Raw genomic sequence first — 72,089 nt, 5'->3', positions numbered from 1 at the left:
CTCACACACTAAGGCCGTTTTTAATGCGGCCCTAAAAACCCACATTTTCTATGCTTTTCCTAAATGACCATGCGCTCATGTTGTTACTAGCAAGTAAAAATTATGCATGAACACTTACCACCAGTGGCATAGCTACGTGGGGCCACGGGGGCCTGGGCCCCCGTAGATTTGGCCCTGGACCCCCTCTGCCGACGACCCTCTCGACACTCCTCCTGCCGCCAACCTTCTCCTGCCGCTGCCGTCGCCATTGCCTACCTTTGCTGGCGGAGGACCCCTACCCCCGCCAACCGAGGTCCTTTTCTTCTGGCGCAAGGCTTCGTTCTGTTTCTGTGAGTCTGGCGTCCTGCATGTCAGACTCAAAGGAGAGCAGGAATACTCACTCTCCTCCCCTGATGCACCCCCTCAAATCTCAAAAAAATTTTTAGCATATGGTTAATATGTACAGGTTTCACAGTTACCACAAGATGCCTGATGCTGTCCCACAGTCCTCCATTTTTTTAAAACTTTTTTATCTTTTTTGCTGCTTTAAGCACATGTCAACACCTAACGCAGCTTAGTAAAACAGCCTCTAATTTAGCTGCAAAGTACTCCATTGCATAACTTCAATACCAGTTCTCTACTCATTGCTTTGCCACCTGTAGTTAGCATATATGGAGGGAAATTTTCTAACCCAAGGTCCTTCAAGTACAGTTTCAAAAGGAAACTCCCCATGGAATTTCACTTTGAAAATCTGGAGCTGGCCCTTGCTACCAGTGCATTACAACCCTGAGACATTACATCTACTTTGCAGCTGGTAATCAGCATGTTGTCCGTTTCTCTAGCTTTCTCCCAACCCCATTTCTTTTCAACATCTGCAAATACAACTGAGGAGGGGGGGAGAGGCAATTTTAGTTAGGTCATTCCTCAGGTAAAATCTTTTAAGCATTGTCCTTCCCAGGCTCCCACAGTAATCCGACAGTAACCAGGCAGCACAGAGTGATGCCAGGGTTACCATCACGCAAGCTGTTTCCAGGGGTTTTCTTCCCCCCCCCCCCCCCCCAGAATTGGCGCACGCTCGAGTTGGAACTACCTCCAGCAGCCACGTTGGGCCGGCAGTAGTCCCGTTTTAGCATTCAGTTGGGTTTACTGCGTTGGGTTTACTGACGCTTTGAAAAAGGCCTCCACAATGTATAGGCCAAAATGGAAAGTACCTGGTAGGTAACAGTCAAGTATAAAGGGTCCAATACTCAAAACTCTGGCACTAGAGGCAAGAGCGAACATCCCATAGCAAAGAAAACCAGCCCCCAATGCCCAAAGCAAATGCCAACAGGAAGTACAAGAGCACAAGACCACCCTTCCCCCTTCCCAGGAAATGTAAGTCCCCCCAAAACTTTTGCAGTTTAAATGCCCTAAGAGGTTCACACCAAAGTGCAGGAAAACGGCACCAACGCCCACCCTCACCACTGGCTTTGCTCGGACTTGCAGACATGTTTTGGATTTTTTTACTATCAGCGCAACAGGCTGCACGGGCTTTCAAAAGAAGCCAAAACCTGGAAATATAATGTGAAACAATGCAGAAGAAATCCTCTCCTCAAAACCCAAATGCCATCCCCAACCTGGCAGTGTGTTTTTGGTGTTAAGGCCAGCATTAGTTCTTGCGCTGTCTTCTGAGCATTGGAGAATACAGAGAGGGGCATAATCGAATGGGGATGGCCAACTATAAGGGCGGCCATCTCTAATGACGGCCCCGTCAAGCGGCGTACCTGACTGTATTATCAAAACAAGATGGCCGGCCATTTTCATTTCGATAATACGGTCGGGGACGGCCAAATCTCAACATTTGGGCCGCCCTTAGACATCGCCAGCATTAGAGATGGCCACCATTGGTTTTCGCCAATAATGGAAACTAATGGCGGCCATCTCAAACCCGGCCAAATCCAAGCCATTTGATCGTGGGAGGAGCCAGCATTTGTAGTGCACTGGTCCCCCTCACATGCCAGGACACCAACCGGGCACCCTAGGGGGCACTGCAGTGGACATCACAAATTGCTCCCAGCTGCATAGCTCCCTTACATTGGGTGCTGAGCCCCCCAACCCCCCCCCAAAACCCACTACTCACAACTGTACACCACTACCATAGCCCTTAGGGATGAAGGGGGACACCTACATGTGGGTACAGTGGGTTTGGGGGGGTTGGAGAGCTCCCATTTACCACCACAAGTGTAACAGGTAGGGCTGGATGAGCCTGGGTCCGCCTGCCTGAAGTGCACTGCACCCACTAAAAACTCCTCCAGGGACCTGCATACTGCTGTCATGAAGCTAGGTATGACATTTGAAGCTGGCATAGAGGCTGCCAAAAAAATGTATTAAATTTTTTTTTGGGGTGGGAGGGGGTTGTTGACCACTGGGGGAGTAAGGGGAGGTGATCCCCGATTCCCTCTGGTGGTCATCTGGTCAGTTCGGGCACCTTTTCGAGGCTTGGTCGTGAACAAAAAGGGACCAAGTAAAGTCGGCCAAATGCTCATCAGGGCCAGCCTTGTTTTTTCCATTATTGTCCGAGGCCGGCCATCTCTTAACCACGCCCCCATCCCACCTTCGGTACACTGCCGACACGCCCCCTTGAACTTTGGACGGCTCTGCGACAGAAAGCAGTTGAAGCCGGCCAAAATCGGCTTTCAATTATACCGATTTGGCTGGCCTTAGGAGAAGGCCAGCCATCACCCGATTTGTGTCTGAAGATGGCCGCCCTTCTCCTTCGAAAATAAGCAGGATAATCACCCTGATCTGAATTCATTTCAATGCATTTCAATACAATTTGCGCTGATCTTCAGTGCACAGATTAGCATGTGGGCTGGAGGGTTTTGTGCATGCTGCGCACCTTAACATGTGTACAGTTCCAGTACTAATCGCTATTAGCACCACTGTTAGGTTTTGAGCATCTGGGCCAAAGAGAAGCAAAGAGCCTAGCAAACTGGGAACACAAGTTAATTGAAATATGTAAGTTAGCCCCAAATTAGGCGCAAAAAAGTAATTTAAATGCCCCACTATAGAAATCAAATTCCAGGCTATAAGTAGTAGGGGGGGGAGGGGTGCTGACCAATCACAGACTTACAGTTGTACAGTGCCAGCTTTTCAATCCATCTGGCAGTCTACAGTCATCCCACTGAGCTGATGAACAATATGCTTTGGCTTCATGGAAGTCAATGGAGCCCATCACCAGCTGTCTTGACAACAGATTGCCAGCAGATTGTAACTGCCAGCAGGAGAAGATTCCTCTGTGCTGCTACTGAAATTGACTTATTTTAACTGTTCTGGCTCAATACTATTCTTTTTGAAATAACGCAAAGCATTGGTAATATTGCACGGAGTAAAAGTCATCAAGGTCCTAAGTGACAACAGGAGGTCTACCTCAAGTGCAGTCAAGTATGATTACGAAAGCAATTAAAAGAAAATCTAATCTAATCTAACTGATTTATAGTCTGCCAAATCCCCAAAAGGGTTCAAGGTGGATTACAAAATAAAAGGGCCAGCAAACTCTGGAAAATACAAAACATAAATAGAACATAATTATGAACCTAAATATTTGTCATACACATACATTTTTTCAATAATGATGAATCAAAATGTGGGAGTCTTGTACCTTGATTACACATGTAGATTATTCTTCTTATAACATAAGCCATCCTCAGATGGAAAATGAAGCAGTAGCATATGTTTACACTGGACAGCTCTACTGACATTAGGAAAAGTGGTTTGTAAGCCACTCACAGCTATGGGCTGAATTAACCCTGGATATTTAATGTTGGGGCATGTCCATCTTCCAGCGTTGAATAGCTTAGTGTGGCAACCGGGAAGTTAACTAGGCACTGGATAATATTCACACCAGTACCCGGTTAACTCAGCAGCTAAAGTTAGGACTTCCTTTTTGCTGTCCTAACTTTGTCCGCATACTTAGCTGATTAGTGGGCTGAATATTGCCTCTAACTGATTAAGTAGTGGCTCGACATAATCTCCATCTCAAGACCACCCCTAATCTAGCCAGTTAGGGAATGGCCAGTTATAGCCAATATACAGTGGCATTATCTAGTTAAGTGTTTCTGAATATCGGTGGCCAGTCAGTTCAGGGGTCCTTGTACTAAGCTGCGGAAAAAAGGGCCCTGCAATAGTGGCAGGGGCCATTTTTCCCATGTGTCAGGGCCCTTTTGACCGTAGTGGGTAAAATGCCTCCCCAAAAAATGGCCATGCAGTAAGATTACTCTTACCGCATGGTCAGGTGGGGGGGCACTTACCATCACCCACTGAGGTGGCGGTAAGGGTTCCCACGGTAACCAGGCAGCACTTAGCGATGCCTGATTAACACCATGTTAGCGCCATGCTATAAAAAAGAATTTTTTACAGAGTGCCAGAAATGGTATATGCTCCAGCCAGAAGTACTGCTGGCAGCTACACTGAACTGGTGGCAGTTCCAGGATAGCGTGCGGTAAGCCCGCTTTGGGCTAACCGCCACTTGGTAAAAAGGCCCCTCAATGAGGTTTAATGGGTAGGAGCCTCTCCTGCCAGGTTAAACTCCTTTGAATTTATCAAATATTCAGACACAGTCCCCATAAGGCACCTGTAAACAAGGCACACCAATGTATGATATGCCAGCAACAAAGAATTATTTTGGATGCTACTCAAACTATGAGTAGAAAAAGTAGAAAAGTAGAAAGAAAGTTTTGTGGTGGCCCACCAAAAATAAACTTACAGAAGTCCAACTACAATAATGAGTAAAAGGTGAATGGTACCTTCAGTAGGACTACGGTACTTGCCTCCTAGGAAGGGACCTGATCGCATCTGTCCTGCAAATTTTATGAGTCTAATAAAGATATTATTTATACTAAGGTTTCCAACTCCCAAAACAAGTGCCACCATAACCGTTCTACTAAGCATGCCACTCCTTTTTAATGACTTAATCATGGCATATGACTGAATGGACTTGGGTAGAATGTTGAGTGGGTTATTACATTGGGGAACGGGATGAAGCAGGAAAATGAAGTTCAAGTTTAGTGGTATTTCATTAAGAGAACATCCCCTGAGGAAAATATGATGAAGCAGCACTTGGGTAGAATTTCACCCTCTATCTGGTTGTGTTTCTTCAGAGCAGAGCAGGGGACCCCCCCCCCCCCCCCCCCCCCCCCCCCCCCCGCTATCAAGATAATGTCTCATTATAGGATCTTTTATCTCCCATTGCCAGGTATAGAAACTAGCAACATCAATTTCTCCTTAGGAGAAATTACTTATTTTGAGCCCTTTGGCAAAACAATTTGCCTCCCACCCCTACCTCACAATATCCTGTTATTTCACAGGTACAGCAAAGTAAGGAATAAAGTCTTTTAGTTTCAGAGGTAACTTCACAAAGACTTGTAGCTGACAGCCTTATGTTCACAGTACACACACTTGCAGGGTTTTATAACAAGGTTTGCCTCCAGCCAGACCCCAACAACAGCACAGTTGCAAACCTCAACCCAAAGCTTAAAGTTTAGCTACCTTACCAGGTTCTGGTGGCTTATCTACAATCAATGGAGACCTACACTCTAGGTCAGCTTCTCTCCTCCCAAGGCCTCTCAGTTCTGTTCTGACCAAGGGCTTTTACTCCCTGCTCACTGTCCCTCCTGGCAGGCAGCCTAATGTCCCTATGCTACATTGGCTTTGCAGTTCAGCCTCTGACACGGTAGGTTTATCGCCACCTGCTGTACAGTGGCTGAACGGTAACCTCAGTGAGGGAGTGTTCCTAGGGACACCTGTCAATATGTCACTCACTCCCTCACAATCTTTCAAAGCCAGAAAAATCATGTAAGAAAAGGAGCTGCCCACTTTTCTGCTAATTATATTTTATTTGAAACATAATAAATTGCTTGGTGGTAAATTGCTCTTAAGAATTCTGAAAACGAATTATTTGTATATAACATAGCTTTCTTGGGTTGTGCATTCTTTTGGAAAAGAAATATAAAATGCAGCGAACTTCAGGGATTTTTTAAAATTTCATTTCGCACAATTTGCAAATAATGCATATTATCTGTAAATAACATGTGCTAATTGTAAATTGCCTGCATTATTTACAAAGAATAAAAATAAAGCATAGCAAAATGAAAAAAGGGGGAAAAGTCAAAACCCACCACAATAAACCCTGACGTGAAACAGAATGAAAGATGGCCAGAATACACACCCCTATTGCCATCTATAGCCACTGACCCTGTCCAGTAGCAAAGCAGACACTCCAATTTCCTTCCTAGATGCTCTTCAGGGTACATAACAAACATATCTTCACATCTGGGGTTGTAGTTCAAGTGGCCCTGTCCTTGGGAAGATGAAAGTCTTTGTGAGATCTACAAAAATGGATTTTATTATCAACAAAGTTTACAAGCAGTTTATAGAAATGCTTTTAATAATTAAAAAAAAAACCTTTGTAGACTGTGACACCATTTAAAAGCAAACCAAACAGATGTTGTAGAATATAAACTTTCAAGACCTCACAAGCCTCTTCAGAATCAGTGATCCATCTACTAAAACTCTACACTATGAAAAATTTATTCTAATTTACTAGTTTTTGCTAATTATTCTAATCTATTTCTTTGGGCTACTGTTCAAAATAGACATTTGCATGCACAAGGATAGAGTCTAGTCTGAGCATACATGGGACACACAATTACCTGTGTAGTTATAAAATACTATAATCACATGCGAACATTGACGTCAGCCCTATGGCTGGTGTAAGTTGTTGGGTCTATGTGAAGTTATTGTGTGTGATCATACGTGATGGCCTTAAGGTGGCCAAACAGGTAGAAAAGGTAATGGTAAAAGCTAGGAGGATACTTGGGTACATAGGGAGAGGAATGGCCAGTAGGGAAAAGGAGGTGATAATGTCCCTGTATAAGACTCTGGTGAGACCTCATATAGAATATTGTGTACAATTCTGGAGACCGCACCATCAAAAAGAGATAAGCAGGATGGAGTCAGTCCAGAGGGTGGCTACTAAAATGGTCAGTAGTCTTTGTCATGAAGCATATGGGGACAGACTTAAAGATCTCAATGTGTATACTTTGGAAGAAAGGCTTGAGAGGGGAGATATGATAGAGATGTTTAAATGCCTCCTTGGCATAATACACAGGAGGTGAGTCTCTTTCAATTGAAAGGAAGCTCTAGAATGAGGGGCAATGGATGAAAATGAAAGGGGATAGAAGGAACCTGAGGAAATACTTCTTCATGGAAAGGGTGGTGAATTCATGGAACAGCCTCCTGGTGGAAGTGATGAAAATGAAAACAGTATCTGAATTCAAGAGAGCTTGGGATAATTACATAGGATATCTAAAGGAGCGATAAGGAGAATGGATGGCATGGATGGGCAGACTCGATAGGCCATACAGTCTTTATCTGCCTACATTTTTCTATATTTAAGTTGCAGTTATGCTAGTTTTCTATAAAGGAAAGTAGGCACTTATTTTCCTTCATAGAAAAGGCTCCAATTAAGCACCCTCTAGTGTTTGCAACACTTCTATCAGCTGACAGCATGTTATTTTGATATTCTGCAATTTTCCAAAAGAGAGGAGACAAACGGAGTATTCGAATAACAAGCATATTTTCTTCAGTGTAGTATTTTACACTGCAACACTAGAGATTGATCAAGACCCCTGAGGCAGGCCTTAGGGCCAAAACACGGCCGTGTCAAGGCGTTATTTAGTATATCAATAAAGACTTCTTTTGTTATCCTCCTCGGATTGTCTTCACTTTCTTTTTTCTACGTTCTGGAAATCTGCTCCATGAAAGCGACAGGTGAGGTTCTCCCTGCCCACCTTCACTGACTATGATTCAAATATGCATGTATGTTTGATAAAATCATAGCTGTTCTAGGGCTTTGTTTAATAATTCTTCTTAGTGAGAAAGTAGAGCAATTTTTTTTTTTTACCAAATCCACCCACTTACATAGTAACATAGTAGATGACGGCAGAAAAAAGACCTGCACGGTCCATCCAGTCTGCCCAACAAGACAACTCATGTGTGCTACTTTTTGTGTATACCCTACTTTGATTTGTACCTGTGCTCTTCAGGGCACTTGTGGATATTCTCTCATCTTAGACCACCTCCTTTATATCTTTCCTTTGGTAATATCCTTAACTAAAACAAAAATGTGCTTGATAGCTTCAGAGGCTAATGTCTTTTATGTAATGTTTCTTTTCTGTCTTTGAAAACTATCAAGGGCCTTATGTACTCAAGTGTGTAATAACTTTTTTAAAAAGTGCACTTCTGACAAATATGGCATGAGAGTAAGACATTTTGGAAGAAGCTCCTGCCCTCTTCGGTTCTTACCTTGTTACTTCTTACCATTTTTTTGTTGAATCTATGCCGAAATGTTGAGACAAACAGAGGGTCTTTTCTCCTGCAGTTCCGGTGACCTCTTCCCCGTGTCAGCCGCTGGTTTCCACCTTTGCGGTCCCTACAATGATGGGCAAATCTGCTATCGGGCTCATGAAGGAGCCTGACTTAGACAACGAAGTGTCAATAAGCCCTGGTGGACCTTCCACCCCTTCAAGAGTATTGCGGTAAGAGAAGTATTGCGGTAAGAGGAGCTCAGGTATGTATTCTAGCTTGTTGCTTCAGCCCCCCAGGAGTCCTTGGAAGAAATTAGGCCAGTGGTAGGTTTAATCCCGGCCATGCCATCTTTCTGGAGCAGTGATTTTCCCAACAGTTAGCAGTGGTGTGTTGAGGGATATGGATGGGGCATCTGTGCCAGCTGAGGGTGTTGCTACATCCAGAACGGATGTTTCCATCCCTCTCAAACCGCTGGTTAAACCCGCCTTGGTGGATATGGAAGCCATCTGGGAAGCCCTAGAAAACCTTCATCAGATAAGCTCCAATTTTGTTCAACTATGATTGACTCTTCTTCTTGGTTGAAATCCTTGGAAAATACTGCCTCACAGCTTGCCGTTAGGCTGGGAATGCTTACAAAGTCAATGACAGAGGTTAAAGCTGTAGTAGATCAACATTCTGGAGACAGGACTTTATTCCTGGGGAAAATAGAGAATTTGGAGAATGGGATTAGAAGTTTGAATTTAAGATTGTTTAATTTTCCGGTATCAAGATTACTGTCACCAAAGGAACTGTTCAATATCTTTTTAACATCTGTATTAAAAGATTCAGATACCAATATGCCTCCGTTACAAAAGATTTGCTATATTACTTCTGCATCTGTGGATGAGACTGAAGACTTAAATGTTTCAGCTTTATTGGAATCCTCTCAAGGAAATATCGGGAAGAGCTGCTTTGTCGGTAGCTTTTCTCTTTCTGCAGGACAAAAAAGTTATTTGAGACTTTTCTATAGGTCAGGGAATGCTGTATTTTATGGTGGTAAGGTTTCAGTTTTTCCTGATGTATCCAGATGGACTTAGCTAAGGAGGAAGAAATTTCTGGCCATGTGCCAATCAGTACTTACTTTGGGAGCATCAACTGTATTTTCCCTGTAAATGTTTAATCAAAATATAAAGTACATCTATTATGAACCTTTGCAGTTACAGAATTTCCTTCAGACTAAAGGTGTTTCGGGGGCCCCTGTGGTAGCTCCCTTGTAGAATGTTTTTATTAAGGTATAGTTTGTGGCGTCTTTGCTCTTATCTTTTCTTTTTTTCTTATATTTTCCAGCTTCCTATGGAGTTTCTTTAGGTCCCCCCCCCCCCCCCAATGTAGACTGTATTGGGTACTTTGTAGTTGGTATTTTATTTTGAATGTTTCCTTGTTTCCATTTCTAGATTTCTGATCAAAGTGTAATCTTTGTTGTATTTTGTGAAATGTTATAAATAAATAAAAAACAAAAAAAGTGCACTTCCTGTGAAAAATACTACAAAATGCTTTGAAATGCACAAATATTCCAAAGTACAGGCATTCTTTGTGTAACCCAGGTCTCGCCCTTACATCAGCGTCCTGGGGCACCGACTAGCTCTCGGGGTCAGGCAACTCCCTGACCGGGGTCATACAACAAAATGTTCACACACACAGTTCTGTCTTTCTTACTCGAGCTTGGGCACAGGCCAGGGCCAGACTTATTCTGGTAGGCTGTAGGATGTTAAACCAGGATTTACCATGTATTCCTATCAGTCTGGGAGCATCCACTGCACTCTCACTCCAAAGAATATTCTCCACTCCAAGGACTGTATTTTATGCCAAACAAACTTTACTGAACTTCTGCAACAGGAAGGTGGTTCAAACTTCATAAATCCTTATATACAGCTAGTATTTAGTTCAAAACAAGGTCTCCTGACCATCCAAGACTATGGGTTACAGTCTCCTTCACTTAATAATTGTTACTTACAGTAGACTTACAGTATGTACATATTTACAGCTCTTCCAGTCCATCACCAACCAATTTGGGCAGAATATTCCAAAACCATGCTTGTAGCATTGGTTGTCACAAGCAAACTGCTCCAGGACCAGACCTCCCCGTTTGTCCTCACTTCTAGAGATGCACTTCCATGAGCTGCACCCTTTGGCCTTGAACAGGCTCTTCCCTGCTCCTGTTCCTGGGCTGAGGTTCCTCTTCACCCACCCAGAGCACTCTTTTCTTCCAGTTACTGTTATTCATGTAACCAGAAACATTTCCCTCTGCACTTTTCCCCAAGCACTCCCCTTAGGGCCAGGCTTCTCATATGTCCATTATCAACCAAATTCCCTCCCCCAATGACACTAGGAAAGGGTTGACATCACTTAGTAATCCCATTATAATGGGGGATAACATTTGCTATTTTTCACAGGAAATGCACTTTTGCAAAATCACTTTGCAAAAGTAATCTTCACAACAATAAACTTTTGCACAAAGCACATTTCACACAAAGATTTATATAAAGTTTGCATTAATGAGCTGCTGCAATGCAAAATCATGCAAAGTAGTGCATTAATACAGAAAAAAAAGGAGGCCTGCAAACAAAAGCTTCATAGGTCCATTTTTGCAGAAAAAAATAACTACAGCTCAAGAACTATAGTTATATCTTTAAATGCTTCCAGGAAAAAGGTGGTATTTATGCAGTGACAGCCTGCCAAAATTAGGGTCCACTGGGGCCCCCCAATCCCCTCTCCCGGGCAAGGGTGGGACTTTCGATCCTTGATACCCCTACCCCAGCCCTAATGTTTCATCTTTTCCTAAAAGTCTGCTATAGGTCCATAGTTTTAACTTCCTGCTTCACCAAACTCCAACACTCCAAACACTTTGGGCTCTAGAATGAAAAAGCTGGTTGCCACTTCCCTTCTAGCCATTGAACCAATGGTGGCAGGACTTGTAATAATCCTAATTGTGATAATCATAGAGGCCACAGAGGAGCATATTCAGATAACAATATAAATAAATACCATGGATTCAGTTGATACAAACACTTAAACACAATACATAAGACCTTGAATTGAACCCACTTCAAATTGCAGAAATCGCCATTTGGAGACATATCAGGGTCCATTTACTAAAGGGTGTTAAGTCTTAATGCACAGTTAGTACACGCTAATGGGTTACCATAGAACATGTTAAAGCCTTTTGTGGTAATCTGTGTGCACCTACTCTTGCGTTACCTATTTTATGAAATATTTGTGAGAGGGGGAACGTCATGGGTGGAGAGTCTATATTTTGGAGTCTATGTTCCTGCATTATCTGGTTAGTGTGTTATGATTAATGTACGCTAACTGGATAACACAGAGTTTAACCCGAGTAATTATCACCTCCTAAATAGAAAGTGATAAGTACTCCTGCATTAATTAATTTATTTATTGTGAAGTCCAAAACAAGTCTTTATTCAAACAAGTCCCAATGTGGCCACGTTTCGCCAATAAGGTCATGTCGGGACATGTTTGAATAAAGTCTTGTTTTAGACTTCACAGTGTCTGCTTGGGGTTTGTTCTGTTTGGTTGCTGCAAGACACATGGAGGGGCATAATCAAACGCGAACGCCTATCTCCATGGGCGTCTATGTCCGAAAACGGGTACATGAAGAGGCGGGACAGACCGTATTTTCGAAAAAAAATGGATGTTTTTCAGATGGGCGTTTGTTTTTTTTAGCGATAATGGAAACTAAAAATGCCCAGCTCAAAAACGTCCTAATCCGAGCCATTTGACAGTGGGAGGGGCCACAATTCGTAGTACACTTGCCCCCCTGACATGCCAGGACACCAACTGGGCACCCTAGAGGTCAGTGCGGTGGACTTCAGACAACGCTCCCACATGCATAGCTCCCTTACCACGGGTGCTGAGCACCCAACCCCCCTCCCCCAAAACCCACCATAGATCTTAGGGGTGAAGGAGGCACCTACATGTGGGTAGAGTGGGTTTTGGAGACCTCCCATTTACCAGAACAAGTGTTACAGGTAGGGGGGGATGGGCCTGGGTCCACCTGGCTGAAGTGCACTACGGTACACACTAAAAGTGCTCCAGGGACCTGCATACACGCAGGCCTCTAGAACTTGTTGCTGCTATATAACATTGGCACACCAGTTGACACCTGAAGACTAATCTCTCCGAAAACGTCCTTTATTGGAATTAGCAAGCTTATTCACAGTTAACTGCAGATCAGAGGTTGTGCCCCACTGGCAACGAGTCTCCCTGGTACTGAGATTAGCAGTAGGTCAGAGCTGGCAGAATGGTGTACAATGCCCTCTTTCAGCCATATTCAAGGTAAGAACTAAGTTCTGTAACGTGGCTAACACGTGAAAGGGATCTAAAACTGGCTTACAGAAATGGCCACTACCTCATGGACTACCGGAAACAAAACAGGGCACACTCTGACCCAGTAAGCAGGGGGGAAAGCACCATGGGAGTAGAGCCTACCAACTACCAACATCGTGAGCATTTGCCACAAGCTAGTGGAATCACGGAGTCCAATACCCTACACCCACCACAATGCATTGCTGATGTGACTCTGCAGTGCGCATAACAAAAAAGTTGTCACACTCACCTGAGAGCCACATCAGAACCAGGGAAAGGCTGTCACAGGATAGAACACATTCTGCTGTCATAGAGGTGGGTACAGCATTTGAGGCTGGCATAGAGGCTAGAAAAAAAGTTTGTAAAGTGGGTTTTTTTTGGTGGGATGGGGTTAGTGACCACTGGGGGAGTCCGGGGAGGTCAACCCCGATTCCCTCTGGTGGCCATCTGGGCAGTTGGGGCACTTTTTTGGGACTTGTTCGTGAAAAAAAAGGGTCCAAAAAAAGTGACCCAAAATCGCGGTAAAAACGCCTTTTTTTTCGATTATCAGCTAAAGACGCCCATCTCTCCTCGGCCGATAACCACGCCCCAGTTCCGCCTTGCCACAGCTTAGTAAAACGACCCATTGATGGCTAAATTGATTTTTTAAGAGTATCCAGTGCACAGAGTGCATGTCCGCACTCAGAGAATGAGAATAAGGTAATGGACTGACATGAGATCTTTCTTTACCTTTGGACCTGTTCTCACTCTGCTGACACCTGGCATGTAGTACACATGCTTGGGAATGACCCAAGATTATTCTGTGACTCACTGTTAATTATCATGAGAAACAGACTTTACCAGTTCATAAATTTCAGATATTCTGTCAACCGAACATCAGCAGGTGAATTGACTTGATTCATGTGCTCCTAAGCGTCCATTGTTTTGATATATTGACAGCCTCTTCGAACATTTGGGCTTAGATTATACCAGCCCTGTTCTCTCTTCAACCTCAAGATGTGTATGTTATAGATCTGAAGTACAAATTGTTCATTCATTTAAACCAGAAACTAAATATTTAAACTTGGAGCATGTTAAGTAAGCATGATCGATCTACGCCCATGCTGGACAGAAATGACATGCCGAAACTATGAGGTTCTCCTTCGTGTAAAGTTCTTCCAGAGACATAGAGATCTGGCACAAATTATGCTTGCTTAACAGGAGAGTACAGTGGTATGGAAAAAGAGGGACTAGAAGTGATTTCCATGGTATAATTTTTTCTCTTTTATTTTTATCTACAATATAGAGAGCAGGAGCAGGCTACGTGCTGAATTAAAGACCTCTAACCAAAGCACTTTAGAAAACTAGAAATAGCTATCTGCTGTACATATGTTTCAAGTACAGAAGATATATTTACATACAAACAGGAGTCCTCAAGACCAGTGCTGTAAGAAAACCAGCGTATATTAAAACCGAATGTCAAAAATCCTTAAACAGTGTTTAATTACTCTTACCAAGGGTTTTCATTCTGATGATTTTGTGTTCATTTAAAATCTTTTCTTTTCTATTTCATTTGTGGTTTATTTTGTCTTATTTATATGAAAAAATTAGAAAATAAATTAGGGGAAAAAAAGAAAACAATAATGTTATCTGGTCCTCAACATGGACATGCCCCCAAACCCACCCCCTGAAGCTGTGTGTCTCCCTCTCCTTCCTTCTTAGATCCTCCACAACCCACACCACCCTGCATCTTACCATAACTCATGGTCAATAGGGGGCAGAACTGATCCTTAGTCTCTCCTGCCCTACTGGTTTTGTATTTTAAAATAGTGCCTGATGATCATGAAGCTGATGCCATTTTGGAGGTATTCTTCTGCCTCTAGCCACTGTCTTATTCAATTGTTTTGTAACCGTAACATCATTACCCCAAGATTCTTCTCTTATTCGGCACTAGGTTGCCAACTAACCAATAATTGGCCAGCTTGACTGTTTTTAATTTCAAGAATTAAAAAAAAACAGTTATGTGCGTTTTATGGTGATCACCAGATTCTAGACCAGCAAAGAATATCCTGCCCCCTGTCCTCCCCCATCTCTGCTCATATTAAAGTTACAGCTGGTTCAAGGTTTAACTGTGGCAGTAGCACAGCAGCATCATTATTTACTATCCAACTGATATTCAAAATGATTTAACCGGCCTGGAAATGGCCGTCGACCGGTTAAATCTCTTGTTCACAGCTATCCAGTCATTTTCAGTGGCACTTAACTGGTTATCTCTGCTGAAAATGACCAGATAGCGCCAAATTCAAAAGCGGTTAACTCATGGGTGTTCCAGGGCAGAGTCAAGTTAAGTGCCAATATTCAGCCCCTCACCACATAAGTAAACTGCTTAAATTGGGCCAAATAAATAGCAGTCGTTTGGCTTATGCAGTTAAGGGCTGAATATTGACTTACATAAGTGTAGCCATACTGGGACAGACCGAAGGTCCAACAAGTCCAGTATCCTGTTTCCAACAGTGGCCAATCTAGGTGTAAGGGAGTGAGTGGCATAGCAGAAGGTTTCTCTAGAAACATTCCGTCACTGAGGTTGCAGTTTAGCCACCTTACGACAGGTGGTGCTAACCTGCTAGGCCAGAGGCTGAGTCAGGGGGGTGGGGCTAAGGCCAGGAGGTGGTTAAATGCCCTGGAGCAGAGTGGATCAGGGAGGCCCCAAAGGAAGAGGTGTCCTGGAAGAGGGCTGAGAGTGAAGGAATCCGCCCAAGGTAATGGCTGGGTTGCAGTACCTGTGGGGGAGACCCAGGAAAGCGAGGAGTGGCTCTGCTTCCATGGTTTGCAGCTGGGGCAAAGAGTAACCATTCAGGGGTTACAAGAGCCGGAATAGAAAAGTGCCAAGGTAAAGAGTGCATTTCTTAATTTGTGAAGACTCAGACCTGAGTGTCGTAACAGGAGCCAGGCCCAGATTAATGCATGAATAGCTTCAACTATGCTATGGAAGCTTTAATAAGAGAGGACTGCTGAAGAGAAGAGAAACCACTTTTAATGTGACTGTTGCTATGCTTACTAAGCCTTGAGTCTGCAACAGAAACAGGCTGCTATTTGGTTGTTTGTTCAGCAATAAAGTGTCCTTTTGATTTACACTGCACTCTGACTGTGTCTGTGAGGGTTCCCAGCCTGTCCGCTAGCCACGCTATCAGTGACCTTGAGCAAAACATTTCACCCTCCATTGCTTCAATTACAACTTAGATTTTAAGCCAGTTGGGCAGGGCAATCATTAGTCTACACCTTTGTAACTTACATTGAGCTCAGATTGAAAAGAGGAGTGATTAATGGTGGAAATTACCACAGCGTAGTTTACAACTGAAGTCACTAACTTGCAGTACTACAGATTAGTGATGCCTATGGTAAATGAAAAGCACAATTTGTGATCAACCTTGCAAGCTGTATTATTCTGCTCCCTAGGAGCATGGATCCTCCTCCACCTCTGCAAAGACTCCTCCCCCAAAGATACCCTCCCACCCCCCGACCCTTAGACGATGCCCTTATATGGTGATAGTACAGCTAGACTACTGCTTGGGAGTCATCAGTGACATTTTTAAGGAGCTGCAGTGGGAATTGAACTTGGTTCCCAGAATCTCATCCTGCTGCACTAACCATTAGGTTACTCCTCCACACATATGCAAACGATATGCTAATGTGTCAAAGCCTCCCCCCTCCCCCCCAAATGAAACAGTTAAACTACCCCTATGGTCATGTGAATGAACTGAATTTGATTTCTGGATCTGACTCCTGTGCCTCAGACTGGCAAAGGCTCCAAATTCTTCAGCTGCAGCATTTACGGTCCCAGTGAAGGTGAAGGAAAGATGCAATCTTTCACACTGAACAGACTGGCATACAGAGTGCATGTATATCAAGTTCAGAGGAGAACAGCACTGAGTAGCTCTCTATGAAGGACTGCCAATTTATAGGAAGTAAACACCCTGGTGACTGCAAATGGCAGTCCCTAGCTTGTTGGGTGGAGAGGTGGAGGACTGTTCTTGTGGGTCTGGAATAGTAAACTTTCTTTCCTCTCGTCCTCATTTAGGTTTCCTTGACTGTTTTTGCTGTCCTCAGTTCACCCATGACATATCCCAGCCTCTCTGATCATTATGATATCACAAGCCACAACCATTCTTATTGTGGTGGCATAGTCTCACCACCAATATTTTGGCTCTCATGCATGCCTATGTTAAATTATTACTTTTGTTTACAGATGTGCCAATAATGGTGTTTATTTCAGGAATATTGGCATTCATACTGCTCTTTTCAAGCTCTATGAATTTGCCAATTTTCAGAACATTTAATGCATGGCCTTTAAGATAGACTAGAGCAAAGCAAATGTAAAATGTTCAGCTTCAGCAGAAGATTGGCCCATGCAGAACTCAAGTTGTTTGCTTCCTTGGTTAACTGAGGCTGGGATTGGAATTGCTAAGGAAACAACGTCCAATGTGTAAAAGTTTCCTGTCAGTTCTCCTGTATGGCAGCAGTCCCCTTCTGCTACTGACCAGAATGGTGCCAGTATCCAAGATGGCACCTCTGCCTCCTAGCAGTACTAGAAGGTCAAGGCATCATCTTGGATACTGGTACCATGATCCAAAGGGACAGTGGAGTGGAGGAGTAGCCTAATGGTTAGTGCAGTGGCCTGAGAACCTGGGGAACTGGGTTTAATTCCCACCGCAGCTCCTTGTGAATCTGGGCAGGTCTCTTAAGCCTCCATTGCCCCAGGTACAAAATCAGTACCTTTTTATAATATATAAACTGCTTTGATTGTAACCACAGAAAGGCAGTATATACCTTTCCCATTTCTACATATTAGCACCAGTAGGAGACAGAGGTGCCATCCCAGGAAGCATCAGAGAGCACTGACAGGAGACATTTAAACCCTGGGTAGATCTTGAGGGGTCAGAGTGTCTGGGGTAGGGTTTGATGTCAAGGGCAGTGGAACTCAATGATGGAGGGTTAGGAGGGGGACTAGAACTCAAGATGGAAGTCATGAGGAGAATCAGAACTAATAGAGAGGTCAGGAGGGGAATTGCTGTTAGTGGAGGATCAGTTACCATTAGTGTGGCAGTAGGAGGGGATTCAGGAACTTTTGATGGGGGAAGGAAAGGGGCTTTAGACCTGCTAGGAGAGTTAGGGGGTGCATCACTGTGGCTTTTGAGTTTATGAGGGCTCTGGATGGAGAGTGCAGAACATGCATGATAGATGCTGGGCACACTCCCTTCATTTACTGCTCAGGCTTTGCAGTAATCATGTGTTATGTTTTGTAGTTAACACAAGGTTAGTGCAAAAGTTACTGATCCTTCCAAAAAGGTCCCCTGGACATCCTGGGTAGCTGGTCTAACTCCCAAAGTCTATCTTTTTGGACATGGATGCTCCTTTCCCATCTGAAATGGGGAATGAAGTGAACATCTATATTTTAACTCACCTAAGCCCCCGAAAACAAGCCCAGCCCATGCTCCCTTGTCAGATGCAGACTCTGGTTTTTAGATGTTGAATGGGATAGTCATGAGCATTTTGGGGCAGGATGTGGGCATGGATTTGAGTTAAGTGTGCAATTATAGAGTAAGGGAAGTTCCACACGTATATTTAGGTGGAGGTATTTGCACCACATTTTCATTAGTGCAAATGGACATGCCTAAATTTACACACAACCTCATTTCGATTCAGGCGACACATCTCAACAAAAAATAGAGAATTTCTTAATGTCTACATCTACTTATTTTCAATTTTGAAAACACATTAAGGGCCTCTTTTACTAAGCAGCAGTAAGCCCAATTTGGGCTTATCCTCGCTAAACAGGAAGTATCGTCGGGCTACCGCAGCAGCCCAGCGGTACTTCCCACCCCTAGCGTGCCTTCATATACAGCGCTACAAAAATATATTTCTTTTTGTAGTATAGGAGTGTACCCGGCAGTAACTGGGCAGTGTGTGTCATGGCACAGTTACCTCCAGTTTATCGTGGGAGCCCTTACTGCCACCTCAATGGGTGGCAGTAAGGGCTCCCCCTGAAATGGCCGCACAGCAAGTGCTTTACTTGCCTCATGGCATTTCCTGCAAGAAAGAGAGACTTCCCTTTTATCCGCTGCGGTAAAAGGGAGCCTTGTCATGCGTGAAAAACACTTGCTGACACCAGCACAGGCCCCCTTTTGCCATAGCTTGGTAAAAGGGGCCTAAAACTTTCTTATTTAGGAAATCTGTATTACAATCTGATAGTTAGAAGGTATCAGTATTATTGTTCTTATTTTGTATTTCCTTGAATTGTCCAGCCTCTTGTAAATTGTGATCCGCTTAGAACTGCGAGGTATTAGTGGAATACAAGCTATATTGTTAATGTTAATGTTAATTTTATAAACTGTACCTAACTTTAGGCGCAGCTTATAGAATAGCGCGTAAGTGGGTTTTTCAGCACTTTTTTAGGCACGGTTTATAGAATTTACCCCTAAATGTGTCTATACCCGAGTTCCATGAAAGATTGCAAGTTCTTGTCATCACTTTTATGCAAATTGGGGTGTAGTCGATTCAGGGACAGAGTTGGGCTCAGCACAGATGGAGTCATAATTTACACATATATACTTTCATTCATGCATACTTTACATGCCAACATTTACACCAATTCCTGGGTAGGTGGACCTGTCAACAGATTCATTTTAACTGTGATCTATGCACCTTTTCTAGGATAATTTTATAATGGAGGAGTGGGATGGAGAGAGTTGGAAAAATGATGGGTTATGCTAAGTTAACCTGCATGTTAAATCACAAATGGGAGTGTTTTCATGCAGTTTGGGGCCCCCTATATTAATTATATGAACAGTAGACGTCAAAGTCTCTTAAATCTGTTATCATCAGAGCTCCCTGTGATGGTCAGGGATGGAAGGATGCAGGGGTATGGAGGCGGGAGGATTTATATGTGCTGTGGATCAGCGGTGGAGAGGGGCTTTGGAAACAGGGAGATTGTTATGAAAATGTAGAGGGAAGAGGGAGTTGCAGTATTCTTTCTATGCTATTTTATTTGTAATAACATATACTTTTTGATGGGGGATGGGTGCTAAGGATTGTTACTGTGATGAAATGGTAGCCTTTGACTGTTTTATTACCTGCAAATACAAATAACATTTCATGGGTGTATATTTTAGGATAATTTCTTTTGAACTCTTAAAAATAAAGTAGATTTGCTTAGACTTTTATAGCTATGGACTATGTTTTCCTATAAGAAATACCAGAAGCATCCCCATTTATATGCCTTAAAAGTTAGAACTATTTTTCATGTGTCTTGCTTGAAGTGTTGTATTCTTAAAACCAGAGGAAGATATTTTTTCCAGTTGTTTGCTTTTTCACTCAGATGCATCTGTGGACAGGTGACTAAACAGCCCAAATCCATTCCAGAGATTATTAACCTGATAAATGCCTGATTTTTACCACACTCACTCTTGTAGTGCTAGGGGGGATTATTGTCCTATCCCATTCAGCTCAGCATAGACAAATACTTGGAATCCAAGGTTTCCAGGAAAGGAACATAGGTTATCTTGATCCCTGAGCTAATCCTTTTCATGGCTCTGGATCACGAGTCTCTCTTCCAAAAATATACAGTTTGTCACTGACATCTACTTATTCCTTGTCTTGTAATAAAGAAAAAATGTTTTTTACATATGAAACTATTTTCTACAGCTTATACAAAGAAAATGCATGGCTTGCTCCTCATCGCTCAAGTTCTGCATGGCACTGAGGGCCCCCATATAAAGCGGCAGTAAGCCTAACGCTGGCTTACCACTCGTTAAAAAGGAAGTACCGTTGGGCTACTGCAGCAGCCCGGGGGTAGTTCCCACTCCCAGCACACTATCATATCCAGCACTACAAAAATATATTTATTGTTGTAGCACCGGTGTGTATCTGGTGGTAATTGGACAGTGCCGTGCACTGCCCGGTTACCACCAGGTTAGCACAGAAGCCCTAAGCGCTTCCCCCCCCCCCCCCCCCTCAAAATGGCCACCCTGCCAGTGCTTCACTTGCCACACGGCCATTTCTTTAAATCATTTATTCTGTTTCTGTGGGTCCTGACATTCTGCACGTAGGAACGTGAAGGACGTCAGGACTCACAGAAACAGAATCTAGATCAGCGAACTTGCCGAACTCGGAGACCGGCGCTGAAGGGGACTTCGGCTGGTGGGGGTTGGGGACCCCCACCAGCAAAGGTACCTGGCGGTGGCAGGGCAGGGTTGGTGGTTGTGGGAGGGAGGGTCAAAAGGGACGGGGAGGGGTGGCGGCAGTGCCGGGGGGGTCAAAGGTGGCGAGGGGTTGGCGGTGCTGGGGGGGCTAAAATGTGCCCCCCTCACCTTGAGCTCTGGACCCCCCTCCCGCCGAAGTCTGGCTACGCACCTGCTGTGTACAGTTCTCACGTCTTGCTGTGATCAGCTCTGATGATAAATATGGGGGAAAATCCTTCAGTCCAAGACCCTTAAAGGAGGCTTTCATGCATGATACAGCAACAACCCACAGTCACAAGAATCTTGTAAAGAAAATTTCAGTTTAAAAAAAAAAGAAAAATATAGCTTTGCCAATGACCTGACTCTTTAAAAAGCAATATTTTGGCATCGTCTGGGATGATGGTGTTCTATGCCAGATCACTGATGACAGAAGGATAGCTGCTGTGCTAATTTCACAGGGAAAATACTCCTAAGCCATTTGCCACAAGTATTTCTCATTCACGCTTGTCCTCTTCGAAGTAAAAGAACCACTTCAGGCAGTCACACTTGAGCATGGTGCAGACTTTTAATTGCAGAGCGGCACTTTTGCCATGACACACATGAACCTTAAATATAGAGATTTTCTTTCTTAACAATAACCTTATTTTTAATCTTTATTGTAAGTTTATTTCAATTCAAGGTAATTGATACTGTGATGTTGTGCTCAGGTTATACTGTTGTAAACATAGGCAAAAAATATTAAATCCAAATGGGGAGAGACAAAAACTATATTAAAAAGTAAAGGAAGTCAATCCCAAAAGAATACAAAAAAAAAATCATATATCGGATGCTTAGAGAAAAGCCTCTGCAAATATACAAATTTACTAAAAGAAGGGGGGACAAAAGAGAGTTCAGTATAGGCTGACCACTCAGCCGAGCTAGATTTCAGTGAGACTAGCGGCAAAGGCAGCTCACATATAAAGCTCTATACATCATAGGTACTCCCCCTTTCTATATAGTTTATTATTTTATTTTAAATCTTTTCTTGCATATTGCTAAACTATTTAATAAAAATACAAATTATGAAATCAGATGTATTATTTCTAACTAATATTGGATAATAAGTATGTTTTCAATGAAATGAATTGACTATACACCGTATTGGGCTTGAAGAAGCCAACCAGATGATCAATGTGGAATAATGAATTAGATGAGTAATATCTGGGGATAATCAGGTTAATACCACGGGGGTTTTTTCTGTTTACTGTTTAATTGATCTCCTTCTCTTGTTTCACTCTCCCTATTTGGTGGTCTAAGGAAGAGAATAGAATTACCTGATTGAAATAATTCCTATATATTACCTTCTCTGTATTTCTGGCAAGTTGTTTTATCGCTTGTAAAAAAAGGAAAAAAAAGAAAAAAAAGAAAAAAATACAAATTACAAACAAAGGGGCCCTTTTACTAAGCCACATAAGCGTCTACACGCACCCAACGTGCGCCAAAATGGAGTTACCAGCCAGTTACCGTGTGGCTCTTGTGGTAATTTCATTTTTGGCGCGTGTCCAATATGCACAGCCAAAAAATAATTTTTATTTTCAGACGCGCATATCAGATGCGCACCAAGTGGCATTTGATGCGTGTAGGTCATTACCGCCAGGTTACCGCGTGAGACTTTACCGCTAGGTCAATGGCTGGCGGTAAGCTCGCAGACCCAAATGGATGCGCAGCAATTTTGATTTTGCCGCACGTCCATTCTCAGCAAACATTTTTAAAAGGCCTTTTTTACAGGTGCACTGAAAAATGGATTGGCGTGTGCCCAAAACCCAAGCCTACACTACCGCAAGCCATTTTTCAGTGTACCTTAGTAAAAGGACCCTAAAAGGATGCTAGAAAGCTGTTGAATGAGCATCCATATATTGAAGAGGACTCACTGATGAAAAACAAGCAGCACCTGTATATTCAAGGGCTGATGCCAACAGTACATAAATTCACATGTATAATCAAAGCACCGGCATATGGAGCGAACAAGAGTGAACTTCTCTTAAATCAATGAATCACTATTTCATTGAATGCTCCCAATGCTTGCTTCATATTCCGGTGCTTTGGTTATACATGTGAACTTGTGTACTGTTGGCATCAGCCCTTGAATATGCAGGTGCTGCTTGTTTCTCATCAGTGAGTCCTCTTCAATATATGGATGCTCATTCAACAGCTTTCTACCATTGTCACGCTGCTGTAGGTGATCTGGGGTAGTGAGCCCTTGGGCTGCTGCCAGAGACCGGCAACAGCAGGTGAACCACCCAAACTGGAAGCGAGGCCAAACACCAACAGGCTGGTACCAGGTACAGGAGTCTCGAACAGGTTTGGCTGGACAGAACTCTGAAGCGGACTTGGCCTGGCTGGACTGGACCCAAATGCTGGGTAGACTTGGCTTGGCTGGAACCAAATGCTGGAACGGACTTGGCTTGGCTGGACTGGAACCAAAGGCTGGAACGGACTTGGCTTGGCTCGGCTGGAAGAGGATTCAGGATACTGGACCAGGATACAGGATTATCAAACAAACAAGATTCAGGATACTCGAGCAAGCTTGACCAGAACAGGATTCAGGATTTTCAAACAAGGCAGACACAAACAGGGTAGAGCAGAAGCTAAGGACAAACAGGGTTGATACAAGCAGGAAGGGAACTAAAGCTGAAGACAGACAGGGCAGATACACACAGTAGGGAACTGAAGCTAAAGACACGCAGGGCAGATACAAACAGTAAGGAACTGAAGCTAAAGACACACAGGGCAGATACAACCAGTAAGGAAGCTAGAGCTGAAGACAAACAAGGCAGATACAAACAGTAAGGAACTGAAGCTAAAGACAAACAGGGCTCAATGGCTGGCGGTAAGCTCGCAGACCCAAATGGATGCGCAGCAATTTTGATTTTGCCGCACGTCCATTCTCAGCAAACATTTTTAAAAGGCCTTTTTTACAGGTGCACTGAAAAATGGATTGGCGTGTGCCCAAAACCCAAGCCTTCACTACCGCAAGCCATTTTTCAGTGTACCTTAGTAAAAGGACCCTAAAAGGATGCTAGAAAGCTGTTGAATGAGCATCCATATATTGAAGAGGACTCACTGATGAAAAACAAGCAGCACCTGTATATTCAAGGGCTGATGCCAACAGTACATAAATTCACATGTATAATCAAAGCACCGGCATATGGAGCGAACAAGAGTGAACTTCTCTTAAATCAATGAATCACTATTTCATTGAATGCTCCCAATGCTTGCTTCATATTCCGGTGCTTTGGTTATACATGTGAACTTGTGTACTGTTGGCATCAGCCCTTGAATATGCAAGTTTGTTGGATTATTTGTAGTAAATAATTAGCAGATTTTAGTACACACAGCTTCAGCTTTAGAAATGTTAATTTCTTTCTTCATCTCTCTCTCATTCACCCCTGAATAATTCACTGCTGAGTCACTTTAAAGTTGAAGTAACAAAACATCTGTTTACTCACAGTTTGTAGTTAGATTATAATCAGACAGGCTTATATATACATATTACTATACATTTGTATTATCAGCTCCTTCCATGTGCTTAGATGGTAATGGATGCTCACACCACCATAGATCCTCTCAGGTTAGGAGAGATCATGAGCTCCATGTGCTCCATGTGCTGCATCTGCTGTGTCTAACCCCCACAGGAAGTTACATAGCTGTGTGACCTCTCTAAGTAATTCACATCAGAGGTCACAGAGTAATCACAGAGAAATAATAGGTGACAGGCAATGCATGTAAAATACAATTACATTCCAACAAACCCCTTCTCATGCATAACTGTCATGCAATTATTTATTCATACAAAGTCCAAGCTTTATACGCAGATTCACAAAATGTTCTCTGGGTAACGGTTTGGTCATGATGTCAGCTGTCATCTCACTGGTGTGACAATAGTGTAGACTGATGACCCCTTCTTTCGCCAACTCTCGCACGTTGTGGTATTTCGTTGCGATGTGCTTGGTGCGTGACTGAACCTTGTCATTCTGTGACAGTCGGATGCAGCTCTGATTATCTTCCATTATCTGGATTGGTCTCTGTTCAGCTATTCCAAAATCCAGCAAAAGTTTTTCAATCCACATCAGTTCTCTGCACGCTTCCGATACGGCCACGTATTCAGCTTCTGTAGAAGACAAACTCACAATACTTTGTTTATGACTGGCCCATGAAATTTGTACATTTCCATACATAAACACATATCCACTTGTGGATTTATAATCAGAATGATCCCCTGCCCAATCTGAATCACAGTAACATATTAGTTTTGGATTACTATTGGCTGAAATCTTTAATTTACAATCAATGGTACCCTTTAAATACCTTACCATCCTTTTAACTGCAGTCCAATCTGATTTGGTAGGTGAGCTGACCCTTCTGCTCAAAATTCCTACTGCATTTGCTATATCAGCCCTGTATGTGGTAGCTAGATATAAAAGCTTACCTATGGCTGATCTATATTGGATGTTATCTGGTAAAGGTTCTCTTACTGTTTCATCCTTCAGAAAATCAGTGATCATGGGAGTGCTTACAACTTGGGCATCTTGCATACCTAAACTTTCAATAAGCTCATTTATTTTCTGCTTCTGGCTTAGAAGATAAGAACCATCATTTTGTTTCTCAATTTCTATACCAAGATAGTATGACACATTTCCAAGTTCTTTTATCTCAACATTGTGGTTTAAACACTTTACAATGTCCTTGTACTCTTGCTCACTTTTGCTTGCAATGAGCAGATCATCAACAAAAGCTAAAATGTATGCATATTGTCCATTTGTGCACCTAGTGTACAAACATTTATCTGCTTCACCTTGCTTAAATTCTAAATTTGTCAATATTTCATGCAATTTATCATTCCAACATTCTGCACTTTGCTTTAATCCATAAAGACCTTTGTTTAATTTACACACTAGCTGTCTTTGTTTTGTATTTATGAAACTTGTTGGTTGTTCCATGTACAAGTCTTCAGTTATATCTCCGTGAAGAAATGCTGTTTTCACATCAATGTGGTTGACTTGCATGCCTTTTGAGACTGCAATGCTCAGAAGTGTTCTGATTGTCGTGTGTTTCACTACAGGTGCAAACACTTCATCAAAATCTTCTCCATATTTTTGAAGATATCCCTTTGCCACTAATCTGGCTTTATACCTTTCCACTTTTCCTTGTGCATTCCTTTTTAACTTGAATACCCATTTGCATCCTATAGCTTTCTTGCCAGGAGGTAATTTTGTAAGAATCCAAGTATTATTTTTATCCAATGCATCAATTTCTTCTTGTGCAGCTTTATGCCATTCAGCAGCTTCTTCTGCTGACATTTTCTCAATCTCATCCCATGTTAAGGGCTCTTGAGCTTCTGCTGACTTTGTTAGGTAAGACAGTCTTGGGGGTGGAACACCTTTGTTTTCCCTGGATGAGCGTCTGACAACAGGTTGGTCTGACCTTTCCGCATCCTCTAAATCTGAGAGTCCTTCTCCAATTGATTCCCCTTCTCCAACTGTACTGTCTTCTTCAATGATCCTTTCTGTGTCTGCTTCCTCTGCCTGTTCCTCGTTAGATACAGGTGAGTTGCTTTCAGACATCTGCCTTGGTATGGCATTTATATACACTGGCATGTCTATTATGGTTCTAGTTTCATATTCTGGATGATAAGGCTCATCTGGGATAATCCAGCCTTTATCAACCCTTTTGTTTTCATCAAAATATGTAACATGTCTTATGCCAACAATGCCAGTTTTCAGATTCAAAATTCTATATCCTTTGTGTCCTGGAGCATAGCCAACTAAAATGCCCCTTTCTGTTGTGGAATCCAGCTTATGCCTTCTTTGCTTTGGTTCATGAGCATATGCTGTACTTCCAAATGTTCTTATGTGTGACAGGTTTGGCTTCCTACCATGCCATGTCTCATGTGGTGTGCGCTCAGCGCCTTTAGTTGGCATTCTGTTTTGTAGGTACACTGCTGTGAGAATGGCTTCCCCCCATAGTCTTTTAGGGAGATTGCTATCTGACAGCATACATCTGGTCATTTCCACAAGTGACCTAAATTTTCTCTCTGCAACAGAATTTTGCTCTGGTGTATAAGCTACTGTTGTGATATGTTGAATGCCTTCTTGTTCTAGAAATGTGCGCATGCTTTGTGAAGTGAACTCACCACCATTGTCGGTCTGAAGAACCTTTGGTTTTCTTTCAAATTTATTGCTCACCATGGTTACGTATTTCTTCAGCATGTCTGTGACTTGACTTTTTTCTTTCAGCAAATAGGCCACACAATATCTAGAGAAATCATCCAAGAATATTAGCACAAATCTGTTATTTCCCAATGATGGGATATTAAACGGTCCACATAAGTCACTGTGTATTAAGTCCAGTACTTTATTACTCCTATTTCCTGTGTATGCAGGAAATGAGGGTCTCACACCTTTTTGAGTAACACAGTCTATACATTTCTCCATTTTACCAGCATTTGCACTTATCTGAATGCCGGTGGCCAGTTGCTTACTGTAAAGATCCTGGATCACCTTAGAATCACGATGTCCCAGGCGGCGATGCAAGATTTCCAGACTACATTTACCATCATTCTTCCTTACTTGCGCCATATGTGAGGCTTCACCTGAAATGTTCAGCTTATAAACATCATTATGCATAAAAGCTTCAGCATACACTTCATCATTTTTAGAGATTGTGCACTTACTGTTTTCAAAATGAATCACAAATCCCTTCTTATCTAATGTAGATACACTAAGCATATTGCAAACTGCTTGGGGAATATACAAGACATCACTTACAGGAATTTCTTTAACTTCATTAGACACTTTGCATTTTAAGAATCCAATACCTTTTGCTTGGATCTTAGCAGTCCCTGCGTTTGCAGTTTTAAGAATACCTTCCTCTGGACACATTTCCTGAAAGAAATCTTTACAATTGGTTAAATGGCATGTGCTCCCTGAATCCAAAATCCAAGTACTTTCATTTGAATTATTATTTACCATAGTCAAAGATTTTTCTGCCATTAGAAAGCCCTTGTGTTTATCTTTGTCCTTCATACATTTCCTGGTTTGAAAATTCTTTAGTTCCATTGGCTTAGGTGAGCTAGAGGGAGTGTTTTGTGTTTCCTTACACCATTTAGATACATGTCCCTCCTTTCCACATGAGTAGCAAATCAGCTTGCCCTTGGGTGGAGTTTTCCCATAGCTCCGCCTTCCTCTGTTCTTTGCCAAGAAATTTGTTTCATTTCTCTCTGACAGACTTTGAGAACACATCTCCTCAGAATCATTTATTATGCATTCCTGCCTTAGTTTTGATGTTGCCTGTTCAAAAGATTGCCCTTCAATGGCCTCATTTACAGACCTAAAAACATCAAACTTCTTTGATAGTGAGGTAAAAAGAAATGCTCTTTTCAATGCATCACACATGGGAATTCCAGAAAGTTCTAACTTTTGAAATGAAGACATAAGATACATAATGTGATCATTACATTTACTTTTATCCCTTAATTTGGTTTCATTCAACTCTGCCAACCAAATTGGTTGCTGCTTTGCATATGTAGTTGCATACATAGTTCTCAGTTTATGTAAAATGTCCTTTGGTGTATCTTTTCCCTCCACTAATATGGCTTGTTTCTCTGAGAGAGCTTCCAAAAACATGCACTTCACATAATAGTTTGCACTGTCCCATTCAGCCATATTTTCAGCTGTTCTGTCTTGGTCTAAGCATATATCTAATCTTTTTGCTCGAAGGAAACATATGAATCTTAATTCCCACTGCTGATAATTAAACTCAGTTAATCTAGGCACCTTGAGAGAATAGAACAATGGTGAATTTCTTCCCTCAGCCATTTTCTTAGCCTTCTGTCTGCTGTGTGGGGGGGAGAGAGAGACAGACTGAATCTTTCCTTTAAAACTTAAGAGAAAACTGTGGCCTTTTTTTCTGCCTGGTAATATTTCTCTTCTTTTTCAATTCCTGAGCCTGGGCCCATAACCCTTTTGTTGGATTATTTGTAGTAAATAATTAGCAGATTTTAGTACACACAGCTTCAGCTTTAGAAATGTTAATTTCTTTCTTCATCTCTCTCTCATTCACCCCTGAATAATTCACTGCTGAGTCACTTTAAAGTTGAAGTAACAAAACATCTGTTTACTCACAGTTTGTAGTTAGATTATAATCAGACAGGCTTATATATACATATTACTATACATTTGTATTATCAGCTCCTTCCATGTGCTTAGATGGTAATGGATGCTCACACCACCATAGATCCTCTCAGGTTAGGAGAGATCATGAGCTCCATGTGCTCCATGTGCTGCATCTGCTGTGTCTAACCCCCACAGGAAGTTACATAGCTGTGTGACCTCTCTAAGTAATTCACATCAGAGGTCACAGAGTAATCACAGAGAAATAATAGGTGACAGGCAATGCATGTAAAATACAATTACATTCCAACAGTTTTATCGCTTGTAAAAAAAGGAAAAAAAAGAAAAAAAAGAAAAAAATACAAATTACAAACAAAGGGGCCCTTTTACTAAGCCACATAAGCGTCTACACGCACCCAACGTGCGCCAAAATGGAGTTACCAGCCAGTTACCGTGTGGCTCTTGTGGTAATTTCATTTTTGGCGCGTGTCCAATATGCACAGCCAAAAAATAATTTTTATTTTCAGACGCGCATATCAGATGCGCACCAAGTGGCATTTGATGCGTGTAGGTCATTACCGCCAGGTTACCGCGTGAGACTTTACCGCTAGGTCAATGGCTGGCGGTAAGCTCGCAGACCCAAATGGATGCGCAGCAATTTTGATTTTGCCGCACGTCCATTCTCAGCAAACATTTTTAAAAGGCCTTTTTTACAGGTGCACTGAAAAATGGATTGGCGTGTGCCCAAAACCCAAGCCTACACTACCGCAAGCCATTTTTCAGTGTACCTTAGTAAAAGGACCCTAAAAGGATGCTAGAAAGCTGTTGAATGAGCATCCATATATTGAAGAGGACTCACTGATGAAAAACAAGCAGCACCTGTATATTCAAGGGCTGATGCCAACAGTACATAAATTCACATGTATAATCAAAGCACCGGCATATGGAGCGAACAAGAGTGAACTTCTCTTAAATCAATGAATCACTATTTCATTGAATGCTCCCAATGCTTGCTTCATATTCCGGTGCTTTGGTTATACATGTGAACTTGTGTACTGTTGGCATCAGCCCTTGAATATGCAGGTGCTGCTTGTTTCTCATCAGTGAGTCCTCTTCAATATATGGATGCTCATTCAACAGCTTTCTACCATTGTCACGCTGCTGTAGGTGATCTGGGGTAGTGAGCCCTTGGGCTGCTGCCAGAGACCGGCAACAGCAGGTGAACCACCCAAACTGGAAGCGAGGCCAAACACCAACAGGCTGGTACCAGGTACAGGAGTCTCGAACAGGTTTGGCTGGACAGAACTCTGAAGCGGACTTGGCCTGGCTGGACTGGACCCAAATGCTGGGTAGACTTGGCTTGGCTGGAACCAAATGCTGGAACGGACTTGGCTTGGCTGGACTGGAACCAAAGGCTGGAACGGACTTGGCTTGGCTCGGCTGGAAGAGGATTCAGGATACTGGACCAGGATACAGGATTATCAAACAAACAAGATTCAGGATACTCGAGCAAGCTTGACCAGAACAGGATTCAGGATTTTCAAACAAGGCAGACACAAACAGGGTAGAGCAGAAGCTAAGGACAAACAGGGTTGATACAAGCAGGAAGGGAACTAAAGCTGAAGACAGACAGGGCAGATACACACAGTAGGGAACTGAAGCTAAAGACACGCAGGGCAGATACAAACAGTAAGGAACTGAAGCTAAAGACACACAGGGCAGATACAACCAGTAAGGAAGCTAGAGCTGAAGACAAACAAGGCAGATACAAACAGTAAGGAACTGAAGCTAAAGACAAACAGGGCAGATACAACCAGTAAGGAAGCTAGAGCTGAAGACAAACAAGACAAGAACTAGCAGGGCTAGAACTGCAAAAAGCACTCATAGACGAAAGCTCATCTGAAGATCTCTGTTGCAAAGGCAAGTCTGACAATTCTCAGGAGCTTAATAAAGGCAATTACAGATGAGGTCACAGGTGAGGCTTGGCAGCAGAAACACTGGGGCAAGTCTGTAGTGGTGGAACATCAGGACTGGAATAGAACCTGGAAGATGTCTGGGAAACAGGAAAAGACAGTCCACAGCAACTACAGGGCCCGGTCACCCAGGGGCAAGGTGAGTGTAGGCATGGAATACAGTCACAATCGTGACAACCATCCTTTGTTTGTAATATGTATTTTTATTAAATAGTTTAGTAACAAAAGCAAGGGGGAAGCTCGCTTGGTACCCATGTAATCACCGAAATGACACAAAAAGTGAGCTTAATGTCGGTATAGGTTAAGCACGTAAAAAGTAAAAAAACGGGGGAAAAGACCTTAGAAATTTGTGGCCACCAGCTACAAAGCTGGGAAGAACAGTCTGAATATTACTGGCCACAGTTCTTCTCTTTAATCATCAGTCACAAAACCCCCCGATCCAACCTACGTGTGGTTGTGCAAATCATTTATTTTTTTTGTTTTTCTTATTGCATTTATGTGAAAAAAATGTTTTTTAAAAAACAAACAAACACTTTCCACCACAGTGCTGCAATCGTTATTTGTAGATTCATCTTAACTGGCTGAGCTTGAGTGCGTACAACTGTCCCAGGAAAGCATCCGAACCCAACGGACCCATTTCACAAATTTCTGAGGTCTTTCCCCCTGTTTTTTACTTTTTACATTATTAAATAGTTTAGCAATATAAAAGAAAAGATTAAAAATAAAATAATAAAATATAATAAAAGGGGGAGACTTTGATAGAGAGTACCTATGATGTATAGAGCTTTATAAGTGAGCTGCCTTTGCTGCTAGTCTCACTGAAATCTAGCTTGGCTGAGTGGTCAGCCTATTCTGAACTCTCTTTTGTCCCCACTTCTTTTAGTAAATTTTTATATTTGCAGAAGCTTTTCTCTAAGCATCCGATATATGATATTTTTGTATTTTTTCTATTCTTTTGGGATTGACTTCTTTTACTTTATGTTGTAAACATAGGGCATATCGGCAAACTTAGCCACTTCTAGTTCTCTGTAATAATGCTCATGTTGTATTGCATTTTCTCATGGTAAAGCAGGAACGTTTGGGTAAATAAGTTGTTTATAGATATAAATTCTCTATACATTAACCAAGTAACATAAGCAAATGAAAAAATGCCATTGCTTCAATACACAAGGAGCATATAAGCCATAAAACGTCATAAAATCACCCAAAAAGGCCTTACAAGTTCTTTTGCCAATGAAATACAAAAATAGACCTTATGAAGAGATATGTGTCCACAAATGGAGAGACTGGCAAAATGTTTGCATCAGCAATAGTGTGTAAAAAGAAAATGAATTCAAACTTGTGTTTCAGTGGAAAGGTTTCTGTGGCATTTGTATTTACTCTTTGTAAATTACCTATTTACATGAAGCAAAAACACAAATTAAACATAGCTTTTTCTTCTAAAAGGCCGTTTTCATGTTTTACTTAGCTAAATTAAGTGCGTCAAACAGCTGAGCGGGCTGAGGCACAAACAGTATTTTACCTGGACTGTTTATTTAGAGTTGTAGTTCTGGGCTGCCAAAAAAGTAGTTTTTCTTAAACTTTGCTGATGCAGAAAAACATAAATTTAGAATCAAAAGGTAGCTAAAACCAGGGTGCCTTCTGACTTAGTTTTGGGGCCTTGCTAGTGGCCACAGATAAGGACCAGAAGCATCTGAGTGGAGACCTCAGCATGATTTTCTTAATTTCCAAACAAAGGGGTCCTTTTACTAAGCTGCACTAAGAAATGGGCTTACCATGCCCTTCCATGGGACTTCCCAATGCACTAAGGGCTCCTTTTATCAAGCTGCGGTAACAAGGGCCCTGCGCTAGCGGCAGGGGACCTTATTTGCCACATGCTGAGGCCCTTTTTTCTGCAGCGGGTAAAAAGGCAAAAAAATGGCATGGTCATGAGGTAAGATTTCACTTACCATATGGCCATGTGAGGGAGAGCACTTAATACCACCCACTGAGGTAGCATTAAGGGCTCCCGCACTAACCCAGCAGTAATTGGGTAGTGTGCGGTGCTGCCTGATTACCACCGGGTTAGCGCCTCGCTGGAAAATATCTAGCTATTTCCATGGCGCGGTAATGGTGTGCACCAGGACTGGAACTACCGCCAGCACCAACGGTCGGTCAGCGGTAGTTCCACATTAGCAGGCAGTGGGCTTACCGCCGCTCTGTGAAAGGGCCCCTAAGCCATGAAAAAGAGCTTTTTTTTAAAAACTTGTTTCATTAATAGTTGTGTGCTAATGTTAGCTTTAGCCCACAGCCATTAAAAATAAATTTACCACAGGAGCATTTACTGCCTCCCATTTAGATGGCGTTAAGGGCTCCCATGTTAAGGACGTGATCACCAGTTAGCACGGTGGTAGTGTACAAAGCGCGTTCTGATTACTGCATCCACGTCCATTCTCCACCCCATAGCAAAAAAGAAGCACCAAGAGCCTTGAAAAGAGGGACACGGTTCCTTTAATCGTATGACTTGAATATCAATCTTCCATAAAATGACCCGACACGGGCCGTGTTTCGTCACACACACACAGCGCCTGCGTCAGGGGTCAAAAGTGTGATGGGATGTGCAGAAATAATCATCACTGTTTCTTTCACAGATCTGACTACAAAGGGACCATCTCTGCTCGTGATATATGTGCGAAGGTGAAAGTTTGTTCTCTGCACATCCCGTCACTTTGATACTGTTACATTTTTTACCTCTGACGCAGGCGCTGTGCGCCGAACACGGCCCATGTCGGGTCATTTTATGGAAGATTGATATTCAAGTCACACGATTAAAGGAACTGTGTCCCTTTTTTGAAGGCTCTTGGTGCTTCTTTTTTTGCTTTTTGGACTTTGTTCTGTACTTTTGGACCCTCTCTGTGCATTCTCCACCCCTGACAATAATTACCATGCAGTTAGAGCACACAGATGGCAAAACTAATGCAGAACACTTTAGTGCATTGCGCATTAGGCCATTTTTGCTGTGTTAGGTGCGCAGTAGCATCAAATGCAGCTTAGTAAAAGGGCCCCAAAATTTAGTAAAAGAAAACCACCAAAGTAACTAGTTAGCTATGATACCTTTTAGTAGGAATACTTATTATTTACATAAATCATCAGGTCCCTGTCTCATTTTTTTTGTTGTTGTTGTTTTTCAGACCCAATGAAGGGAGTATAACTCCCAAAAGCTCATTAAGAAATATATTAAATTAGTCCGATAAAAAAATATCAACGTATCTATCTTTTGCTTCTTGACTTTTGTTTACCTGCGTTAGAAATGGACATTATTAGTAGCTTGGATCTTTAAACATTCATAAGCTGTATCAAGTTATTGTCTCTGTGTCTTCATGTTCTTTCAATTTCATCCTAAAAGTTAGGCTTTCATTATACTTAGGCATCAAGGAAACCTACTGTTTTACACCTTCCAACTCTGTTAAAATAGTCAAAGAGGTTGATATTGAAAAGTGCTCTTGTGGTCGGCTTAATTGCTTTTTAAACATTTTTCAAACATTCTCAGTCCATGCTCATTCTCCACTCACAACCTTCCAGTTCCTGCTTCCTAACACACTGTGCAATTAAATTGCAAATAAGTGTGCACCCTCACGCCAATTTGTTAACATGCTAATTTGCGCAATAAGGAGGCAATTCTATAACTTGGCTCCTCCATTTAGGTGCACCGATGCCATGTGCTGAGCACCAATTTACTAACAGAATCTGTGCACCAAGATCCCATTATAGAATACTAGTAAAAAAGGCCCGTTTCTGACACAAATGAAACGGGCGCTAGCAAGGTTTTCCTCGGAGTGTGTATGTTTGAGAGAGAGAGTGTGTGAGAGAGATGGAGTGTGTGTGTCATAGAGAGAATGAGACAGAGACAGCAAGTGTGTGTGTGTGTGAGAGAGAGAGTGTGTGAGAGACAGAGTATGTGTGAGACTGTGTGTGTGTGACAGAGATAGAGTGTGATAGACATGGAGTGTGTCAGAGAGAGTGTATGTGAGAGACACTGAGTGAGTGAGTGAGTGAGTGAGTGTGAGCCCCCACCCCTCCTCTCGCAGGGCCCCCCTCCCCACCCCCACCTCTCTGGTCTCAGGACCCCCTCCCCACCTCCATCTCCCCTGCCCCGTCTCCAGCCATCCATGTCCAGCGACCCTCCCCTCCCCCCTCCAGCTACCCATGTCCAGCGACCTGACCCTCCCCCCCCGGCGCATCAAACCCCCTTGCCACCCGCAGCTGCCAGTGGTAACGCTGTCTGGCCGCTGCTGCTTCCCCTGTTGAGCAGCAGCAGCCGCTACAAAAAGAAAAGAAGCGATAAATGTTTTTAAACCCAGTCCAAATCATTTGCAAATGCCCGAGTCTTACAACGCAGTCTCTGCAGCTGCTCCTCCTCTTGCCTGTCACGTGACTGCGCTCCTCCGGGGTCTTACTCCAGGGGCAGTGACGTGGAGGCGAGAGGAGGAGCGGCTGCAGAGACTGCGTTGTAAGACTTGGGCATTTGCAAATGATTTGGGCTGGGTTTAAAAACATTTATCGCTTCTTTTCTTTTTGTAGCGGCCGCTGCTGCTCAACAGGAGAAGCAGCAGCGGCCGGACAGCATTACTACTGGCATCTGCGGGTGGCGATGGGGTTTGATGCGCCGATGGGGTGTTGATGTGCTTCGGAGGGGGGGAGAGGGTGTTTGATGTGCCAGGGGGGAATTGTGTGATGCGCCGAGGGGAGAGGTTTCTGTGGTGCCGCGCTTGTAGTTTTTTGATGCGCCACTCCCTGCCACTTGCTCCGAAGTGGCAGGGAGCGGCACACTGACAGCTGATTCCCAGGCAGGGGGAGGAGTATTTCCCTACTCCTCCACCTGCCTGGGAATCAGCTGTTAGTGACATCATCCTGGCTACAGAGCCTAGCTCAGCAACTCCAGGAGCCACGGACACAGGCAGTCCCACATTAGAACGTTGGTGGTGAGAATTATTATATAGGATTAGCATAAACCGAAATTAGCACACCTAAATTAAGGCACAATCCAGGAGTGGACTGACAGGGATCTGGTCCCTGGGCAATAAGGGTCATGGCCCCCTGGGTCCCACATCTCTCCCTCTATCCTCCTGAATCCAATATCTCTCCCCTTCCCCCTCTCTAGATCCAACATCTTTCTTCCCCCCCTCCCCCGATCTCAACATATCTCTCTTTCGTTCTTTTTTCCTCTCCCAGATGCACCAGCTCTGCCCCCTCCCTCTACAGCAGGGGCGTAGCCACGGGTGGGCCTGGGTGGGCCTGGGCCCACCCACTTTGGCCTCAGGCCCACCCAGCAACGGTGCATTCTTGAAGAGGCGGAAGGCGGGGCCAGCGCAGAGGAAGCAGTCGCAGCAGCATACAGCCCTGGCAGCGCGCGGATCCGCTGCAGATAAGCAGCAGAAGAACTCTGTGCCAGAATGATGATGACTGGAGCGGAGGGCAGCAGCGTAGCGGCAGGACGACCCGGCACCGTGCAGCTTTCCTGTTCAGATAGACTGCGGCGCTGCCCGAAGGGGAGGGAGGGCCCGAGGGAAAGAAGGCCTGCAGCATGCATGTCAGTGAGTGGTGTCTGGGGAAAGGGAGGGGAAAAAAACCTGCAGCATGCTGGCGGGTGGTAGGTTTGTTGTGTGTGTGTGCTGGTGGGGGGGGGGGGGGTCAGGGAGAGACAGGAGCACTGTTGGGATGAGGGAGTGAGACAGATAGGGGGAGGGACGGAGAGATGCTGCAAGGGAAAAGAGAGGGAGAATGGTTGGATATGGGTGGGATGGGGAGAGGGAGGGAAAGGGCATGAGAGAAAAAAACGTGTTGGACATGAAAGTGGAAGGGAGGGAGAGATGAGAGGGGAAATGTTGAACATGGCATTGAGGTGAGAGAAAGGAAGGATGGAGAGATGGTGGGAGGGGGAGAGAGATGTTAAACCAGGGGCTCAAGGCAGGGAGCGGGAGAAAAGTTGGACATGAAGAAGGTGGAGAAGAGGAGAGGAAAGGAGAGATGCACAAGCGGGGGAGGGGAGAAAGAGGGAAGATGGATCCAGGAAGAGAAGATAGACAATGGATGGTAGAGAAGAGAAAGGGAAAATGCTGGACAATGGGGGAAGGGAGAGGGAACAGGAAGATGCTGGTGGTAGGAGGTAAAAGGTATAGGGAAATAGGCTATGAGGGCGAGGAGGGTAGAAAGAGGGAACAGATGCTTGGCTGGGAGGGGGGGGGAGAGAGAAAATTTTGTGCCTACCTACATTGTGCTCAGGCCCACCCAAAATTGGCTGTCTGGCTACGCCACTGCTCTACAGCTCCACAATCTTCCCCAAGTCTAACATCTTTCTCCCTTCCAAGGCCAAAATCTCCCCCCCCCCCCCCCCCTCCTCTTTCCTCCATCCCCAGGTTCAGTTCTTCCCCTTCCCCTGTGTTTACCTCAAAAGTTCCTTTCTTCATACAGAGCCCAGGCATAGGCTGTCTGCCGCTGACCTTAATCTTCTCTCTAGGGCTGCCAACTAGATCCAGATTCGCCCGACAAGGTTAATCCAGTCCTGGGCTTACCCCTTTGCATGCAGGGTCTTGTGGTTCTGATTTCCTCATTGGATTCCCTAAGAAAAGCAAGGCTACAAATCCTGCCCTTGCAGAAGCAGGAAGTTACATCAGAAAGGGGCAGGCTGTGGCAGAGAGAAGTAGAGTTGCCAACTGGATCCAGATTCACCTGACAGATTCAGCCTATGCCAGGACCCTGTATGCAGAAAGAAACATTTGAGATAAACGTGCGGGGGGGGGGGGGGGGGGGGGGTCAGAAACAGGTGAAATGCCAGAGCAGGGGAGGAGGTGAGAGAAAAGGGGAGTGTCAGACTAGGGGAAGGAGGAGAGAGATATGTCAGTCATGTGGGGAGGAGAACTGGGCCCCCAACTGCTCTGGGCCTCGGGCACTGCCCAGTTGCCGGAATGGTCAGTCTGCCCCTGGCACAACCATTTATATCAGACCACTGACAGGTGTAAATGGGTGCATTTAAGTGTACCATCCAAAGCATGTAACTTCTAATATTCCATAAGTTATGTGCACTAGTTGGATCATGCCCAAAGCCTGCCCATGCTCCATCCACATATACACACTGCTTGCAGTTATGCACTGCAGCAAGCTTATAAAATAACACCTAGTGCACTTAGGGGCCCTTTCACTAAGGCACATAGGCACCTATGCTCATCCAACATGTGTCAAATTGGAACTACAGCCCGGCTACCACGGTAATTCCATTTTTGATGCACATCCACATGGCACTTACCTGGCAGTAATTGGCAGTTTATGCGTGCTGACGATTACCACCCGGTTAATGCATGAGGGGAAATGGTACTTGATATACTGCCATTCTGAGGTTTTTGCAACTACATTCAAAGCAGTTTACATAGTATATACAGGTACTTATTTTGTACCTGGGGCAATGGAGGGTTAAATTACTTGCCCAGAGTCAGAAGGAGCTGCAGTGGGAATCGAACTCAGTTCCCAAGGATCAAAGTCCACTGCACTAACCACTAGGCTTCTCCTCCACTAGCAACATTCCATGTAGAAGTCTGCCCTTGCAGATCACCAATGCGGCCGCGTTGTTGATCTGCAAGGGCAGGCTTCTACGCAACATTCCATGCAGAATCTCAAATAGTAGCAACAGAATCTCCAATAGTAGCAACATTCCATCTAGAATCTCCAATAGTTGCAACATTCCATGTAGAATCTCATATAGGGAAAGCGGTTTACATATATACAGGTACTTATTTTGTACCTGGGGCAATGGAGGGTTAAGTGACTTGCCCACAGTCACAAGGAGCTGCAGTGGGAATCGAATCCAGTTCCCCAGGATCAAAGTCTGCTGCACTAACCACTAGGCTACTCCTCCACTGATCTTATCACTAAGTCAGTGGGTGGCGGTAAGGTCTCAGGCCGAAAATGGACTTGCGCTGGTTTTATTTTTGCCGCACATCCATTTTCAGCCATAAAAAGGCCTTTTTTCCAGGCATGCTGAAAAATGGACCTGCATGCGTACAAAACACACACCTACACCAGCGCAGGCCATTTTTCAGTGTGCCTTAGTAAAGGGCCCCTTAGACGTATAGGGGTAAATTCTATAAATGGCACTGAAAAATCGATACTGGAATCAACGCAGAGCGCTATTCTATAATCAGCGCTCCAAGTCAGGCACCATTTATAGAATAGCGCTTAAACACAATTCCCTTGCCCAAAGTTGAATGTTGGTATTTACACCAGCTGTAATCTTGGCATTTAGGCACAGGAATAGCACTATTCTAGAAAAATGCATGCAAGTATTTGGAATGCCTCTACCCTGCCCCTGACCATGCTAATGTATTTGCACACTTGTGTATTTAAGTGTTATAGAATAGCACATAGGAAGATGCACTTGCAAATTCTAAACGCTGCCAATTGATTGTTAACATCAATTTGTTGCAAGTTAATGGTTCATTAGCTAATAAATTTGCACCCGTATCTTTGATCCGTATGCAAATTTTGATGCACTTTTTTTGGCACCACATATAAAATCTGGGGGATAACAGTCAATGTTGGCGCCTCTGACCCACTCGTTGCCAGAGAATGTGGTAAAAGCAGTTAGCTTAGAAGGGTTTAAAAAAGGTTTGGATAATTTCCTGAGAGGAAGGACCATAAGCCATTATTAAGATGAACTTGGGGAAATCCACTGCTTATTTCTTGGATAAGCAGCATAAAATCTGTTTTACTGTTCTGTACTGCCAGGTACTTGTGACCTGGATTGGCCACTGTTGGAAACAGGATACTGGGCCTGATGGACCTTTGGTCTGTCCCAGTATGACAACACTTCTGTTCTTAGGAATAAGTGTAGGCACCAAGTTGAATTGCCTGTTAATTGCTTAAAGTACTTTAGTAAAAGGATCCCATAGTCTGGCTTTGCTGTGTCACATCACTACTGGCCCAATCACAATAGGTATCTTCATAGTTCCTAGATAATCTATTTACCATTTGTATTTCCCTCACACCCCCATACATAACTTCAACCAAACCAAGTACATACATAATATCTGGCAGATGCCCTAGAATACTCCGAGAATCTTGGAAAATAGAGTAACCTGTTCGCACTTTAGCACTCTGGTGATTTATGTACACTTTACGGTTTTAATTCTCTGTCTGTCACAAGCTTTCCTACATGGCAAGTTGACACAGTGATCAAACAGGGTTTCGACATGCCCTTTCACAGTGTCAGCTTTTGTTTGGTCTCTGTCATGTCCTGGAATTCTTTCCATTGTATCTAAAGTGACTCATGGCAATAAATGAATCCTTTGGTCTTTAGCTCTTAATCAGGAAAGAATGGAATGAACCATACCATGTTTGTAAAAGAGCAGTCTTAATTAGTTCTCAGCTGCTGTCAGAGATGCTTGTCTTGTCTGTTTAACATAAAAATGCAGGAAGTGATGCACACTCATAAATAAATGGCGTTTTCCTTAAAAATCTTTGTTACTAGAGACAAGGATTTATGTAATCAGATTATTATTTTCTTCTAAAAGAAAAAGGAAGCATTTTTATGAGCCTGCTTTAGGTCTGGATTTTTTTTCATTATTGTTGATGCAATAAACCACGTGGTATATCACTAGTAAAGAATATGATCCAGGAAAACATTAAGGTCCTCTTTTTCTAAGCCGTGCAAGCAATTCCCGGTGTGGCAAATGAGAGGAAGCACATTCAATTCCTATGGGCTTCCTCTCATTTGCAGCGTGGGAATCGCTAGCGTGGATTAGTCAAAAAGCCCTAAGCTAGTGGAAAGTGTGCATTTATCTTATTTCCTTACTGCAATGTAAATGCTACTATAATCCACAGTTTGGATGCATAACATCAACAAAAAGCCAAATTTTCCAGTCGTAATCATAATGAATGAATTTTCATCATCTGCTTTAGACATATTTTGTAGCACATGTATCTTTCTAGAAGCAGACTTGGAATACTTTCTATATCCTACAATATGCCTAAGTTTGGCTCCTATTAATACTAAAGGGGAAAAAGCAAATTTCAGCTTCTTCTAAGCAGTAGCATTCCTAGCTTGTTAGCCACTTGGGGTGGGTTGCCACTGCACCTCCCCCCCCCGCAATGCGTCACCCCCCCCCCCGACACATCACCCACCTGGCGTGCCACACCCCCAAAGCACATCACACCCTTCAACTTTCCTCCTAACAAGGGGGTATGCGGAGTATGCGCACGGCTGTCGCCTCTGCCGCAGTGGCATAGCCACAGGTGGGCTTGGGTGGGCCGGGGCCCACCCAATTAGGGATCAGGCCCACCCAACAGTAGCACATGTATTAGCAGTAGCAGGTGGGGATCCCAAACTCCGCCAGCTGAAGACTTCCCCCTGATGGTAATGAAAACGCTATTCTCCACGATACCAGCACCTGCGCATGCTCAGTTTTCAGCGCGTGCCTGCTGCAGACCGCTAAGGTGGAAAGAAGCGTTTTCCCGCCAGCTGAGATTTTTTTTTTTGGGTGGTGGGTGCCCACCCACTTCTTGTCTAGGCCCACCCAAAATCTGTTGTCTGGCTACGCCCCTGCTCTGCCGGTCCCCTGCCGCAGAACAGGAAGTAACGTCAGAGGGGTCAGGGGACTGGCAGAGCCGACTGCTGCGTGCCTGCTCCATGCACCCCCTTGCTGCCTGCACCCAGGAAGAATCACCTCCACCGCCCCACCCTTAGTACGCTACTGCTTCTAAGGTAACTACACTTAAGGGTCCTTTTACTAAGGTGCGTTAGGTGCTAGCATGCGCTTGATGCAGCTTAAAATGGCGTACTGCAGAACGCGCTCATATCTCCTGCGGTAACTGCTGAATTAGCACACACTAACCTAGGTGCTAAAAATTTTGGACATTTTTTTTTGGGAGGGAGCATGTCAGAGGATGGAGAGTGGGTGATTCAGCATTGATCAGTTAACACATCAACAATACCGTGTGCTAACTGGTTAACACAGGATTACCCTGTGAGTCCTTACTAGCTTGGTATGAGCTCACGCAGTAATTTTTTTAACATAACATCTGGTCTTATATTCCGCTTACACCTTGCAGTTCGAAGCAGGTAACAGTAACTTCAAGTACCAGAACAATCCTCTGGGAGGACAGTTATAAAAGAGAGACAAAATTAAAATTATGATTAAAAATCTTTTTGTAGTACAAATTTCTGAAAGAGCAGAGTCTTAATATTCTTCCTAAATGACAGATAAGAATGAGATAACCAAAATGTCTCCACAAACTCTTTTCAATGACTGGTGGCTTGAAATAGCAGTGTTGTTTCAAACAATTTTAGTCTTTTCCTTCCTCTCGGCAAAGGAAAGGAAAACACAGTTGGACAATTTAGCTTTCTGTCTCTTAAGGAGACATAACATTGGAAATGGGAATATAAACACTTTGGCACCAGTCCATTTAATATCTTCTATTTTAAAAAATGGCCAGTTAAAAAAAAGAACTCTAGCCTCAATGGGCAACTAATGAAATCCTATATAATAAAATGCACCTCCAACATTCTAAAGCTGACTGCTTGGCTGAGGCATTCCTGCTCTCTGTATCCATCTCCTGAATTCACATCACATACTTCCGGGTTCATCACAAGCAGAAGTGACCAACCACACTAGGTTTCTCGGCTTCAGAATGTTGGAGGTGCATTCTATTAAATAGGATTGGTCAGTTCCTTGAAGCACAGCCAGAGCTCAGCGTCCTGCACAGTAATACTCAGACAGCAGAGAGAGAGGGGGGGCCTGACACCAGAGAGAGGGAGGGAGGGGGGCCTGACACCAGAGAGGGGGGGGAGGTATCTCTGTCACACACACTCCCTCTCACACACACTCTCTCTCTCACAGTCAATGTCTTTCTCTCTCTCACTCTCACACACTGTCACTCACACACTCTCTTAGTCTCATACACTCAGTCTCACAGAGAGTCTGTGTCTCACACACACTATCTCTGTCGCACACACTGTATCTGTATGAAACACACTCTCTCTCTCACACTGTGTCTCACATACGCACTTGCACAAGCTCTCATTCACACACACACACTCTCTCTCTCTCACAGACACAATCGCACCCAGACTCACTCTCTCTCTCACACACTCGCACATTCACTCTCTCTCTCACACACAGTCACTCTCACATACACTCTCACAAACATACACACTCTGAGGAAAACCTTGCTAGCGCCCATTTCATTTGTCAGAAATGGGCCTTTTTTACTAGCTTAACCATAAAATAAAGAAATTCTGTTGTATTTAGGGGCTACCGTGTGTCCCGAGTGGTAATTTCATTTTTTACACGCATCCACTATGTGTGCTGGAAATTTTCCAGCACGCGGCGCTAGCCAGGCAGCAATTGTCAGTGTACGCTTGCTGACAATTACTGCCTGGTTAACGCGTGAGAATTTACCGCTAAATCAATGGGTGGCGGTAAGGTCTCAGACCCAAAATGGACGCACGCCAATTTTTATTTTGCTGCACGTCCATTTTCAGCCAAAAAAAAGGTCTTTTCTGCAGGTGCACTGAAAAATGGGCCTGCACACATCCAATACGCGCGTCTACACCAGCGCAGGCCATTTGTCAGCGCACTTTAGTAAAAGGACCCCTTGGTTAAGCCAAAAATCAGGCATACTGTTGTGTTCTGTGCAATCTGTAGTTGTTTCAATGGACCCTTTGTACAGTCCACGTAACCTAAATTACAGTAATCCAATTGCGAGAAAAAGAGTGCCTGTACCAGGAGTTGGAATTGATCTTTCTCAAAGCAGTTTCGGATACATTGAAGTTTCCTCATTAGAAAAAACAATTTCTTTACTAGGGAGGTCAAGAATGGGTCATTAATACAAAAAAATGGAAAACTGTCCTTTTTACTGCTGCAGTAAAAATGGCTTTAGCATGTGAGAAAATCCCCGCAAAGGGGTGATAAAACCAGTTTTTGCTGCAGTTTAATTAAAGAACCTCTTAGTTTACTTTGACTTTGTATAAGTGGGTCTCGTGCATTTTCCAGGTACAGTGACTCAGACATGAAAGCTGAAATGAGGAAAGAATCCTGAAAGGTCTGACACAAAGAAACCAGTGGAATAAATCAATATCATAAGGTAATGTTGATTATATATGATGATTACAACTATATTCAGTGTTATATTGGAACGAAAGGTGTGACCTTTTGCAGATGACACAAAAATAGCCAATAGAGTGGATACCCTGGAGGGAGTAGCAATGATGAGAAGGGATCTCTGAACCTTAGAAGAATGGTCGCAGGTCTGGCAGTTAAAATTGAATGATCCACTCAAACTTAGAAATTAAATGAAATTAAATCAGAGAAGTAGCCAACATTTATTTAGACACACCAAGGGACACTAAGTGGAGTTTTTTTGAGCCAGATGATGGTACACCGGGCCCACGCCATAGTCCGAAGTCTTGGGCTGGCTGGGTGACATTACTGAGACTTTTTTTCTCCACCGTTGAAAGCGTTGTGTGTGGTTAGTTGGGTGACAGCGGGAGTATTCAGCATTTCTGTATGCAGTGTGTGTGAAGCTATGTTTGGAGTTTCAGTTAAAATTTAATGCCAAGAAGTGTAGAGTGATGCACTTGGGGTGCAGAAACCCAAAAGAGAGATACCGAATAGGAGGGGACAGATTAGTAAGCTCGACTCAGGAGAGAGACTTTGGGGTGTTGGTGTCTGAGGATCTAAAGGTGAAGAAACAATGTGACAAAGGCGACAGCCATGGCCAGAAGGATGCTAGGCTGCATAGAGAGGGGCGTAACCAGCAGAAGAAAGGAGGTGTTGATGGCCCTCTACAATTCATTGGTGAGGCCCCACTTGGAGTATTGTGTTCAGTTTTAGAGGTCATATCTTACTAAAGATGTAAAAAGACTGGAAGCGGTGCAAAGAAAAGCTACAAAAATGGTATGGGATTTATATTGCAAACCATACAAGGAGAGACTTGCTGACCTGAACATGTATATCTTAGAGGAAAGGAGAAACAGGGGTGACATGATACAGACGTTCAAATATTTGAAAAGTATTAATCCGCAAATGAACCTTTTTCAGAGAAGGGAAGGCAATACAACTAGAGGACATGAATTCAGGTTGAAGGGGGGCAGACTCAGGACTAATGTCAGGAAGTATTTTTTCACGGAGAGGGTGGTGGATATGTGGAATGCCCTCCCGCAGGAGGTGGTGGAGATGAAAACAGTAATGGAATTCAAACATGTGTGGAATAAATACAAAGGAAACCTGTTTAGAAGGTATGGTTCCACAGAATCTTTGCGGAGATTGGGTGGCGATGCCGGTAATTGGGAAACAAAATGGGAGCTGGGCAGACTTCTACGGTCTATGCCCTGATCGTGACTGAATAGATAGGGATGGACTGGAATGTAAGTTTTATGGAGCTTCGAAGTTAGCTTCAGAACTTAGTACAAGAACAGTGATGGGCAGACTTCTACGGTATGTGCCCTGAGAAAGGTAAGGACAAATCAAACTCGGGTATACATATAAAGTATCACATACCATGTAAATGAGTTTATCTTGTTGGGCAGACTGGATGGACCGTACACTCTTTATCTGCCGTCATTTACTATTGTATTGCATCAACAAACTTAAATAAATATATTTTAAGATTACAAAAAAAAATGGGGTTTTATTTTATATTTAGAGGTCCAGAAAAGTGCATTATTCTGGAATGATAAGTCTTTTGTGGGCCCTTTTACTAAACCACCTTAAGCGCTAATGGACATATAACGTGGAAAAAATGTCATAAGAGACGACACGTTAAAGTATTTTCCCTCGGATTCTATATAGCGTGCCTAGAGATCCGCACTATAACAAAGCACATAACTTAAATGGCTTAACAAGCTAATCATTGTTGATATTGTTGATAACAGCTATTATTTATTTATTTCTTTATTTATGAGGACTCTTTTACTGCCTTTTTGAAGGAATTCACTCAAGGCAGTGTACGGTAAGAATAAATCAAACATGAGCAATAGACAGTTACAGCAGTAAAACTATTCAAATAACAATACAAAGTATGGCGTGGAGGGGCATAATTGAACGAAAACGTCTATCTCCATGGGCGTTTATCTCAGAGAACGGGTCCGTGAAGAGGCGGACCGAACCGTATTTTCGAAAAAAATAGACGTCCATGTTTTATTCGACAATTTGTGAGCTGGGCGTTTTTGTTTTTCAGTGATAATGGAAAATGAAAGCGCCCAGCTCAAAAACGAATAAATTCAAGGCATTTGTTCGTGGGAGGGGCCAGGAGTCATAGTGCACTGGTCCCCCTCACATGCCAGGACACCAACCGGGCACCCTAGGGGGCACTTTTACAAAAACAAAAAAAAAGGTAAAAGAGCTCCCAGGTGCATAGCACCCTTCCCTTGTGTGTTAAGCCCCCCAAATCCCCCTCAAAACCCACTGCCCACAAGTCTACACCATTACTATAGCCCTAAGGGGTGAAGGGGGGCACCTACATGTGGGTACAGTGGGTTTGGGGGGGTTGGACGACTAAGCATTAAGCAGCACAATTGTAACAGGTGGGGGGGGGATGGGCCTGGGTCCACCTGCCTGAAGTCCATTGCACCCCCTAACAACTGCTCCAGGGACCTGCATACTGCTGCCAGGGAGGTGGGTATGACATTTGAGGGTGAAAATAAAAAGTTGTGAAACATCATTTTTTGTGGTGGGAGGGGGTTAGTGACCACTGGGGGAGTCAGGGGAGGTCATCCCCGATTCCCTCTGGTGGTAATCTGGTCATTTAGGGCACTTTTTGGGGCCTTATTCGTGAAAAAACAGAGTCCAGGAAAAGTGCCCTAAATTCTAGCTACAAACGCATACTTTTTTTCAATTATCGGCGAAAGGCGCCCATCTCTGTTCGGGTGATAACCACGCCCCAGTCCCGCCTTCACCACGCCTCCGACACGCCCCCGTCAACTTTGTACGCTTCCGCGATGGAGTGCAGTTGAAAACGTCCAAGTTCGGCTTTCGATTATACCGCGTTATTCGTTTTTGGGAGATAAACGCCTATCTCCCGATTTAGGTCGCAATATAGGCATTTTTGTCTTTCGATTATAAGCTGGATAGTATACTACTTACAATGTCAACACAATTTGTAATAGAACATTTTAATTGACAGTGTAGGGTATAAGCAAAAATGCAGCCACCCATGTCCAGCGACCCTCCTCTCTCCCCTGCCCCCCCCTCCAGCCACCCATGTCCAGCGACCCTCCTCTCTCCCCTGCCCCCCTCCAGCCACCCATGTCCAGCGACCCTCCTCTCTCCCCTGCTCCCCCTTCAGCCACTCATGTCCAGCGACCCTCCTCTGGACATGGATCAGCTGTGAGGCATGTTTTCCCCCCCCCCCCCCCCCCGGGTTCTGAAGTTGACACCATAATGGCTATGGTGATGTCAGCCTGATCTACGGAGCCGTCCTGACCAACTCGGAATGAGCCACGGTCCCAGGCAGCAAGTCAGAACGTTGAAGGTGAGAATTATTATATAGGATCTCCAATTGTTCATATATCTACGTGCCAGGATTTATGCCATGATTTCATTGGTGTAAATGGATGCACATAGTTTTAGATGCTGAGATATCAACTAAGGGTATTCTCTATACCATGCCTAAATCTAGGCACCACTTATAGGGTATGTTGACATTGTAAGTAGTATACTATGCCATACTTTGTATTGTTATTTGAATAGTTTTACTACTGTAATTGCCTATTGCATTGATTTTCACGCTGACTTTTTAGGTGCCATATATAGAAGCTCCCCCTTTGCATTAGTTTTTGACATTTGCCCACGCTAACTTCGCAGTATTTTTTTTTTAATTTTGTGGGGGGAAGGGACATGTCCAGCGCGGAAAATGGGACTGGAAGCGCTATTCAGCTGGCAGGCTGACATTAGCGCATGCTAACTGAATAACGCCGACTTAGCACAGGAGCCCTTAGCAGGCACTAAGGGCTTCCACTTTTAATTTTATTTCCCCAGTGGCTGCGTGTTAAAGTTAACATCAGCAGGTGGCCAGAAAAAAATATAATTTGTATTTGCCCATTTGTAGTGCAGCCAAAATTATGGCTGCACTAGAATTGGGCTTAGGACATGGAAAAGTCCCACTTTATTTTCACCTATTAGTTCTGCAGTGGAGGAGTAGCCTAGTGGTTAGTAAAGCAGACTATGCTCCTGGGGAAGTGGGTTCAATTCCCTCTGCATCTTCTTGTGACTCTGGGCAAGTTACTCAACCCCCCATTCAAATAAATACCTGTATATAAACCACTTTGAATGTAGATGCAAAAACCACAGAAAGGCAGAATAGCAAGTCCCATTCCTTTCCCTTATACCCCACATTATCCAAGCAAAGTTCATTTCAATGTGGCTTACATTCTTACTAACAAATGAGATAACAAGAATAGAGAACGCAGATAAATGCATATTATAATAATCCTTAGTCTATACATATGAGCATTATATTAACTAGGTTTCTACTAATAAAAATGTCTTTAGAAGATAGGATTTAAGCATTTTACAGAAAAGTAAATAATCAGCCATCTTATCTCTTTTGGCACTGAATTCTACATTTTTGTTGTGAAATAGGATAACCCCACAACATGAATAGATTTATAGATTACACCACTGCAACTAGAGAAGTGAAGCTGAAGAAAATCCCGAGCACCCAGCAATGCTTTCCTTAATGGAAGCTCTACTATTGTACACAGGTAGTAGGGGCCAATCCATATAGCATTTGAAAAACAAAAACAATAATATTAAAAAAAAATCCCTGGCTTTCACTGGAAGCCAATACAAGATTTGCAATAAAGGGGTAACTCTTTGATAGTGCGAAGCTTTAAAAATCAGATGTGCTGCAGTGTATTGAGCAGTTTGTATTTTCTTTTAAGCTCATATCTTTTCATCCTGCATAAACTCCATTACATTAATCAACCTGAGATAGAGTCAACATCTAAAGCATGCTTTAATCCTATTTACTAGAGCAGCTTAATCCCAAACCAGGGGGTCCTTTTGCTAAGCCGCATAAGTGTCTATGCGCACCCAACGTGCGCCAAAATGGAGTTACCACCCAGCTACCTTGTGGCTCTTGTGGTAATTTCAATTTTGGCGCGCGTCCGATATGTGCAGGTGAAAAATAATGATTTTTGGATGTGCATATCGGACACGCGCCAAGTGGCATTTGACACGTGTAGGTCATTACTGCTCTGATTACAGTGTGAGACTTTACCACTAGATCAATGGCTGGCGGTAAGGTCGCAGACCCAAAATGGAAGTGCGGCAATTTTGATTTTGCCACACGTCCATTTTCGGCAAAAATTTTAAAAAGGCCTTTTTTACAGGTGCGCTGAAAAATGGATCAGCGCACACCCGAAACCCATGCCTACACTACTGCGAGCCATTTTTCAGCGCATCTTAGTAAAAGGACCTCCAGGTTAACACATTTTTTTTTTCATTTTTCTTAATGTATTGGTTTGCCTCCAGTTTACAAACCCTTTATTCTAAAATATGAAGTAATGAGTTTGGAACAGCAAATCAAAGAAGCTTGTTCAACTGTTTGCTCTGCATGTGTCCAAGACACTTTTTTTTTCCTGGGGGTCTTTTAACTGCATGTTGGCCATGTTTGTCTTTTTAAGTTTTGATTGCAGTTCAAATTCAGAAAATTCCATGAGATGAATGGACACGTTATTTCTTGGCTGTGTGGTAATCCGCAGTGCAAGCCACTTAATTTTGTTTTCTTGAATCACAGCAATAAATACAAACATTTAAAAATAAATCTAAATTCTAGTGTTCAGTTATAGAGGAGATCTTGGTCAGCTAGCACAAACAGAAACATTTCTGAAAAGCATGATTCCATGTGAGGATGAGATTAAGGGCCCTTTAACTAAAGTGCACTAAGCATTTAGGGCTAGATTCAATATATGGTGCTCAAAGGAGCCCTTTTACTAAGCTGAAGTATATGGGGGGGGGCCTGCGCTAGTATCAGCGTATGTTTTTGACATGCGCTGAGGCCCCCTTTTACCAAGGTAAAAGGCTGTCCCTTCTTTTGAAATGAAACGGCTGGTGTGGTAAGTGAATCACTTACTGCGCAGCCATGTCAGAGGGGATTAGTTATCACCACCCACTGAGGTAGTGGTAAGGGCTCCTGTGCTAACCCAGCGGTAACTGAGCAGCATGTAGCACTGCCCGATTACCTCCAGATAAACACCAGCACTACAAAAATAGAACATATTTTTGTAGCACCGAAAATGGCGCACACTGGGGGTGGGAACTACTGCCGGGCTGGCAGAAACCCAATTAGTAGCAAGATTCCATGTTACCAATACCAGGGCAAGCAGTGGCTTTCCCCCATGTCCATAAATTCTATCATGGCACGTTGCTTAAATCGTACGAATGAGTGCTGAATGCATACATCCATTCCACAAGCAATAGCAAAACGGCCTCTTCATACAAACACTTCTCACCAACTGAGGTGAATACATGTAGCATGTCAGTACTGCCATCTATTGATGAATTATGGAGGTGGAGGCATTATTTTTCATTCAACCGTCATAAGTGTAGTTTTTTTTTTGTGGTGGGGGGGGGGGGGGTGAAATAACCCAAGTTGTACCTGCCTCATCCAAGTTAAGTAAATGTTGGTTGGAGTTTGCAGCTACTGGCTTGGTCTGTATTATTGGATGAGAGGAGAGTGTGGCGTGAGTAGATCTGCTGTGCCTTCTGGCATTCCAACTTGCTGCCCACAGCCCTAAGCCCACAAACAGTTCTAAAAACTATTCAGAGCAACCCACTCTGATGCTCACCAGGGGTATAATTATATTTGACAGTGTTGTCTAGCAGTGCAAATATACTGCAGTAATTTTCTCTGATGTTGTACAATGATCCTTTAAAAACACACACACACATTTTTTTTTTAATAGTTTATCTCTGCCATACTACATGGTCTGGATCAAGCTGTTGGATTCTCATTTTTCTGATTTACCTTTTCATTATTGGACTGTTTAGTTTCATTATGATATATCAGAGCATCATTGCATTATTTTATTATTTGCTCACTCCATTTCACATTATAGTGTTTCTTTGGCCTTGACCAGTGCTATTGTCATCCAACGGTTTATAACAGTAACAGAAAGCTACAGGGATTAATTCTTTATAGATCACCTACCATCATGACCAAAGATTTACCACCATTTTCATTATTTATGACTGATATTTACCAGCATACATATGAAACAAATCAGATTTTAAAGCTACAAATTGTCTATAGTGTATTTAGCATCTAAAGTCATTGTATGCAGACAATTTCTGCTAGGTATCAGTGTTTACAATGATGTCCTGTGTTCTTAATAACTGTCTGTATGCATTCTGGCACTGATCTGGCCAGTTTTCTGCAGAATTCTGGATTTATCACTTGAGTTCACACAGCTTTGATCCAGTGTATAAGGTCTGCTTCAGATGTTGGATTATGTATGGCCACTTTCTGCTTCATCAAAGTCAACACATTTTCAATAATGTTCAAATCTGGGCTGTTGCCTGGCCAATGTTCTATCAATTGTGCCTGCTTACAAGCCAGGCATGCCTTAACAGCTTTTGTTCCACGGCACAGTGCACCATCCTGTTGAAAATGGGTTATGTTATGAATTAGCATAAGGTTTGGCAGTTTTTCCTTCAAAACATTCAAACAAACAGTTCTGTCGATTGTGGTATTCTTCAGCATAATTCACAGCCCTGCTAATACTGCACCCCAAACCTGGTGCTTGTTTCACTGTGGGTATAGCATACCTGGGGTTATGTCTCCTTACATGTTTACAGAAGCTGAACTGAATGAAAGTGCTTTCATTTGAAAACATAATTCATTCCCATTGATCAGCTGTCCATTGCTTGTACTTGCAACAGAAGACAAGCCAGTCGTTGATAATTTTGGCAGACAACCAGTTTTCGAGCAGGCCAATAAGATCAAAGTCTACCATCAAATAATCTCCTGCGTATTATTCTGTTGCTTGGTTGCAATTCTGGCTCTTATAACACTTGATGATGCTCTTGGGACATATTTAGCTGCCCATTCATACATCTGTAGCTCTTGGTCAACCAGCTCTTCATTTCGTCTGACCATTACTGTGACAGTTGAATGAGTAACTTTCAACTTCTTTGCAATTACTCTTATTGATATCTTTTCTTTGTACAGAATTACGATCTGTCCATGTTTCTCTGAGGTAAGCTCTTTCCCACATATCATGCAGCAATATGCAAGTAAAACCTGAAGCAAATCAAACCAAAGACACCAAGTATGTGAAATGTCTGATAAGTAGACATTGTATAGATGCTTTAGATTTTCATTTTGCTGCACATTGTAAACAAAATCATGTATATTCTTTAACACAACAGACTTTTACTCGATTCAGCATCAAATTATAATGGATCTGACGTTTTGTTACAGTCAAGTTAATCAACACTACTATAATGGTCTAGAAGATCATTAAATCTCTATTATTGTTCTGCCCCCGATAGCCTTATACTGGGCTTTATAGCGTAGTGTTTAATGCTATTCTCACCTCTTAGGATTATTAGTGCTACAGTCACTTCTTGCCATGGTGTGTGAACAATGCATTGTGTGTAATTTAGTCTCACACATACTGCAACCACCCCTGCTTATCTGTATAAGTTTTACTAGCAGTAGTCTTTTCTCCTACAAAGACCTCCTCTTTCTCTCAGCCGAGCTTGAGTCCTTTGTCTACCTGCTGTTATTTCTTGATTATCTCTACTATTTTTGTTCTGACCTTCTCGGGCTCTGTCCCTATTGGTTCCTTTACCTTGCCCTCTGACCTTGTGTATGTTCTTCTTGGTCCCTCTGTTGCTGCAAGCTCAGACACTTCCCTGGAGTGAACTTGTCTTTTTACCAAGTGCTGCACAACTCAGCACCTCACCTTTGAGCTACTTTCATCTACCTGCCAATTCTCCCACTTCTACCATAAGGCCTTTTTTCTCTTCAAAACCCCAGCTCTACCTACTGCTGCAGCATTCAGAACTTCAAAATCTCCAAACTGTGAGCAAATTAGCTACATTTATTCAATAAAGTAAATTTCAGAGACTTCTTGTGTGTGCTGATATGTTAATGTTATAGCACTTTTATGCTTTAAGAGAGCCAAGACTCACAGCTATGATTGATATCTTTTCTTAACTGACAAACAACAAAAGTTTGATTATACCAAAAATTATACAAATAGGAATACTATAAGGTATTCCTATAAGGTAGGAATGCAAAATCCAACTTGTAATTTGGAAAAAAACACCAAATTCTTATCTTCTAAGTGAGGTTTATTAGAAAGATGGCTGAAACTATTAAAATAAACATTTATTATTATTATTTATTGCATTTGTATCCCACATTCCCCCAATTATTTGCAGGCTCAATGTGGCTTACATAGATTTGATAACATTGTCATAACAAGATATCGGATACAATTAGTAATGTGTAGCACTTAGGAAGGGGTGAGGGAAGAGGGAAGAGAGTTGTTAGGGTAATTATAGGAGATGTGCGCTCATAGTTGAGTGGACTTAGTGAGGTTATAAGTTCTCATTGTAGGCCTTGTTGAAGAAGAATGTTTTCAGAGATTTCCGAAAGATAGATGTTTCTTTGATTGCTTTCAGGTCTGTAGGTAATGCATTCCATATCTGCGTGCTCTTGTAAGAGAAGGTAGTGGCGTGCATTATCTTGTATTTAATTCCTTTGCAGCTGGGGTAGTGCAGGTTGAGAAATTTACGGGATGATCTTGTGGCGTTTCTGAGAGGTAGGTCTACGAGGTTTAGCATGTAGATTGGGGCGTCTGCATGAATAATTTTGTGTACCAATGTGCAGATCTTGAACACAATGCGTTCCTTCAGTGGAAGCCAGTGAAGTTTCTCTCTTAGTGGTTTTGCGCTTTCATTTATCCCCAAACAAATAAAGACTGTAGCCCAAAACAATACCAATAACCAAGAACTCAGTGTGGTACAGTTGAAAACTGCTTGGTTGCAAACATTTGGCCATAACTGTAAATTTAGGCTCCAGCATGATGCATGCAAAGCATGTTGGCAATTACACGTCTAATTACCAATATGTAATACTACTGTAAGGTACACACCTAACTTTAGGAGTGAGCAAGTGTTATGAAACAGGGATTTTTAAGGCTCCAGTTGCATGTTATATCAGTTGCCCAGGTTACCAGATTAAGGGCTCCTTTTATTAAGCCACAGTAGTGATTCCTGCGTGGCAAATGCAACAAAGTCCATAGGAATTGAATGGGCTTCATCGCATTTGCCTCGCCGGAATCGCTACTGCAGCTTTGTATGAAGTGCATAGAAGAGCATCTAACACTGATAGTCTCCTTTCAGCAAATTAAGGGTATGAAAATTTCTCATAGGCTCTTACTGCGCAGTTGTGTCTGCACAATAATAACTTATAAAATCAGCTGAAAAGAGCTATAGCATGACAGCTAAAAGGATCTGACGTTTGTAAGTCTGGCTTGAACTGATGACCCATGTCAGCTTATGTTTCCTTTTGAAACACAGCAGAAACCAAGGTGGAATGATATACACACATACGTTCATGAAAGGATGTAGGCATGATAGTGCATTAGACAAATGTGTGTTCCATTCCCATTCCACACCCTCCCCTCTACTGTGCCAATGAGGTATAAATGCCACTTATAATTAGAATATTAGTTGAAGCTTTGAAATCACACTCTCCTTCTTTGGTAATGGTCATTTTATCATTGTGCCCCCATTGGGGTCAGGTGGTAGGGGGTTAACCCCCATATTCAACAGTTTTTCAATCTCAGCCAAAGGTTCAAGACCTAATAGCTCAAATTCCCTTGTTTAGTTTCACACTTCATCTTAGCCAAAAGATTGAGCATCTTTTGAATTACTGCTCCTACATTTCAAGCTTTTAATTGTTCCACATTTCTGTGTCCTGCCTTAGGTCTGCTATGTGTTCTGTACTTTTCAATGATATCATGCAAATATGTCAAGAGGAGAAATTGGCAAATGACACAGAGGCCAGATTTCTCCAGAGCAATCAGCATTTTAAAACTCAAAGCAGCACCTAACTGCCACACAAGGCTTTTGGTCAGGATTTTGTGACAGAACAAAAACTTGTCAGAAATTCTTTTCCCTGAAAAGAACAAACCTGATCAGCTAAATACGCCATCCAAACTTATCCCCAGAGATGAGACATTGTGCTTGCTTTCAACTATTTATTTTCCTGCCTGCAAAGAAATCAGTGCTCCAGATAAGGGTTTTTGAATACGTGAGTCCTTAGTTTAGCAACTCAAAATATTGCAAGGTTACAGCTCCAATGGACTAATCTTTTACAAGTGAAGGAAATTCTGCATTTCCATTTGGAAGCCGTTTTATGGGGTGGGTAGAGGAGAGCGGGTAGAAGAACTTTGATAATTCAACATCAAAGAAGTCAAATTCATCCATGGACACATTTTCCATATTAGCCTAGAACTCATTATGATTAGAGCCCTTTGGTGTTTCTAATGACTGCCTAAATCTGTAGGGGAAAAAGCAGGATAGGGGGAAAAATATTATACAATTCCTATATGTTTATGTAAGGAACCATAGCCACAGCTGAACATTATAAGCAGCAGCCCAGATGCTGTGACTATATAATTAAAGGTTTAAGGAAAGAGATGCCGAGAGATGGAAAATGAAGGCTCACCACAAAATATGTTTGTGAACAGGAAACATAAATGGCAGTATTGTACTTCCTTAGAGAAATACAAACCTGGGTTCTACACACTTATGCGCTCCGTCAATGAAATACTGGCTGAAAGTTCAACTGCTGCGCATAATTCCTTCAAGTCAAAGGCCAAGGTTAATGCGTAAGTTCGTTTTATTGGAAATATTTCCTGAGCAGATGAATGTAGCAAAGTGATTTGCCAAACATTAAATGGTGGAGGAGAGCTGAAGAATTAACAGTGTTGAGTGTGCACATTTATGATGGGTAGTGAAACTAAAAATGTGGATCAGATATTTTTTATAGCTGGAAGACAGGCATTAACAGTGAAATGGTTAAGATGAAATGCATCACAGTATCTGATTGAATTCCCCTGCTAATCTGATAGTCCTCAAAAAGAGCCAGTCGGGCCAAAATGGTAGGAAATAACCCTAGATCATCTTTATTAGGTCCATATATGTTCCCCAGTAGCAGCTGCACACCCCATAGTTTGCCTGTTAGAAATAGAAAAGGTCCTTCACCACAAAACCATAAGGCAGGGATTCTCAATCCAGTCCTTGGGTCACACCTTACCAATCAGTTTTCAGGACACTGTGAAAACAGATGACCAGACCCTCCACCTTCTCCCAGGTTAGACAACTGATCATAGAGCTCTCTGTTTCTGAGGCAACTCAAGACGTACTTTAGAAAGCAACTGATGTGCAAACTGCACACTCCTCCATATCACATAAATTCTTCACACATATTTAGGCTTGCACTCCTCAACACTCACCCCCAGCCCCAAACATGAACCACAGAAAAGAGTCCTAACAGTTGCAGGTCCATTGGAGTAGATCAAATTAAAAGACAATGGGCCCTGTTTACTAAGCCACGCTGTAAGCGCACTAGCATTTTTAGTGCGCGCTAATGCTAGAGACACACTTATATTCCTAAGGGTGTCTCCAACCTTAGCGTGTGCTAAAAATGCTAGCGCATCTTAGTAAACAGGGCCCAATGTACTTTATGTTCTTTTAAAATAATACTGAGACGTCATCTGTACAATTTGGCTTATGATATGTCCTGAATATTGCAAAGGCCCTGGACATTACTACATTTAGGACATTTACAGGCTCATTTTCAAAAGAGATGGACATCCAAAAACTGACATAAATCGGTATTTGGACATCCATCTCACAGAAACGTCCAAATCGGTATAATCGAAACCACATTTTGGACGTCTTTCTCAGAAGTCCGTCGGAAGAACGTCCAAATCTTAAGGGGGTGTATCGGAGGCGTGTTCAAGGCGGGAGTTGGGCGTTCCTAAGACTTGGATGTTTTTGAGTCATAATGAAACAAAGCAAAAACGCCCAGCACTAAAACTTGGACATTTTGAGATAGACCTGTTTTTCTTACAAATAAGGCAAAAAAAGGTGCCCCAAATGACCAGATGACCACTGGAGGGAATCAGGGATGACCTCCCTTTACTCCCCCAGTGGTCACTAACCCCCTCCCACCCCCCAAAAGTGTGTTGAAGAACATTACTTGCCAGCCTCTATGCCAGCCTCAGATGTCATACTCAGGTCCATGACAGCAGAATGCAGGTCCCTGGAGTAGTTTAGTACACTTCAGACAGGTGGACCAAGGCCCATACCTCCACTACCTGTTACACTTACAGTGGTGGAAATAAGTATTTGATCCCTTGCTGATTTTGTAAGTTTGCCCACTGACAAAGACATGAGCAGCCCATAATTGAAGGGTAGGTTATTGGTAACAGTGAGAGATAGCACATCACAAATTAAATCCGGAAAATCACATTGTGGAAAGTATATGAATTTATTTGCATTCTGCAGAGGGAAATAAGTATTTAATCCCTCTGGCAAACAAGACCTAATACTTGGTGGCAAAACCCTTGTTGGCAAGCACAGCGGTCAGACGTCTTCTGTAGTTGATGATGAGGTTTGCACACATGTCAGGAGGAATTTTGGTCCACTCCTCTTTGCAGATCATCTCTAAATCATTAAGAGTTCTGGGCTGTCGCTTGGCAACTCGCAGCTTCAGCTCTCTCCATAAGTTTTCAATGGGATTAAGGTCTGGTGACTGGCTAGGCCACTCCATGACCCTAATGTGCTTCTTCCTGAGCCACTCCTTTGTTGCCTTGGCTGTATGTTTTGGGTCATTGTCGTGCTGGAAGACCCAGCCACGACCCATTTTTAAGGCCCTGGCGGAGGGAAGGAGGTTGTCACTCAGAATTGTACGGTACATGGCCCCATCCATTCTCCCATTGATGCGGTGAAGTAGTCCTGTGCCCTTAGCAGAGAAACACCCCCAAAACATAACATTTCCACCTCCATGCTTGACAGTGGGGACGGTGTTCTTTGGGTCATAGGCAGCATTTCTCTTCCTCCAAACACGGCGAGTTGAGTTCATGCCAAAGAGCTCAATTTTTGTCTCATCTGACCACAGCACCTTCTCCCAATCACTCTCGGCATCATCCAGGTGTTCACTGGCAAACTTCAGACGGGCCGTCACATGTGCCTTCCGGAGCAGGGGGACCTTGCGGGCACTGCAGGATTGCAATCCGTTATGTCGTAATGTGTTACCAATGGTTTTCGTGGTGACAGTGGTCCCAGCTGCCTTGAGATCATTGACAAGTTCCCCCCTTGTAGTTGTAGGCTGATTTCTAACCTTCCTCATGATCAAGGATACCCCACGAGGTGAGATTTTGCTTGGAGCCCCAGATCTTTGTCGATTGACAGTCATTTTGTACTTCTTCCATTTTCTTACTATGGCACCAACAGTTGTCTCCTTCTCGCCCAGCGTCTTACTGATGGTTTTGTAGCCCATTCCAGCCTTGTGCAGGTGTATGATCTTGTCCCTGACATCCTTAGACAGCTCCTTGCTCTTGGCCATTTTGTAGAGGTTAGAGTCTGACTGATTCACTGAGTCTGTGGACAGGTGTCTTTCATACAGGTGACCATTGCCGACAGCTGTCTGTCATGCAGGTAACGAGTTGATTTGGAGCATCTACCTGGTCTGTAGGGGCCAGATCTCTTACTGGTTGGTGGGGGATCAAATACTTATTTCCCTCTGCAGAATGCAAATAAATTCATATACTTTCCACAATGTGATTTTCCGGATTTAATTTGTGATGTGCTATCTCTCACTGTTACCAATAACCTACCCTTCAATTATGGGCTGCTCATGTCTTTGTCAGTGGGCAAACTTACAAAATCAGCAAGGGATCAAATACTTATTTCCACCACTGTATGCAGGAAACTGTGAGCCCTCCAAAACCCACCAGAAACCCAATGTACCCACATATAGGTGCCCTCTTTACCTGTAAGGGCTATGGTAATGGTTTACAGTTGGAGGTAGTGGGTTTTGGGAGGAGGGGTCAGGGGCTCAGCACACAAGGTAAGGGAGCTGTGTACCTGGGAGCATTTTATGAAGTCCACTGCAGTGCCCCCTAGGGTGCCCGATTGCTGTCCTGGCATGTCAGGGGGACCAGTCTACTAAAAATGCTGGCTCCTCCCATGTCCAAATGGCTTGAATTTGGACATTTTAGACTTGGACGGGTTTTTTTTTCGAAAAAGGCCGAAAATCAAAGACATCCAAATCGCAAAACGTCCAAATCCAAGGATGCCCATGGTATTTTTGAACCCAAAAGATGAACATCCATCTTTTTCGAAAATGACCTTCTCCCCGCTTCGGAATTTGGACGTCTTTGTAAAACATCCAAATTCTGACTTAGATGTTTCTTTCGAAAATGCCCCTCTTACTGTGTTGTTTTAGGGATCATTTTATTAAGGTGTGCTGAAAAATGGCCTGCGGTAGTGTAGGCGCGAGTTTTGGCCCATTGCAGAATCATTTTTCAGCACACCTGTAAAAAAAAAACCTTTTATTACATTTTTGCAGAAAATGGACGTCCATTACCTAGCAGTAATGTCTCATGCGGTAACTGGGTGGTCACGTGTATCAGATGCGCGGCAAAAATGAAATTATCGCAAGAGCCATGCGGTAACTCCATTTTGGTGCGTGTTGGGCACAATTATGCGGCTTAGTAAAAGGGCCCCTTAATTATGTATGTATTTTGTACTCCACTTTGGTGTAAAGCGAATTATAAATTATAGTAAATCTAAAATAATCACATCTCATTTTATTTATTTATTGGGATTTATTTACTGCCTTCATGAAGAGATTCACTCAAGGCGGTGTACAGTAGGTATAGTTTAACATAAAAATTATAATTTTGTTGACAGCATAACAATAGTAAAACGAACAACTGTAAACATAAATACAATGAAAGAGGAAAACTTAAAAACAACTTTGAAACCTAACAATAAGACTAGTATGAAACAGGATCAAAAATATACACATTTAACAGCACTGAAATTCAAATAACAGAGACATGGTATGATGCAAGCATCATAGTGATGGAATATCTAATAAGCACACAATTAGAACATTCAAATATCATTGTTATGATACTAATGCTTTTCTACAATACAGCTTATCACATATCTGAGGGGTCAAATGCAGATATATAGATGGGGACAAGACGCATGGCACAAAGTCAGTTGGGATAATTAGATGGTTAGCTAAACTAAAGGCAAGCTCATTATATAGTTAAGCAAGATATAAAAAACTGATCTAATATTGTGATTGATTTGTGGTCGTAGTTCTGTTTTTATATCCCTTGTGTTTAAATTTACAATTATTTTATTATATTTTTATTTTTGGTGATTTGCTTATATTTTATCTTGTTTAATAGGACCCCTGATGCAGGCATTGTGCTGAAATGTGGCCATGTCGGGTCAGCTAATAAAGATTTTTTGTTGGGCCTGTGGTTGCGGCTCCGTCCTTTGGCCACCTCCATTTCCAAATGTCTCTTGTGTGTTCTCTGTCTTCTTTGCTGTGTTGTTCAACAACTTATGGGGGCCACATCTATGTGATGATTTCTTAGCAGACTAATGTGGGATGGTTTGTCATTGCCTTCCCCAGTCATCTTTAAGGCCAGGTACTTGTTAACTGACTGAAAGCAGATGGATGGCTGAATTGGCCAGAGGCCGGCTACCTGACAAAAATCCCCTGTTAGCATGGGATTTGAAGGAAGGTCATAGGCACAGCAGGCAAGTGACCTACTGATTACACCACAAGGCATGAGCTAAATTCAAGTCCCCATCTGGGGTACTTCATATGTAAAATGTGTTTCTTTTAAGACTGATGGAAGTGTTAGTGCATCTGTTGCATTTGGACAAACCAATCCCATATTTACTCAGCAAGAGACACACAGCAGCAAACTTTAAAAAAAAAAGTCAGATTCTGAATTCTTGGAAAGATCCCTGTTTGCCCCATTCTAGCACAGTGTCTTGTTTCACCAGCTGGATGGGTCAACCTCCAAGACACATCAGGTTTTTTAAAACATTTTTGTACATTATTAGTAGAAAAAATATGGCATATTGCCAAGTTTAACAATTTCAGGTTTTACAAGATGTTTAAAAAAAAAGTTTCAACCTTAGGAATATCATCATGCTGCCATTCCACTTTTCTCCCTATGGATTTGTCAGAATGTTTGCAAGAAAAATATAATCCTTAAAGGTCACAGAAAAAGAGAGGTTTGGCCAAGTTTTCAGTCTACGTCAGTACCCATTAGAAAACATTAACAGCTCAATGACCCAGTTTAAGGTGCACAGCATTAAAAGGTCTTTTTGTTCCAAAATCAAAGTTTCCTGTCTCCTTGACAGGCTCTTAAAACAGTAAATAGGCATGAAATTGGGCTATAAATGAAAGGATTCTTTTAATTACAAGGCGAGTACTTTAGCGAACATCTAATATTAAACACGTACTCCCAGTTTTCCTATTATTGAAGCTAACAGTGACGCAAGGGATCTGGTTGAATTTTAATGGGTTTTGAACATACTGTGCAGTCATTTCTTCCCCACCCTTCCCCTTCATTAGGACTTTGGTTTTCTACAGCTGCCTAGGCAACAGGCCACACTGAGAGCAAATCTGCAATTAGAGCCAATCTTCACTGTATCTATGATAAAATTAAAAGATTTCTATTTGAAGTAATAGCCAGCAACAGCCAAGATTAAGTTCTGCATTCGCATCACAGGCAAAAAAAATGAAAGAGAGAGATATGTCAAAAAAGCATGTGGTAAACCAGAATAAGCCATGAAGTGTGCAGTTTTTGGAATATGGGGAAGGATAACCAGAAAAAGGTTTATATATAGACATAAAAAAACCAAATAAATCACATGGTGGGATCTAAAAAAAGCAACGACAAGAAACATTTGTCTGCCAGAGAGCTGTAGTCAGGATCTTAACTATATCTGCACTGATTTCTAAAGAACAATGCGCCTGAAACAAAGGGGTAAAAATAATTTCATTTGTATTCAAATCTAATAGAAAGACTTTCTTATTTGAAAACACATTCCCAAGAGTTAATTACCCCCTACAAAGTCCAGGGTTGGATTGCAGGTGCGGTGGACATCCTGGATAGCATTACTACAATACTATCCTTCGTACTTTTTCAAACTTTCCTATGCTAATGGAATTCCTTTAAATGATTCTCTATCAGTCCCAGGAAACAAATGGGCAGATGATCCACAAGATCCAGCACGGAAATAAAAACAGCAGATCACAGAGAATAAAAATCAAAAGTGTCCAATTTATTCACCACATACTATATAGGAGAAATATATTTTAACAAGTCCCTGACGGAGCCCTTGAGAGGGTGAAACATGGCCGTGTCAGGCTTCTTAAAATTTATTTATTTATTGTTTTATGTGGTGAATAAATTGGACACTTTTCATCTTTATTCCCTGCAATCTGCTGATTTTATTTCCCTTCCACGATTCATAAATTTTATACATATATGTTAACCGCTCAGATGGATCCCGATGGGCAGTATAACAAATAATAAAGAAATCTGAAACTTGATATAAAGCTTCTAACCCAATCAAAGGATGGATCCAGCGTTTTAAATTTTATTTTTGTTTATGCAATATTAACTATACTGCCGATCAAATATAAGGGGGCCTTTTATTGAGCTGCGCTAAGAAATGGGCTTAGCGCATCCTTACGCAGGCCTTTCCCTCACACTAAGGGGGGGAATTCTATGTATGGTGCCTTAAAAATTGGCATCATAAAACCACACGGCTAGCATGATTTTACAAAGTATGCCTAAAGTGTTATAGAATACACTCACACACTGTTCTTGCGACTAAATTTAGGTGCACCCATTTAGGCCACCTAAAACCAGACCTAAATACCTGCGCCTAACTTAAGCTCAGATCAGATATATTCTATGATAGTATGCATAGTTTTTTTAAATGCCCACAAACCTCCTGTTCTGCGCCCATGGTCACACCCTTTTCGACTGTGCGCATTAGAATTTATGCACACCGCATTATTGAATACACCTAGAAAGTTGTGTGCGTAAATTCTAATTAAAGCCAATTAATGCCGCTAATTGGTTGTTAAGTACCAATTATCAGCGCTGATTGGCTTGTTAATCAATTAAGCTATGCACGCAATTTGGTCATGCGGCCAAATTAGTGTGCACAACTTAAGGCACCCTTCATGGACGTAGTTTGAATGTTTCATTTGGGGCGGCATATTAGCATATTCATTTGTATATATATATATATATATATATATATATATATATATATATATATATATATATATATATGAATATGCTAATATGGAGGAAGGAAGGAAAGAAGGAAGGAAGGAAGCTGGCTTTTTTGCGAATAACCCCAAAAAGCCAGCTCTTTCTCCCTCCCTTCCTTCCTTCTTTCCTCCTTACCTAGCACTCCCTCTTCTTCTCCAGTAGTATTTCCCCACCCCCTTTCCCATACCATGCCAATGTAGACCTTAGAAATGCATAAGCTCTTTATATGTAGATCCTTCAAGAGGTAGTGTGTCATGATTTAGGCTTTACACCCTTTCTGATGTTTTGCACACACAATCTCTCCACTGCAAAACACTATATACAAACTTGTGCAAAAACCCACTCATAAGCTTACCAAACCATAACAGCACTAATTCCAAGGACAGGATGAGCTACAACCTTATGCGTGGAAAGGCAGCGACAAAAAAACAAAACAAAAAGGGCTGCAAATACTACACACTAGCAGAATACTACACCTTGATCACACATGAAACCACAGATATTTATTTATTTAGATTTTGCTCACACCTTTTTCAGTAGTAGCTCAAGGTGAGTTACATTCAGGTACACTGGCTATTTTTCTGTCCCAGGAGGGTTCACTAAGTTTGTACCTGAGGCAATGGAAGGTTAAGTCACTTGCCCAAGATCACAAGGAGCAGCAGTGGGATTTGAACTGGCCACCTCTGGATTTCAAGAGCAGTGTTCTAACCAGTAGGCCACTCCTCCAGTGTGCAACAAGGAATGAGAAAGAAAGCAAAATACTAAACTGGAACGTTACCTCAAGAAGTCAGACTCAGCATGCAGCAATACTAGAAAAATTGAAACTTACATGAAAAATATCACAGATGCACATTTCCAAAAGCTGACATATTCCAATTAATAAATGCTGAATAAAATACTTTTTTCTACCTTTGTTGTCTGATCATTTAGTTTTTCTATTCACTTTGGTCCCAGTGTCTTCTGTTTTATGCAGTGTCTTCTTTCCATTTGATATTTTTTCTCTCACCATGTCCACCATCCTCCTGTGTCCTTATGTGTCCTGTCTACCATCTGTAGCCCTGTCCCTATCCTTCCTCCAGTTTCAGTATCTGCCCTCAAAGTGTTCCGATCCAGCCCTTATATTCAGCAATTTCCCTTCCATCCATATCCAGCAATTCTCCTCACTCCCCTCCCCTCCATCCATGTGCATGTACTTCCTCTGTCTTACCTCCCCTCCATCCATGTCCAGCATTTCTCCTCTCTCCCTTCCCTTCCATCCGTGTGCATCTCCTTCCTTTGTCTTTCCTTCCCTTCATCCTTGCCCAATATTTCTCCTCTCTTCCCTGTCCTCCACTCCATCCATGTCCAGGGCCATGCCGATGCGGTAAGCGAGGTAAGCACTGCAGGAGGGCGCCCACCTCTGGAGGGCGCCGTGGTGCTTACCCTCGCCCCGCGCCGCCGAGGCCTTTAAATCTTTTACTTGCAGTCGCAGCAGCGTCTGTGAAAGCGGAGCGCTGCCGACGTCTCCCTTCCCTTCGCGCTGTTGGTTCCCTCAGTGTCCCGCCTTCTTCTGACGTCAGAAGAAGGCGGGACACTGAGGGAACCAACAGCGCGAAGGGAAGGGAGACCGGCAGCGCTCCGCTTTCACAGACGCTGCTGCGACTGCAAGTAAAAGATTTAAAGGCCCCCAGGGCGCGCCGTGATCATCTTCACGGGGGGAGGGGGCGCACGCGCGCCAACTGTTCATCTGCTGGGGGGGGCGCCAACTGTTCGTCTGCGGGGGTGCGGCACAGACCCTTGGCACGGGCCTGTCCATGTCCAGCATTTCTCCTCTCTTCCCTCCCCTCCATCCATGTGTATCTCCTTCCTGACTTCTCTCCCCTCCATCCATCCATGTCCAGCAACTCTCCATTCTCCCCTGCCCTCTCCTCCATCCACCCATATCCAGTAAATTTCCTCCCTCCCCTCCCCTCCCCTCCCCTCCTCTCCATGTCCAGTGATCTCTTCTCTCCCCCTCCCCTCCTCTCCATATCCAGTGATCTCTTCTCTCCCCCGCCCTCCCCTCCTCTCCATGTCCAGCAATCTCTTCTCTCCCCTTGCCCTCCCCTCCTTCCCTCTCCATGTCCAGCGATCTCTTCTCTCCCCCTGCCCTCCCCTCCCATCCATATCCAGTGATCTCTTCTCTCCCGCTCTCCCCTCCCATCCATGTCCAGCTATCTTTTCGCTCCCTCTGCCCTCACCTCCTCTCCATGTCCAGCAATCTCTTCTCTCCCCCTGCCCTCCACTCCCATCCATGTCCAGTGATCCTCCATGCCCTCCCTCAGCTCCCTGACAGTCCTCCTCTCCATTCCTTCCTGCCCCCCCCTGCGTGTTTAACGTTTTACTTTCAGGCGCAGCGATGGCAGTGAACAGGACAGCACAGCGGGCTCGCCTCCAGCTTCTTCCTTCCCTCACACAGTGTCCCACCTTCTGTGATATTTCCTTTTTCCACGAGGGCGGGATACTGTGTGAGGGAAGAGAGAAGCAGGGGGCGAGCCCGCTGTGTTGTCCTGTTCACTGCCATCGCTGCGAGCCCGCTGTGTTGTCCTCACTGCCGTCGCTGCACCTGAAAGTAAAAGAGTTAAACGTGCGGGGGGGGGGAAGGAGTGGAGGGCTGTCAGCTGGAAAGCTGAGGGCAGGAAGGAGGAACCATCGGAGAGCTGCCTTGTGCTGCGCTGGCCCTGCGTTTGGGGGGCAATGCCCCTCTTGCCCCCCCAAACTATGCCCATGACGCCCTTTATAGAATTTGGAGGGAAGCCCTTTTCTAATGCTGTCATCAAACAGGGCTTTTTTCTATTTGTTTCATTTACGGCCATGCACTAATATTAGCATTAGCTTGTAGCCATTAAAAAATTACCATGGAAGCACTTGCTAAGGGCTCTGTGTTATAAATGCACTAACCAGTTAGTGCCATGGTATAATGTCAGCGTCCTAGCTGATTAACACATCTATGCCAATTCTCTGCCCCCTCCAAAAAAATAAAGAACACGTATCTAGTACGTGCAGATGATAGAAGCTGAGGACTGGACATATCCTATGAGAAGAGAGATGCAGGTATGTTTCTTCTTAATTCAGTTTGAAATGCTAATTCATTTCTATAAATGCAACTTCTTCTTGTTGTACACCGTCTTGAGTGAATTCCTTCAAAAAGACGGTAAATAAATCCTATAAATAATAATAAATAAAACTAAAAGAGAACATTTTACTGCATCAGGCATTAGGCCATTTTTGCTGCATTAGGTGCATTTTAGCATCTTATGCAGCTTAGTGAAAGGGCCCCAATGACTATTAAAGTGGTTTAGAAGAACTTCAGCAGACTGAAAAAAAAACCCAATAAAAAGGGAAAATCAGAAAGTGAGCAGAGAGAAGAAATGAGGGAACCCATAAATCAAAAGAAAACTGTGAAACAAAAAGTATGGGAAGGTAAGGAAAGTAAAACATATTCCCCTGGATTCTATATAGCGCGCCTAGAGACCCGAGCCAAAATCCAGCATATTCTATTACAACGCATGTAATTTAATTGGCTTAACAAGCTAATCAACATTGATAACAGCAAGTAACAAGCAATAATGAGCGCTAATTGGCAATAATTAGAATTTCCATGCACAACTCGCTACCCGTATTCTGTAATGCACTGCGCATAACTTCTAATACATGCAGTATGTTATAGGGATTTAGGCCATGTTTTCATTGGTGTAAATAGATGCACGTAGTTTTAGGCACTGAGATATCAACTAAGCATATTCTATATACCACTCCTAAATCTAGGTGCCATTTATAGAACACGCTTATGCGGAAATGTTTTCCATGTGGATTTTTTAGGTGCCATATATAGAATCCCCCCATTACACTACAGACCCAATATAACATGGATTCACTTATAATGTGATCAAATATCTTGGACCTCAATACCCACATTATCTCCCAGATTCTATATATGGCGACTAAAGTCACATGCACAAATTTGGCAGTGCAGCCAAATTGTGTGTGCAACTTAATTTTTGAAAAGCCAATTGGCAAACAGATGTGAAGTGCTTGTTTACACTTTCAAACAACAAAATCAAGGGACACAAGATGAAGCTAGAATATGGTAGATTTAAAACAAATAGGAGGACAAAGCCGTAGCGGAGAAATTAAATGAATTCTTTGCTTCGGTCTTCACCGAGGAGGATTTGGGGGGGACACCGGTGCCGGAAAGAATATTTGAAGCGGGGGAGTCGGAGAAACTAAACAAATTCTCTGTAACCTTGGAGGATGTAATGGGTCAGTTCAGCAAGCTGAAGAGTAGTAAATCACCGGGACCTGATGGTATTCATCCCAGAGTATTAATAGAACTAAAAAATGAACTTGCGGAGCTACTGTTAGAAATATGCAATCTGTCCCTAAAATCGAGTGTAGTACCGGAAGACTGGAGGGTAGCCAATGTTACTCCGATTTTTAAGAAGGGTTCCAGAGGAGATCCGGGAAATTATAGACCAGTGAGTCTGACGTCAGTGCCGGGCAAGATGGTGGAGGCTATTATTAAGAATAAAATTGCAGAGCATATACAAAAACATGGACTGATGAGACAAAGTCAGCACGGATTTAGTGAAGGGAAGTCTTGCCTCACCAATCTAATGCATTTTTTTGAGGGGGTAAGCAAACATGTGGACAATGGGGAGCCGGTTGATATTGTATATCTGGATTTTCAGAAGGCGTTTGACAAAGTGCCGCACGAAAGACTCCTGAAGAAATTGCAGAGTCATGGAATCGGAGGTAGGGTATTATTATGGATTAAGAACTGGTTGAAAGATAGGAAGCAGAGAGTAGGATTGCGTGGCCAGTATTCTCAGTGGAGGAGGGTAGTTAGTGGGGTCCCGCAGGGGTCTGTGCTGGGTCCGTTGCTTTTTAATGTATTTATAAATGACCTAGAGATGGGAATAACTAGTGAGGTAATTAAATTCGCCGATGACACAAAATTATTCAGGGTCGTCAAGTCGCAGGAGGAATGTGAACGATTACAGGAGGACCTTGCGAGACTGGGAGAATGGGCGTGCAAGTGGCAGATGAAGTTCAATGTTGACAAGTGCAAAGTGATGCATGTGGGTAAGAGGAACCCGAATTATAGCTACGTCTTGCAAGGTTCCGCGTTAGGAGTTACGGATCAAGAAAGGGATCTGGGTGTCGTCGTCGATGATACGCTGAAACCTTCTGCTCAGTGTGCTGCTGCGGCTAGGAAAGCGAATAGAATGTTGGGTGTTATTAGGAAGGGTATGGAGTCCAGGTGTGCGGATGTTATAATGCCGTTGTATCGCTCCATGGTGCGACCGCACCTGGAGTATTGTGTTCAGTACTGGTCTCCGTATCTCAAAAAAGATATAGTAGAATTGGAAAAGGTACAGCGAAGGGCGACGAAAATGATAGTGGGGATGGGACGACTTTCCTATGAAGAGAGGCTGAGAAGGCTAGGGCTTTTCAGCTTGGAGAAGAGACGGCTGAGGGGAGATATGATAGAAGTGTATAAAATAATGAGTGGAATGGATCGGGTGGATGTGAAGCGACTGTTCACGCTATCCAAAAATACTAGGACTAGAGGGCATGAGTTGAAGCTACAGTGTGGTAAATTTAAAACGAATCGGAGAAAATTTTTCTTCACCCAACGTGTAATTAGACTCTGGAATTCGTTGCCGGAGAACGTGGTACGGGCGGTTAGCTTGACGGAGTTTAAAAAGGGGTTAGATAGATTCCTAAAGGACAAGTCCATAGACCGCTATTAAATGGACTTGGAAAAATTCCGCATTTTTAGGTATAACTTGTCTGGAATGTTTTTACGTTTGGGGAGCGTGCCAGGTGCCCTTGACCTGGATTGGCCACTGTCGGTGACAGGATGCTGGGCAAGATGGACCTTTGGTCTTTCCCAGTATGGCACTACTTATGTACTTATGTACTAAAGTTTTTCTTTACTCAGCATGTACTTAGAGTCTGGAACTCGTTGCCAGAAAATGTAGTGACAGCAGCTGGCCTAACGGAATTTAAAAGGGGGTTGGACAGATTCCTGAGGGAAAAGTCCGTTGAACATTATTAATTTTTTTTTTTGGGGGGGGGAGGGGGTTGCCGGGTTCTTGAAGCCTGGATTGGCCGCTGTCGGAGACAGGATGCTGGGCTTGATGGACCCTTGGTCTTTTCCCAGTATGGCGGTGCTTATGTGGCACCAATAATTGGCCAATAACAAGCAATTATCGGCATAATTGGCACTAATTATAATTTACACACGCAACTTTCTTAGCTTATTCTGTAAAGTGCTGCACATAAATTCTAATGCACAGATATCAAAAGGGGACCTGGCATGGGAAGGCCATGGGCAGGTCATGGGCTTTTCTAGAAATTACGCACACTATTGGATATGCCTGATCCACGCCTAAGTTAGGCATAGGCAATTACACCCGGTTTTAGTTGACGTAAATGGTCGCACCTAAATTTAGTCACACATCCAGGCGCTATGCATATTCTTTAAATGCGCCTAACGTTACGCAACGTTTTATAGAATAGTGCTGGGTGTTTTTTTCTGTGCTAATTATTTTGGTGCCATATATAGAATCTAGTCCTGTGTGGGGTCTACAGTGTAGTAGGTCTTAACCATGTCATGAATTTACTCTCTGGGTTGCAGAGATGAGCAGACAAGTAAGACCTGTGACCGCACAGTAGGCTAGCACAGATGGAGATAGACTGGGTGGGCCAAGAAGGTTTTTTTTAGCTTCTGACATATTTTATTTGTACCACTTATAACCAAATCCCATATATCACTCAATTACTAAAAAATTGCCTTGTTTATACATTTATTAATATTTTTATGTGCTCATAAAGTGTTATTAAAGACTACCGAAGACCAAACTAGGTCTATATTGCGTCCACAAACTGTTCATCATTGCACACAATCTTTTCCTTATATCACTTGGTGCTTGCCTTTAAATCAACACTATTTTTAGATCAAATTATGCCACTTAGCTTATATGGGTCCTGGGTCCCAACATGGACCATGTTTCGTTGTTTTGCTGTCTCAAGGGACCCCACAGTTTATGCCCTTTAAGCGTTTTCATAAACTGATAATTAGAGGGTATCTAATTTTCTTTTGTTTTATTTCTTATCTATGGCATATTTTATGTCTCTAAACTTCTTTATTTTTATTTTTAAATAAAGTGAAGTCTACAATGCATTTTAAAGGAGGAAATAGCTTAACAAAGATAGTCCTGCAGGCTTTTTCCTCAGAACAAGCCAGTGCTTAAAAGTGAATACAGTTTCCACACATTTATAAGTTAAAACACATAAGTGTTCAGATTTCTAGCGATGAAGCAACAATTATTTAACACCTCGAAACGTGTGCAAAGTACAGCACTGAATGATTATTGTGCTTTTCTGTTTGTTTCATTTTGTGCTGTAGTATTGGAAATCCACAGCATACCAGTAGTTCTTTCAGAAAAATACATTTTCAACAAAGTTATAATTTTGTCCCATTTAAGGTCATGCCTAGGGAGAAAACACCCTTTTCCCTAGTAGATATTTTGGAGGCAGAGTAGAGAGCTTGTTTAAATTTAGCATTTCCCTCAGGATTTTTATCTCTATTTTTAGACCATTTTGAAACCACCCTACCTTGTGCATTCTGGTGCAAAGTTGAGGTCTTTGGTTCAGCGCTGTTGCTTAAGGCCGATGGCGTAGTTATCACAAGCATGGTGTGATCTCAGGGAGTGGTGCTCTGGACACTTCACAAGCCTTTCCCAATTTAGGTATAGACTATCTCTGTTTTTATAGTTTAGTGCCTCCAATTTCACCATAGAAATTAAAGTCAGTTAGTCAACCCGGCTGCTCTTGTCTCCGTTTTGTTTTGTTTTTTTTCTTACACCCTGAGGAAGGAAGACGTGATTTTTTTCTGATCCACCCAAAAGAAACCACATTAACCACAGCTGCATTTATATATATATAAAAAAATCATTTTGAAAATTCCTTTACATTCTTTTTAAACTACTTTGCTACGCTTAGAATAGCAAATGATTTGAATATGAAGCATAAGGTTTTCTATGAGCATGTGACACAAATTTTTTCAAGGCCCACCAATGTATGCAAGGAGTAAAGAGAAGGAACCAGCTGTTAGCACTTTGAGATCATATGGTTAAGCACTGTTGTGGAGCTTCTATAAAAGTAAGACGCCATTTGCATACAAAATCCACATCAGGCCCTCCAAAAGCCAGGAATGCACTCAGCAGTATTCTATAATGGCAAAACAGGCACATGTATGTGCAGCATGTTGCATACATGTGCCCTGAAAGGGGGCATGTTTGGGGTAGAGGGTGGGCATATGCTGAGCATGATAGGCAACCAAGCATGCTAGATGTATTCTATAAATGTCAGACATGCAGATATGTAGAAGAGTGACTGAATGGCAGAGATGTCTCTTGTGACCTGGAGCGTTGGTTTGTGCATTGTACTGCTGGTTGGTGTCTCAGTGCATGGTCAGGCCTCACTATTCCTCTAGCTAGCTACCCCTCACCTAACCCTCTACAGTCCCATTAACTCCCATGTTGTCCTGTTCTACGAACCCCCCCCCCCCAACTTTCTAAACACCTGTCCTCTCCCCCCTCTTCAGTCCCTCCAGCCCATCCCTCTGTGCAACAAACAGTGT

General features: G+C 42.9%; 1 long non-coding RNA gene across 1 annotated transcript; it reads left to right on the top strand.

The window, feature by feature from the left end:
* The first annotated feature begins 15,383 nt into the window (after window positions 1-15,383).
* LOC115478222 lies at window positions 15,384-60,581 on the top strand. Its single transcript, XR_003943465.1, has 3 exons — window positions 15,384-15,556; window positions 44,049-44,139; window positions 60,512-60,581. It is a non-coding gene; the product is annotated as an uncharacterized LOC115478222 (long non-coding RNA).
* Window positions 60,582-72,089: the final 11,508 nt, after the last annotated feature.

The sequence above is a fragment of the Microcaecilia unicolor genome, chromosome 9 (genome assembly GCF_901765095.1).
Source record: "Microcaecilia unicolor chromosome 9, aMicUni1.1, whole genome shotgun sequence".
NCBI lineage: Eukaryota > Metazoa > Chordata > Amphibia > Gymnophiona > Siphonopidae > Microcaecilia > Microcaecilia unicolor.
The sequence above is the reverse complement of the archived record's forward strand: the minus strand, read 5'-3'. Positions and strand labels throughout refer to the sequence as shown.